The 60,948-nt window shown below is 41.0% G+C and overlaps 1 pseudogene; it reads right to left on the bottom strand.

Annotated features, from left to right (window-relative positions):
- Positions 1-15,187: 15,187 nt before the first annotated feature.
- On the bottom strand, positions 15,188-16,956 carry LOC120583112 (heat shock transcription factor, Y-linked-like; annotated as a pseudogene).
- Between the last annotated feature and the right edge of the window lie 43,992 nt (positions 16,957-60,948).

The following is a 60,948-nucleotide window of genomic DNA, read 5'->3' as shown; positions in this document are numbered from 1 at the left end:
TTAAAAACTCTGTAACTCTAAATTTCGGGGCTGCTTAATTTGGGGTCTGCATTCCCCTGGCAGACTCAACTGGTTGAATAAAGAGTGTGTTTCCTATAACTCACTGATTTCTGGTGGTCCGTGTATCTATCAGGGGCTGGCGGCTATAACACACCAAGAGTGTGAATACTACACAGGAGCTGCTGGGAAAACATGTTATCCACATGTGAAAGAATGAAGATGGACCCTTATCTTACACCATTTACAAAAATCAACTCAAAATGGACCAAAAGCTAAATGTATGCCTAGAAACCATAAAACTATTAGAAGAAAACAACAAATGCTTTCTTGGATATGACACCAAGATCACAAAAATCAAATGCAAATATACACAAATGGGTTTACATTTAACTTACAAACTTCTGTGTAGCAAAGGAAAAGAAACACAGTGAAAGGTAACCTACGGAATTGGAGAAAATATGTGATCACCATATATTTGGTAAGAGTTTGATATCCAGAACATTTAAAGAAGTTAGACAACTCAACGATAAAAAGACAAACTACTTGATTAAAAACTTGGTGCTATTGACCGAATTATGACTCTCCCCCCGAGTTAATATACTGAAACTGTAATCTCCAACGTGAAAATACATAGAGATGGGTCCTTTGGGAGGTAATTAGGGTTAGAGGAGTTCATAAAGATGTGGCTCTCTGGCTGGCATTAGTGCCCTTATTAAAAGAGAGAGATGCCTCTCTTTCTGTCTCTCCAGAAACATGCACAGGCGAAGAGGCTGTGTGTGCTCACAGTGAGATGAAGACTACCTATAAGCCAAGAAAATTATTTAATCAGGATGACAGCCTGATCTTAGACTCCCAAGCTCCAGAACTGTAAGAATACAAATTTCTGTGGCTTAAGCCACTCAGTCTGTAGTATTTTGTTATGGCAGCCTGAGGTAACACCAAGGCAAAAGGATTTGAATAGACATTTCTCCAATGAAGATATACAAATGGCCAAGAAGCATGTTGAAATGATCAGTACCTCTTATCATCAGGAAAATGCAAAGTGGAGCCTCAGTGAGATATTACCCATTAGGATAGCCAGAAAAAACAAACAAACAATCAAACAAACAACCAGACAATAACAAGCTTTGACTAGAATGTGGAGAAACTGGAACCCTTACACAATGTTGGTGGGAATGTAAAATCATTCAGCTACGGCAGAAAACATTATAAAAATTATAAATAGAACTCCCAATGACCTAGCAAGACAGATTATATATATACATACATATATACATGTATATATGTATGTATATATATACATGTATATATGTATATATGTATGTATATACCTATACATGTATATATGTATACATATATATGTATATGTGTGTGTGTGTGTGCGCGCACGTGTGTATACACATACACAAAATTGTGAATAGACATTTGCATGCTGCAGCATTATTCACAACAGCCAAGTTGTAAAAGCAACCTAAGTGTCCATTGATGGATAATTGAAGAAAGAAAATACATACAATGCAATATTCTTCAGCCTTAACACAGAAGTAAATCCTGTCATATGCTACTACATGGATGAACTTGAGGAAATTATCCTAAGTAAAATAAACCAATCACCAAAAAGACAAATACTGCAAGACTCTACTGATGGAAAGTACTTAAGGAATGAAATTTATGGAAAGAGAATAGAATGGCAGTTGCCAAGGCCTGGAAGAAAGAGAAAATGAACAGCCTTTGTTCAATGGTTAGAGTTTCACTCATGAAAGATGACAAAATTCTAGGGATCTATAACTCAATGTGCATATAGTTTCCAATACTCTACACTTCAAAATTAGAAGAGGATCAACTTACAGCAAATGTTGTTAAACACAGTGATAAATACATAAATATACTGGGTTTTGGGTTTTCACTGAGTCCAAATAAGACGTGTACATGTATGATAAACCCTCCTTTCATGTCAAAACATTTGTGGACAACCCGGTACTGGGTTTCAGAGCTCTTAAACGTTTTGAACCACCCCGAGGAATCAGAAAAACATAGACGGAGAAAGCACAGACCCAGTCCAAGTTGCTCTCTCCAGTTTAGGCAGATGGACTTTCTTCTAAACTCTCCTGAGAGCAGGAGAGGAAGTGAGCTATTCACTTCTCTTTTATGATTGTTTTCATTTTATCTATGAGCTGCTGTCTCCAGTCTGTGACATGTGAGAGACATCAGGGTGACTCAACAGCTGTTTGAAAATGCTTCCCTTAATCAAGATAGAGATTTATTTAGGGGTAAGAAGATTACGTGGTATGATAAAATATATATATGTGTGTATATATATATATATATATATATATACACACATACACATACACACACACACACACACATACACACACATATATATGAATTATGTATCTTTACATATCTTCATAGTTCTTCTAAGACATTTAATCCAATCACAGAACTACTATGAGAATAGTGTTAGAAATCTTTGGTGAATTACAGGTTAACAAAGTTTTCTCTAATTGTCCTCTAATTGTTCATACTTAGCCAAACTAAACTTCCTTTAAAACGAAGCATTTTACACAAATAGAAAAAAACGATATTACTGGAGAACCACAATCGTACAGTCTCATCTCAACATCTGCCATGATGGCTTTGGATATTTTAATTTCTACTTCACAATTCAAAATGAACAAAGGAAATTTTAACCAAGACACAGACAAGTCATCTGCAGATCGTCCTCCTTCTCTTTTGATGATAACGATTCTGAATTGATCTTATTCACTCTTAGGTAATTATATACGTAGTGCTTATTAATGTGTATGTGTATGTCTGTGGCTATATGGATATATCTTATAAATTGTATATATAATCATATATATATAATTATTTTAAACACTGAAAAATGTTATGTGAATAGCTCCATAGTATATAACATACTGCTTTACATTTTTGCATCTAAACAAGCAAACACCATCTCCTTGTAACCTACTGAGATGCAGCTCAGACTTAAATCCTGGTAAGTTTCAGGATGCTACCTCTAAGTCCTCTTGGCTCCTCTCCTTGCTGCCTTGGAGTCCGTTCTTCATCAGAAACCTCAGAGTCATCCACCTGCGATTTGATGGCCCTGCCTGCATCGATACAGGAATGCTGGTTTAGGGATTCTGAGACCTGGAAAGAAACAAAATCATTATCCCGACAGGGAACAGCTTGAAGGAGAAACGAAGCACCACAAAGCCAGAGTGACTCACTCTGATGGGCTGGGAGAGCCTAGAGCAAGTCATCCTGAGCTCTGCATTGTTAGTGTCAGCCCTGCGCTGACACAAAATACCAAAATTTCCCTCCAGATTGCTCTCCACAGGAAGGAAACTGTATGCAGATGAAACTGCCTAAGAGAGAACCAAGCTAATACAGGAGTTTCATGTTTCCTAGACTCATCTGCACTCCTACTTCCTGTGACCTATAGCCTGCAGCACACCATAGTTCCTTTTTACGTTCCTGAAAAAGATTTTCTCCCACTCTGCCATGTCTGTCCATTCTTCTTAGAGAACGGTATGTTAATGTCTTTGAAAGCACCGTTGGCCCAGAGATAATAATAGATTCCATCAATAACATCAGAATACAAGTCAGAACTTCGAGCTAGGTCTTGTGATATACCTGTTTGCAGGGTGTCGACTGAGACTTCTGGGTGGTCTCTGTGAAACAAGGATGAAGATTTTCTCTCCCTCACAATCCTGTCCTGATACCTGAGCAAATACTGAGCACTTTCCTAACTTTCCCCTGACACAGAGTAGGTGTTGTTGCTCTTGTCCTGTTCTCCCCCAGTGCCCCAGACAGGACAGAACACCCTATTCTGTGTACATACCCAGAGAGGATCACCCACCAGTGCAGACTAGGACTCTATGGTCCTCTGCCGACCAGCTCCTTGTCACCAGGCCCCTCACACCATCAGATCCCGCTCAGAGGCTAGCTTTGCCTTCCTCAACTCTCACCTTGGGCTTACACCCTGTCCTCATTGTGTTTCCCATAAGCCTCATGCTGTCAGGACCACAAAGGCGCACTGAGTCTCCCAGCCTTGAGGCCAAGGTGCCTGTTGTGGAGAAGGTGGTGAAAGGGGCTGACAGTGCAGACCACTACCAAGAGCCAGACCTGCCTTTTCCATCTGGTTAGATACCCAGAGAAGGGAGATGTGTGGACCCTACGAGGATCCGTGCATGTGGGAGAAAGTCTACCCATACGTCTCCTGTAGCTAGGCCCATTTCAGGACATGGGGAAAAGGCAGGAGGACGGACATGGCTGTGAGTGGTTGCCGGGAGCCCTGAGGTAAGAGGCTAAAGAAGCCCAAAGGAAACTTGGAGGCCTCTGCTTCTGGTAATGCGGTCAGACTGACCATCATCATGTCCTCGCAAAGACCGGATGTGCATATTTCTCACAGGGACATTGTTGGAATCCAACCTGGGGATGCTGGGAAACTCTGGGTATAAAGCACATAAAGAAGGCTCAGTCTTCATGGGGCAAGGGTCTCTCCGGCTGATATAAATTGGGGTCCCTTGGGCTGGATATACTTTGGGTCTCTTGGGACAAGATTTGATGTCTTTCAGGAGGAAGCCATTGGGATGCTCAGGTTGAGAGAGCTGGGATCTTCCAGGCTGATGAATTGTGAGGACTCTCATTAAGACGCTCTAGGTTCTCAGACATTGAGTGAAGCTAGGGCCTTTGAAGCAGACGGGACTAAGAGTTGCCTGACGAGGACATTTCAGATATCTGACTCTGAATTTGGTCTTCCAATAGGTGCTAGAGGTAGGGTTTCCCAAGATGAGCAGTTGAGTTTGCCACAGGCTGAGGGGAATTGTATTTTTCCTGGTGTTTGCTGGGGTCTAAATATTGCTGGGGTTTGTCGGGACGATGGCATTTGAAGTCCCTCCAGGTTAGAGGATGTGGGTGGGTTCGTTTCCTCAATGTGAGGAGCTTCGATGTCCCACAAGGCTGATGAGATCTGGACCCTGGCACTCTTAGAGTGGAATTTGAAGATTTTCGGCTAAGGGGAATTCACATGGCATATTCCCCCACACCGCCGTTTTCCTGTCAGTCTCCCCTTGATCTGTAAATGTCGCATGCGGACTGGGACAGATGCGGAGTCCAAGCTCTTAGCACTTGCCTCCCTCAGGAGTCGGGAGCGAAGCACCCGCTGGCAGAGCCAGTTCATTTCCAGCAGCCAATCAATGCTGCGATCCCAGGTTCCTACCCACCAATTGCAGGTCTGAGGGTGCAAGGGGGCGGGGCAAGGGGCGGAGTCTGCCTGTCGGTCACCGGCAGTACCAAGGCCTGGGCTGAGGGCGTGGCCGGCGAGCGGGTCTCCACAAGCCCTGCGGTAGGTCCCGCCACAGTCCGCGGGATTGGCTGCTCTGGGTCCCGTGACAGTGCGTCACGAATGCTTCCGCGACCTCGGACAGCCTCGCCGCTGTCGTTTCTTGTTCTCGAGCACGCCTTGTTGATGGAGTCTCCCGGCAGGTATCGGCGCCCCCACCCAAGTGGAGCCTGGAGCCGCGAGCTCGCGGCAGATGTTTTTAGTGTGGACCGGCATCTTGGGTTGATTCTCTGTTCCACCGGACTTCCGTCAGCGTACGGAATTTTGTCCTCGGCCCATTTTTGCCCTTCCTTAATTAAATCTACTTTCAGCAAGAACTTTAGAACTGGCTGGGTTGAATACCACATTCCTTTCTGGGGAAAACTGGGTCATTCAGTAAATTCTGTTGACAATGTGTACACACAATGAAGTCAATAACTGTCGAACATGCAAACACAACGACTGAAGTAATGTGTATTAGAAAAAAACCCTGGGAGAATTTTAAATGTGAAAGAAGAGACATTATGAGTAATAGGGATGTTTCAGTCGGGTGGGTCTAAAAAGGATTCAGAAGTAAAAAGACATAGTTAAAACCAAACACAAATGAAAACCTGACAACGACCCGACAGGTATGTTGCATAAAAATAAGGCATCCCATACAAAAACATGGGGTCCAGAGAGTGGGGTCAACGAAACACCTGCTGGGTTTCAAAAAAGAAAAATGAGAAGAGTGTTTCTTGCCTTTACCTACTTTGGATCACAGAAATATGATTTTCACGTATTGGAAAGCAGCTGACTCACTGTAGATATTTTATAATTACTGTGAAACTGAATGAGGGAAAATCTCATTCGAGTGGAGTTGCGGGCCAGGTCAGGACGCTCTCACATGGTATAACTCAACATCATTTACACACCACAGAAGACTCCTCCACGGGAAAGAAAGACCATTGATAGGCCCCAACATGAAAGACGGAGACTGTGCTTCCAGCAAGAAACTGACTCGCAACAACTCAGCCAAGGAGAAACCTGAACTCACTCTGAACGACGGTGATCGCATTCATTTCTCCTGTGGACTTGCATTCAAAAGGACCCCTCCAAACATCCTCCATTTCCTCTCCAAAATAACATTTCTCTCCTTCATCAGTGGGACTTGCCTATGACTTTTGCTATGGCTTGCTTTGAAATCGCAACTGTTTCCTGTTCCGGAATAAACTCATGTTTTGCTGGTAACATAATTGTTTTATTTTATTTTATTTTTTTTACTGCAAAGAACATTTTATTTTATGTATCGCTAACCATGACTTTTTATCATTAGTTGCTTAAAAGCTGCCTCGTGTCATTATCTGTGGCATGGCCCTTTTATGTCCACAATTCACTTCCCATCTACTTTCTGTAGTTCTTCGCTTTTCTTCAACCTGTTCATTATAAATTTAGCTTGGCATCTGTTTGATCTATTTGATTCTCTTCATTGCATCAATAGTTTTTCTTCCTTTTCCCGCCACAGTGATTGCTTTTATTTGACAGGTTTATTGCTATGTTTATCAGCAGACTATGATCACTCTGCAATCCTCATGGGTGAACATCAGGCTGTGGCCAGGGTATGCGTACGCTGAACAGAAATAGTCCTTTTTAAAACACATGGTTAAACCGCCTGTGTCCCAGCAGGCGGTTTCCTGCTGGGAGCCCCTGGAAATCTCTGGGGTGCTTGAGCAAGCAAGTGCAGTATCTACAGAGTCCTTTGAACTGGTCGTTCCCTCCCTCACCCTGGAGTTTGAGAGATGGTTTCTCTCCTGGTTCGGAGGTTCTGCTCTCTTTGTGTTCAAAGCTCTCCAGACTCTATGTGGGATGTATTTCAAGACTTCCTGCTTTTCTGATTAAAGGTCTTGTTTTGCCTGCAAGTATTCATTTGGCACTTCTGCTGGACTTGACATCAGGCAGTTTTATTGCAACTGTGCTAGACTCTGGACCAATTCTTTTTGGAGCCAGGCTGTTTCCACTGAAACTGAAATGCCCAACAATTGACCCCAGAAAAGGAAACCAATATGCAAATGTAGTAAGTGTTGGTTCAATCAACGTAGGCAACCGTAGTTTGGGCCAAAGAGCAAATTGGTCCTACAAGAAATTGTGAGATTCCCACTCTGCACACTGTAGATGCATTAAACCTTTGGCCACTGACAAAATGCAAGCATCTATGAGCCTATATTTGGAAACGGGGGTGGGGGGTGGAGATATTAACAAGGCTGCAAAAGTGCCTGCCTCACTTTTCCTATTCGTCCCAAGGATAATCCAGGAACTTACTGGCACTGCAGCTGGAAATTTTAGATTGTAAACCTCAGATCGATACCTTTTGGAACTCATAAGCTTTCACATTTCAAGATACTTACAGAATGCACCATGCATTTGGTTCCTGCTTTTTTGGATCTTCAGTTGAAAAAGGAAGTCACACTTCAACATTGTAAAGTCTTAATAGCTTCTACAGAACACCATCAGGCTCTGGTAGAACAATCTCTTCACAGTGCAATCCAAGGAAATGTAAAACTGGAAATCCAAATCAACTGCCTGAAGATTTGGTTTACTAGAAAAGAAACCTTAAAAAATAAGATCCCCGTCAGCCTCTCTGGAAGGGCCCTTACCAGATACCATTGACACACCCCTGTGTGCTAATCTCCAGTGACCAGAACCTTGGATACACTTGTCACTCCTAAAGTAGGTACCAAAACCTGAGAGAAACTTCACATAATCTGATGAACTAAATGTAAAGCTGAAAAAAATAATTAAAGCAAGTGACCGTGGAAGGGGTCCATTTTCCCCACATGACCGGATCAGGACTGTGTGACTCTTTTTCTTATATACTATTACTTCTTATTTCATTTTTCTCTTTTACATAGAAAAAAATGTGCCCTCATTTATGTTTTCTAATCTGCTGTGAAAGGGGGAACTTTTCTCTGTATGAATCTGTCATCGGGAACTTCAAGATAATAATGGTCTTTGTTCCATTTTCTGTAGGTTTGAGCTCCTGGTTTAAATTCATCACATAGATTAGATTATTATGTTCTAATTTCACTCTGAATTCTTCTTTTTAAGCTATGCACCTGTTGCCTGTTGACCGTGGACACCAGCTGTTCTCCTGCTTGCACCTTCCTTTTGATGAGTGAGAAGACACCAAGCAGAGGTCGTTCCTGACTTTGTGGAACAAAAGGCTGCTGGAGTTGGAAGACCAGAGTGTTGCCTGGTAATGGTTTCAGAGGTAGGTATCTATCAAAATGGGCAAGGATAAAGATTATCTGGAACTTTAAGCAAACAATCAGTTCAGTTGGGGGTCTGTTCCATAAGCTACGGATTATGGAAGTCCTCACAGGCTACGGAATCACGAGGACCCTACACGAGAAGACCCTTCAGGAAGAACTCCATGTTATAATAAAGCTCTGTGGTTCTAACTGCCTCTTCCATCACCTTCCTTTCCCTATGTACATCCTCCTCCATCTAGGCACACAGGCCAGAGTGTGCACATGGCTTAACCATGTCTGCATGGTCTGGGTTGCAACCTTTTCTTTTTTCCCAGTAAATATTTTTGATAGCAAAACACCTAGTCAATAATATTTTTCAGTTGTGGGTAATTTACTTACAGGAAGATTGGGCTGCAATGAACAGGCAGTCCACAAGTTTTGTGCAAGTTATTCTGCCCTAAAGATTCCTGCTACTGTACAGCTTATGTAATATAACTCAAGTGTATTGATGGACCAGAATGCAGTAGCAGCAGGAGCTATACTTCCTGGTGATCAGTCAGCCTGATGTCCATCTTACTTGTCATTCTGGCCATTACTGACTAAAGTATCTATGATTACATATGAAGGAACACAGATCATCATTAACTAGAAGGCTCTAATATGCTTACTAAGAGCAGTGGACAAAGGACACAGCATGAAAGGACACAGAGATGAACATGATTTCTGTTCACATCTACCCCTAGACATCAGGCAATTCCGTAAATCCTCTCAGTTGTCTGTGAGTCGTTGACTGCCACTCTCAATAAGGCTTCTTGTCTATCAGAAAGCAGATTTCTCTGGCCTATGTTAGCTGGAACACAAGATATTTCACCGAAGGACTTCTTGAGAGAAACTTTATATCCTCTCTCTGTTGGAAAATACAGTCTGTTGGACTGCATTTTTGTCAGAAGCCTCCTTACTGGCCCCAGCAAAGAGGATGTGATTCAATCTATGCATTGAAGAAGTTCTTTTCTTTCATCATTGGCGCTTTCTCAAATATCTAGTCAAAGTGTGTGGGTAGAGACTGTGGAAACCAGTTCAGAAATATTTCTGTTTAAACTTAGAATCAGGATCCTCTCATATAAAAGCATCATTCTTGGAATTCAGCACTTGAAGATACACAGAAAAATGCATCCTCCAAATCCAGAATTGTGAATCAACAAACAGGAAGTCCACCCAAAGCAACGGTGTTCAGCGGTGTGTATGGGTTTGGAGCCACCAGAAGAATGGCCTCTGCTACTGTTTAATTGCTCTCCAGTTGTGAACAAATCTATTTTCTCTCATACCAGCATTCTGCACAGGTTGAATGTGTTATAAGGTGAGAGTAGTAATCAAAGAAGTTGGTGTTTCAAACATGTCTCTACCACAAGCTGAATTCCTCCTTTGGCCTGATCCCTGAGAAGATATTGTATTGGGTTGCGGAATTTTGCTCTCACTTTCCTGGACTGGTCATCTACAACACAAGGCTAAATTTACAGTCAATTCAGTCATGATTTTCCTGTACTTAAGGAATCATTTTTCTCTGGCTTCTTTGAAGATGTTTTGTTTCTAATTTTGTTTTCAGCAATTTGACTGTGATTCGTTTGGATGTGGGTTTTGTTAGTTTTATGCTTTTTCCATGTTTGTACTTTATTCTGTGCATATGTCTTTTGCCCAACTTAGAACCTATTTAATTCTTATTTCTTTGAAAAATTTTCAGCTTCCAGCTTTGAATATCCCTGGTGGGTTCTTCTATATGGTCTTGGTCAGTTCAAAAATGTTCAGATTTTTTTCTATTTCTTCCGAATCTTTGATAAGACTTTTAATCTCTATGATTTTTTTCAAGAATATTCATGATTATTTGCTGAAGCACTTGGATAACAGCTGCCTTAAACCTTTGTCAACTATTTACATGTGTTTTATGTCTTCGTTTCGCACCTACTGGATTTTATTACCCACATGATGAGAATAAGATTTTCTATGATTCCTTCTAAGCCATTTTTGGGTTTTATTCTGGGCTTTTGATGTGTAACACTCGTGGCCTTGAGTAAAGTCTTTGAAGAATGGTGACAATTTTGTTTGAACATCAAACTCATCTAGACAGGTTTAGGTGCCTATCCCAGGCAACCTCCAGGTCCTGTGATTTCAGGGTCAGTTTCATTTTCAAAGCATTTGCTGCAATATTCAGATCTGTTTTCTGAATATGCCATGCAGTGGTCACTTGAGAAGTGAATGCTAGCCTGTTCAATTCTCAGCGACTTGGTATTTATAGGCAGCTTGAGGCCACTTAGCACATAACCATGTAGATTTACTTTCTGCAGTATCTTCCTTTCTACAACCACACTGTCATTTTGTAGTTTCCAGGTGCTTTCCTATTGAGTCTTCAGGCAGAAAGGTGGAGTTCTAGTTACCCAGCACTGCTGTACACTTATCATAATGGCACCCATATCCAAGTGGGGGGGAACATGCTGATTGTTCACCCCAACTTTGGTCATCACAGTTTTGCCAAACACTGAGGAAATTTCCCTCATTTGGAATTTTATTTTATAGGGTAATTGTGGGCTCCCATTTTCAGCTTACCATCACTTTGAGATTGTTTCAAAGCTGGGATATGAGAGAAAACAAAAAAGAAAAAAAATGAGTGGTATTTTTTGTTTTCCTATAAGCATTCAGAATTGAATTTTCCATTCTTGAGGCAGATGTATCAGGATTTTTTTTGTTCAGCAGGAGTACGTTAACTTTATGTTACACAGGCACAGAAGCCCCATCTGTTGAGGGAAGTTACACATCCTGTTCTCTCCACGTGTTCTTCCTCTGCATGACAACAATGATAAGGTCCTGACTCTTCCTTTTCCAGAACAAACTTTAAGGTTTTTATTTTCTCTCTCTCTCTCTCTCTCTCTCTCTCTCTCTCTCTTTTTGTGCCTGTTAACCATGAGAAATGTTCTGTCTTTCCTAGATGGAAGAACAGGCTTGCCTCTCATTACTTATAAAACCATGTTTATTCCATCTTGAAAATTCTCTCTTGAAACAGAACACTGCATATGAAAGCACCAAAGAGTGATTCTATGTTACCCAGGTAAGATTAGAGTAACTAATATGAACATAAACAATGACTACTGTTTTTGCTATGAGTGATAAAACTTTTTTTCTCTGACCCAGAGACTCATGTCTTCTGCCAACATGTGTGAAATAGTAACCTGAAGGTTCCTACCTTTCAAGCATGGTAAAATCTCAGACTATACAAACTGATGTGGCATACAAGCAGAGGTCATACTAGATGGGCCCCTAATGGAGTTGGATGGTGTCCTTATAAAAAGGGAAAATTTGGACACATAGACATGCACACGGGGAAAATGCCTTATGAACATAAAGGTGGAAATCAGAGGGATGGCAATCAGAGGGATGTGTCTACAAGCCAAGGAATCCCAAAGATTGCCAGCAAACCACTGGAAGCTAGGAGAGGGGCAGAGAACAGATTTTCCCTCATGGTCCTCAACCCTGAGCTTTTGGCCTCCAGAACTGAGAAAGAGCAGATTTGTGTTGTTTAAGCCACCAAGTTCATGTTATAGTGTTAACAGTAACCGAAAAGAAATTAATAAAAGAATATTTTTTTTATATTAAGAAAAAGGATGTGGATCCACGAGATTAGGTTAGGAATAGGAGAATACTTTCTGGGGCCTTGTAGCAAATTTTCTTACCCAAGTGGTGAACAAAAGAGAGTAAGGATCCTGCACTATTCAAACTGAATGTTTCTTCCTAAATGATATATCAATTGTTAATAACTCTTTCCAGGTTGGAGGAAGAAAGGAATTACGATAGCTCCCAACTGATAGGGAATATGGCTTTGGCTAATGAATTGAAGGGTGTCCAGAGCTGAAAATAAGTGGTGTCAGTGTTGAACATATGGAAATACAGAAGTTCATCTCAGCGTAAGAAGGAGACCTGGTACATTGCTGGGGTCTAGAGAATAGATAATGCATCTATGTCAGTGATTAAATTCAAGTCTGTAGTTGCTGGGCCCTAGCATCAACTCCATTTTGCCTGACCAGGAGAAACATTATCTCTCAGTCCCTGCCTCAAAGCAAAGCTGGTAGTACAATGAGACCCTCGATTTATAAAGATTTTTCTACCTGCATAGGTGTAATTCACTTGATGGCTTAGCTAAGTCAGAGCTTGATGGTGTCAACTGTTCTGTCTGGCTAGTCATCATCACCAGCTGTTACACACATGTGAAGGTAGGCATGTTTGTTGGACTCAGTGGGAAGACTTAGGGACCCAACTCAGCTCACGGGGTATTTGTTTTTACAATCCTAGCCCATCTGAGGCTGTTGTCAGTTGTGTAGCTGCTTCATCATGAAAAATTACATCTGACAGTACAAAGACATTCTTCTTTGAGCTATCAATTGTGAAAACAAACATCAGCAGATGACTGACCTATCTGGATAATTTTGAAGATGCCCGGCATAAGTCCCACTGTCTGATGGGGAAGCTGGAGTCTAGCTGCTGATACAGCCTACCAGACCCCAGATTGTCACTGTATATGACAGCGCAGCCATCATCAGAGTTCAGGTACACAAACTGAGAAACTCTACATGGTTCATATGGAAGTTATCACTGAATGTCAGACTCGTGACTCCCGATGAAAATTGCCCCATTTGATCCGCGGTCCTAAAGATCGTATTATACAGGATGCTGCCACTGCTTACCCTGACCCATATGTCTTTTTAAGCCACAGGCGGCTTTTCCTGACTGATTAACAGATTTCAGCAACACGATTGGTGCTGCAAAGCCTTTGGATCTCCCCGCATTTAGCTTTCCAGTCTTTTGCATTCTGATAATGTTGCACCTTATATTTTAAAGCAATGTGAGAAAGCCAAAGCATTTTATGGATGTTCCATATTCTCTAACGTATGCAGACATTTGGTATTGTTGTACATTGAGCATATTTCTAACTTTCCCACCTTAACCTCCCCTCAGTCCATACATTTTAGTAAGGTAATTTGATTAGTAAATGCAACTGTTTCAAATGAGGGTCTATGTCCTTTTGGCTACTTCCTGCGTACAGATAAGAACTAGTTGCATGACATAAAGAGACCTATTCTGAAAAATATATGATCCTATTTGAAACCTTTGGATGAAGGTTGAGTCTACAGCAATGTACCAGGTCTCCTTCTTACGCTCCTCAAGAGAGTCTACACAGTGCATTAATTGAAACACAATAAAGGTATAGGTATGGGGGTGAGAATCATTAATGGAGGGGTGCATGAAGACACAGTAACAATTGCAGAGTATGGGAAGAGATCTATTTTGACCTCTGGGGTATGAATTCAGGAAAAATAATTAACACTCTCTGTCCCTAGGCCTAGCACGACTGACTGACTCAAGCAGCAACCGTAGCTGTCAATCTATCCCACAGACAGTGAAAGTGGAAAGCTTGTGTTGAAGAGTGAAAATCAACAAGTAATAGCTTGAAGACAATGGGAAGCTTGCTGTCTTGAAAAAGAAAGTAGATTTTAATTAGTGTAAGACAAAGTTTAATTATTGCTCATTTAATAAATATCAAAATATATTATCTGGCAGGCACTGTGCCAGATCTCTGCCGATGTCCAAGGTCAACAAGGAAAAGTAGGCAGGAAATATCTCAAAGAGGATACCTCTGTGTGAGATTGGTCAAGCTGTGGTATAAAAAAGCAAGACAGGCCTTTTAATGCTGAGAAAAATTAGGACAAGATTGTGAGGTGGGCGTACACATGTCTGAGAAGAATTTGTTCACATGCATCTCTAGACGCATAGTTGAAGAGAAAGGTATGGAAGGGAAGATAGGGAAGAAACACAGAGGCCAGATCCTCAAGAGAGTTGCTAGCTATGCTGAGGCACTGAGCTCAGAATCTAAAAGTCATTCATTGCCAAAGTAAGGAATTAAGTCTCTCTTTGGCTGGAACAAAAAGCAAGATAAAAACGTGCATTAGAAAATTTAAACAGAGACTCACAAAGAGAGGAAATAAGGGCACAAATAAGCTTGAATACTTTGAAGGCATTAGAAGAAAAAGAGACATCTGAAATATTTGAAAAAAATCTGCGTGTGCTCGCAGTGATATCTATGACAAGAGCATATGATCTTTACTATTTCTGTGAGAGCATCATGGTGATCATGATTATTAAGCTAGTTTGACTATACTAAAATTTTAAGTATGAGATGCCTTTTGAATGAAGATGACTTCCTTCAACTAAAATCCAAGGTCCTATATTTTAAAATCACAGAGAAAAAGGAATGAAATTGAGAAAATTCTAAAGTAAATACTGCATTGCGCCTAGATTTGATATGTATCTATCCCTTCCTATCATCCCAAATTAGGCCTTCATTTCTTTCATCCTGGACTGCATCCAACATCACTTAACTCTAGTTTCTTCATTTTCCTTTATTCCCTTGATTTCTACCCCTTTAAACAGGTAATTAGATATAATTTACTTAAATGCTCCTAATGACCAAATGTTCCAAAATTTAAACAATAGTATATAGTCTACTATGAAAGAAAGCATTGTTTTACTCTTAACTCTTTCAAAATAAGGAAAATTAACCCATAAGGTGAACATACAAGTTTATCGTTCAAAGGAGATGGTTGCATATTTTGCTGATGTTTGCCAACATAGTTTTTAATGTTTGGTATTTTTCATAGTCTGGTAGACCATTGATGCATCGCTTGTAATTATGGTGATGTTCACCTAACAAAGGTGGTTGAAGAGTTGACCTCAAAAGAGTGGCAGCAGACGTATGAGCTATCATTGTCATGGGGATCCATGGGTTGCCTGCTGGTTGCAAGTTGGAAAAAGGACCATCATTGACTGATAAATCAGGATATCTAGTTGGAAACGTAGAAGGCTGCATCCTTCCAAAAGGTCTTCTCTGTAAGGGAAATATGATGTAGTGAGAAGTAGAAGTTGTGCTTATAATAAAATTCACAATATGACCATTTGCTTGAGTGTAGCTGCCAGGTGAGTGCATTTGAAAAGTGGTCAACTGAGTCAAAACACCATTGGTCCATTACAGTTTGTTCTGATGGTCTACATAAAGTTGATGATGGAGGAGAAAATTGGCTTCTGATTGGAATAGATGTAGAAGCATCTGTCTAGCTGGTCGGGCTTGCTTATTGGTAGCATATTTAAATTTGTGAAAGTTGGAACTATGCTTTCTCCTCGTGTGTCAGCAACGAAAGCAGAATGATGATTTACCTACAATAGTCTCTTCCAGAGTGCTCGTTGTTGAATTTTTGAGATATTGAAGCTGCTGGAGAAGCATTTTTGATCCCAACTCTCCTTTTCATTCTGAGGAAAAGTTGGGGACAGCCTCGTTTAAAATTTGGATTTTGATAGAAGTGTAACTAAAACTAGAGGAGGAAGTTATTTGCTGACACAAGATTATAAGAAACTCTACCTGTAAATCTCATGTTTCAAGGTTATTATGCCAAGATAATGTCATCAACACATGGTCATTGTTAACTATTGTCAAAAATCACTAATTCGGAATGAAAACTTAAGTAATGTGGCCCTTAAGTGAAAATGGGTTTTACATTTAAAGTAACACTAAGTGCACTATTTAAAGTGGTGTCAATACCTTTCCTTAAGAGTTCACTGATGAGAGTCAAAGTTGCTAGTAACTTTTTATATTTTTTATAATCTAGAATGCCCAAACAGTTCTCGTTTTTGTGGAAAAAGTTTTAAGCTTACTACTTTCATATATTTTTATGAAACATATAAAAATACATATGCATCTCTCTCTATGTAAATTATAATGTGTGTATATATATACACATTAACCTATTATAAGTGGCAAGTAAATTTTGTACTACCTTGCTTAAAACAGAGACTTTCTCTTCTGCCAGAATATCAGTTAGAATATTAGCACTTTAATAAATCCATAAAGCTTATGCTGTCAAACCAAAGTTTTCATACTTGCAGTTTCAAATACTCTGAAAGGTATTCGAAAGTTTTGAAAAGAAGGCTTTTTAAAACTTCTTTCTTAAAGAGTTCTTCATTAATCACTATACAAGTTCAATTCCCATCCCAGCAAATAGACGGAAATTGATCGCTTTCAACTATCTTTCAGAGATTTCTGGGAAATGTCATAGATCGAAAATCATTATCTCCATCTGGTCCAGAAAGCCAAAATGTGTGATGTGGTCTTCTTATCAAGGACTGTGCAGGAAAAGTCTGGAAACCATTTTCTTTGTTTGTAGATCTCAAGTCCGAGGCCCCAGGCGTTGTGTGATCACACAAAGGGGATCTAATGCAGGTTGCTGCTTCAGTTGATTCATCTTTTATAGAATCGTCTTGAATTTCTGAAGAAACATGTGCTGTGTCAAATAAACCCTTCTTCATCTACTTTTCTCACTGACCTAGTTTTGAACACCGTAGCCCCAAATGCTGTCTTGGCAGACCTACACTGATAAACTACCCAGATCACCACAACGGTGCACCACCTGAGTAGCTGAAACATCACAAAATGACCCGTCTCCTAGCAACTAAACATAACCTACAGCCAGTGTTTCCTTCACACTCTGTAAATGTTCTTCAAGTAACACAAAATTAGGCTGGTTATTTATGTAGTGTAATCTGCCAAATCTTATTGTGGCAGAACATCTTTTTTTCTTTTTTCGCTAGGGCATATGATTATTGGTTATGTGCAATATTAGAAACTAAGAACATCTTTACAATACAAAATAAAATGTCATTATGCAATTTAAAAAGGTGTACAGATATCCTTTTGGGGGAGTCGGGGAGTTGCAGATCTTTTATTCACTCATTCATTCATTCATTCTTCATTTTTTTTTAAATCAAGTTTATTGGTATAGCATTGGTCAATACAATTATATAATTTTCAGATGTACATTATATTTTGACATCTATATATTCCATTGTTGATTACCATCAAGTGTCCAGTTTTCTTTAGCTACCATATATTTGATCCCCTTTACCTATTTCACCCTACCCCTACACCTCTATATTTGACCCCTTTACACTGTCTACCTCTCCCCTCCGCACCTACCTCCTGCACTCTGGTAACCACTAGTCCACTGTACATGCTCTGAGTCTCTCTTTGTCCTTTTCACTTGTTACTTTTCAGTTTATATCCCCACATATAAGTGATATCATGTGATTTTTCAACTTTTTCAGTCTGGCTTATTGCACTTAGCGTGATTATCTCGAGGTCCATCCATGTTATCACAAATGGCAGTATTTCATCTCTTCTTATGGCTGAGTAATATTCCAGTGTTTATACGTGCCACAGCTTCTTTGGCCAATCATCTATCGTGGGACACTTCAGTAGCTTCCATGTTCTAGCCACAGTGAATAATGCTGCACTGGACATCGGTGTGTAAATATCTTTTTTGCATATGGGTTTTCAAGTCCTTGGGGTAAATACCCAGTAGTAGGATTGCTGAATCATATGGTAGATCAATTCTTAGATATTTGAGGAACCTCCATATTGTTTTCCATAGTGGCTATATCAATTTGCAGTCCCACCAGCAGTATATGAGGGTTCCTTTTTGTCTGCATCATCTCCAACATTGGTTAGTACTTGTCCTGTTGATTATAGCTATTCTAACAAGTTTTAGATAGTATCTCATTGTGGTTTTGATTTGTATTTCCCTAGTAGCTAGTGATGTTGAGCATCTTTTCATGTTTGTAGGCCATTTGTATGTACTTAGGGAGAAGTGTCTGTTCAGGTCCTCTGCCCACTTTTTGATTGGATTGTTTGTTTGTTTGTTGTTATTGAGTCGTATGAGGTTTTTGTATATTTTGGATGTTAGGCCCTTAATGGAGGCGTTGCTCGCAAATACATTTTCCCATTGAGATGGTTGTCTCCTTACCTTGTTGACGACATCTTTTCCTGAGCAGAAGCTTTTTAGTTTGTTGTAGTCCCATTCATTATTTTTGTTTTTTCTTCCCTTGCCTTTGAGGTCTAATTCATAAAATCCTCTTTAAGTCAAGGTACTTGAGTTTCATTCCTATGTTTTCTTCCATGCATTTTATTGTTGCAGGTCTTATATTCAGGTCCATAATCCATTTTGAGTAAATTTTGGTGTGTGGTGATTGACAACAGTCTAGTTTGATTCTTTTGCAGGAGGCTTTCCAGTTTTCCCAGCACCATTTATTGAAGAAGCTCTTCTTTCTCCACTGATTTTTTTTTTTTGGTCAAAAATTGTTTCTCTATATAAATGTGAGTTTACTTTGAATTCTTGATTCTGTTCCACTGGCCTATGTATCTATTTTTCTGCCAACACCATGCAGTTTTCATTATTGTTTCTTTGTAGTGTTCTCTGAAGTCGGTCTGAGTCATGACTCTAGCCTTGATCTTTTTTTCTCAGGATGCCTTTGGCAATTATGATGATTTTGTTGTTGTTGTTGTTCTATTTCTTTAAAAAAATGCCGATGTGATGTTGACGGGATTGCATTAAATCTGTATAACGTGTTCGATAATATGGTCATGTTAACTATGTTGATATTTCCAATCCAAGAACACAGAATATCTTTCCATTTCTTTGTATCTTCTTCGATTTCTTTAGATAGGGTCTTGTAGTTTTCATTATATAGGTCCTTCACATGTTTCGTTAAATTTATTCCTAGGCATTTTATTCTTTTTGTTGCAATTGCAAAAGGAATTCTTTTTTCCACTTATTTTTCTGACCCTTCACTATCAGAGTATAGGAATGCTATGGATTTTTGAATATTCATTTTGTATCCAGAGACTTTACGGTATTTGCTTATTGTTTCCAGTAGCATTCTTGTGGAGTCTTTAGGGTTTTCTATATGGAGCATCATGTCATCCACAAATAATGACAGTTTGACTTCTTTGTTTCCTATCTGGATGCCTTTTATATCTTTCCATTGCCTGATTGCACTTGCTAGGACCTCCAATGTTATATTGAATACAGTGGTGACAGTCGAGAACCTTGCCTTTTTTCTGATCTTACAGGCAAGGTTTTAGTTTTTCACCATTAAGTGTAATGTTGTTTGAGGGTTTGTTTTATATGGCCTTTCCTATGTTAAGGCATTTTCCTACTATACTGATTTTGTTAAGGGTTTGAACATAAATGGATGCTATATTCTGTCGAAAGCTTTTTCTGCATCTATTGGTATGATCTATGATTTTTACTTTTTAATTTGTTTATAAATATGATGTATCACATTAATCACTTTGCATATGTTGAACCATCCCTGTGCCTCTGAGATGAAGCGCACTCGATCATGGTGTATAATCATTGTAATATGTTGCTGTATTTGGATCGCAAGTATTTTATTTAGAATTTTGCATCTATGTTCATGAGAGATATTGCTCTGTGGTTTCTTTCCTTGTGTTATCTTTTTAGCAGGTTTTGGTGTCAGGGTAATATTGGCCTCATAAAGTGAGTTGTGATGTATTGCCTCTGTTTCAAGTTTTTGGAAGAGTTTGAGGAGAATAGGTATCACATCTTTGAATCTTTGGTAGAATTCACTGGTGAAGCCATCTGGTCCTGGACTTTTACTTTGTGGTAGGTTTTCAATGATTGTTTCAATTTCCAAACTGCTGATCGGCCCATTGAGATTTTTCAGTTCTTCCTGATGTAGTCTAAGAAGGTTCTATCCTTTAAGCATGAGTCCATTTCTTTTAGGTTATTAAATTTCATGTTATATACTTTTTATAGTATTCTTGCATGATCCTTTTTATTTTTTGACATCAGTAGCCATTTTCCCTCTTTCATCCCTTATTTTGTTTATTTGTGTCTTTTCTCTTTTTTTCTTTAGTTAGTGTAGCCAGGGGTTTGTCCATTTTATTAAGCTTCTCAAAGAACCAGCTCTTTTTTGCATCTATTTTTTCTATTGTTTTGTTTCTTTGTTTTGTTTTCAATTTCATTTATTTCTGCTCTGATTTTTATTACTTCTTTCCTTCTGCTGATTTGCATCTCATTTGTTCTTCTTTTTCCAGTTTTTTTGAGAGACTGTGTTAGGTTATTTATTTGGCTCATTCTCATTTCTGGAGATAGCCCTGTAACGATAAGAACTTTCTTCTTATGACTGCTTTTGGCATGTACGAAAATTCTTGATACATCGTACTAACCTTATCATTTGTTTTTCTGTCTCACTTGATCTCTCTTTTAATTTCTTCTCTGATCCAGTTTTTTTTGTTGTTTTTTTTTTTCTCAGTAGTACGTTGTTTAATCTCAATGTATTTGTGGTTCGTCTTGATTTTTTTTTTTGGCAGATAATCTCTGGTTTCAAAGCATTATGATAAGAATATGGTTGGTATGATTTCATACCTGTTATATTTGTTGAGGCTATTTCTGTGTCCCAATATGTGGTCAATTCTTGAGACTATTCTATGTGCACTAGAGAAGAATAGATAAGCAGCTGTTTTGGAATGGAAGCCTCTGTGCACGTCAATTATGTCTCATCGGCCTAATGGGTCATTTAAGGATGTTATCCCCTTACTGATTTTCTGTTTGGATGATCTGTCCATATCCGACAGTGGGGTATTTATGTGCCCTAGTACCAGAGTGTTTGGGTCTGTTTCTCCTTTTGGTTCTGTTATTAATTGCTTTACATATTTCAGGGCTCCCTGATTGAAAGCATAGATATTAATGTGTTATGTCTTCTTAAGGCATGATTATTTTTATCATTATGAAGTGTCCCTCAGTCTCTTTCTTTGCTTCTTTTATTTTGAAGCCTGTTTCATCTGATATTAGTCCTGCCGCTTCCACTTTTCTCAGAATGCCATCTGTTTGAAGTATAATTTTCTACCTTTTCACTTTGAGTCTATATTTGTGTGTGGAGCTGAGATGTGTCTCCCAGAGGCAGCATATGATTGAGTTCTGTTTTCGATCCATTCTGCAATGCTGTGCCTATTTATTGGTGAGTTCAATCTTTTTACATTTAGGGTGATTATTGCAATATGAGATCTTATAGTCATTATGTCTTTTGCTTTCTAGAAGCTCAGTGTTTTCATTGCTTCTTTGTCCTTGCATTTCTGTTTTCTTCATTTTGTTTGGTTTTGTGGGTTTTGGCATCCATTTTTCTATGTTTCCCTTATCTCCAAATTTTTTGTGTGTGAATTTAGATCTTTGAATTCTCCCCCTTTCAGTCATTGTTATCTCAGTTTCTTTCTATGTATGCTGAACATTCATTACTATTCTTCCTATGGCAAATCCCTTCTTATTGTGTAAGTTTATAATGTCCTGTTCTTATTAAGTGTTGAACGCCTGTTTCTATTTACCTGATAGTTACTTTACACCTAATTATGCATTTTTTGTTGTTATTTCGTTTTAGGTGAGCTGACCTCCTTCAGAATTTCCTGTAGTGCAGGCCTTGTAGGAGAGATTTTCCTCAATTTTTTTTTTATGTCTGAAATTCTCCTTCATATCTAAAGGAGAGCTTATCTGGATACATTATTCTAGGCTGGTAGTTCCTTTTATTTAATAGTTTAAAGATTTGATTCCGTTTTTTTCTGTCTTGTAAGCTTTGAGCTGAGAAGTCTGATGATGATCTAATGGGTTTTCCTTTATATGTTACCATTTTCTTCTCCCTGGTTGCCCTGAAAATTCTCTTTGTTGTTGATTTTTGATATCTTTAATACATTGTGTCTTGGCGAAAGCCTTTTTGGTTTGAGATAATTGAGTGTTCTGTTGACTTCTTGAATCCCAAGTTCCAGCTCATTCCTTAGATTTGGCAAATTCTTGTCCAGTATTTGAAAATGCTTTCTAGTCCCTGCTCCTTTTACTCCCCTTCAGTAATGCCCGTTATTCTTATGTTTCCTCTCCCGATGGTATCATCTAATTCTTGTATTTCTCTTTCATGATTTTTCTTTCTTCAGTTTCTCTCTTCTTGCTTCTGATTTATTTCTAGATTTCTGTGTTCAATGTCACTGATCCATGTCTTGATTTGGTTAACTCTATTTCCCAAGCTTGCTATTTCACTTTTTGTCTCTTGCAGGGTGTTTTTTAACTCCAGAAGTTCAATTTGCTTCTTTTTGAGAGTTTCAATCTTTTTGCTCTGCTCATCTAGCTGCTTTTGCAATTTCTGAAATTGTTGATATGACTCATTTTGGAACTCACTGAGCTTTTTCAGAAGTAACATCCTGAATTCTGTCAGTTAAGTCGCATATTTCTATATCTGTATGCTCATTTTCTGGAGGTTTTTTCTCTTTCTTCCTGAGATGTCTTGCCATCTTGATTGTTCATGGTGTTTAATGGACTATTTCTCTGCCTGAGCATTAATGGAAGTATATTCTGCTGCTTTTTCAGAAAGATGTATTATATAAAGATCTCTCTTTAGCCTGCTGCAAAGAAAGTGCTGTTTTGTTTTTTGTTTTTGTTTTTTGCTTGTTTGTTTGTTTCAATTAGGTGGCATCTAAACCTTTTGGATCTCTGCTTTATATGCCAAAACCCACAAAACCAAACAAAAAGTCTTCATAATGCTTTTAAAATTTTCTTGTAGATATGTAATCATTCTCACTACCCTCAGTTTCAGTCCTTTTCAGTGTCAGCGACAGTCTCGGCAGCGTTTGCTCAGATTCCTCTGGGGTTCTCTGGTGATCGTTCTCAGAGGGTATGAGTATATGGGGGGGAGGGACACTCTGGATTGGGGCTTGGGGGCTGTGGCTCAGCCTCAGTTTTGCAGTTGGTGCCAATAGAAATCAACTGTTGTTTCTCTGTGGTCATATTCCACTTCTCTGCTTTCTATCCTGATGACTGTGCCCTGCTGCCAGCTACATAGAAAGTCCTGGCACTTTCAGGCAGAGATGATCAGGGAATTTGCTGCACCTTCACGCCTCCCCTCCTCTGCAAGGAGCTCTTTCAGCTGGGACAGGCAGCTTTTATATTTGCCCCAGTCCACCACCTGACACCCTGGGTTCTGAACTGAGGTAGTTTTTATGCGCAGATCCCATGCTCAGACCTGCTGGTGTGTAGTTTGGGTGTTTTTTGGAGTTTTAGATGTTCAGCTTATTGTTGTTTCAAGGGGAGAAATCTGAGGACATCTCTGACTTTGCCATGTTTTCCCAGAATAAGAACTTTTTAAGCAAACTAATTTTGGAAGTCCACGAAGTTAGAGAAATTTCCTGCCTTTTACACACACACTTAATCTCTGACTGATGACTAAAGTATAAGGTCTGGAAAACGGACAATGCACAAAATAAAATAACCAAAACAAATAACTTTTTTAACTTTTGGAATTTGGAGCTGAAATTCGTATAAAACCTGTGTTTTAAAAAAAAGGACTTGCCATCATTTGTGATTAAAAATAACAAAATTGGATTTGAAAATAAAAATGATTTCTTATCTCTGTGTTACACAAATAGTTGTGTGATAATCACATATTGAATACATTTTTACAGTCATAAGTAAGTATAATAAATGCTATTTTATTTAGTGTTTCTTTAAATACATGCATATACTAAGTAAAATTAGATTTTAAAAGAAAACAGGAAATCTACTTAAGATCTCAAGAATGGACAATGAAACATGTCCAATACAATGTAATAAGTAAATAAATATGGTTTAATGTTTTACCGTACACCATACAGAAGAGTAAATAACTTAATTACATGTTTTAGACCTTTTTTTCCCCTTCTCTCTCCTACTCTTTCACTTGTTAGTTCTAAGAAGAAATAGAACTGCTCGTTTTTGTTTGTTTGATTATTGTATTATTATCCAGACATCGCTCTTGTTAGGTGTTTTATTAACGTGTTACTCTTTATTATATTGTCAACATAAATTCCCAGTCAGAGGTATGGAAAAAGGGGAGCCTTTATTCAGGTGAGAAGTTTGTAACCAGGAAAACATAGCCTCTGGTGGAAATCAAAAGTGCCCTCCCCAGGTCCAAGGAGAGATGACCTTTTAAAATTGAAAACTTTAGCCAAGGTTCCTGACTGGTCCTATTTTATGGAAATGAGGAATCCAAAACTCACATTTTAATGAATCCAAATTACACCAATCTGATTGGTCAGAATCATGTGCTCTGATTTGTAGTCATAAATTAGATCTGACTCATTTAGATGTAAACGAGGATTGAATTGTACAGCTCTGATTGGATAAGGAACGTGTGTGTCAGTGTATCGCTGCAGAGATAAAACCAGAAACTTCTTTATAATGGTTGACTGAGACAGAGGAAGAACATTGCAGGAAGTCAAAAGCTCAATCTGTGGCATTTCCCCAAAATGCACCATGAGAAGCCACTGTTAGCATCAACTGCTAGACTTTGCTTATGTTTCGGGCCCAGTTAACCACAAAGAGTCCTTCCGAGAAGATATATTTCTTCTTGCAGTTCACAGCCACTTAAAATGCAGTTATTTTCCCCATAAATGACACTGTTAGTATGTTGTCTTAGTTTAACAGAGTTACTTCAAAGTTTAGAATTTTGTGCTATACAGTAAACAATTAGATATATTCTGTTTTGGTAAACTCATTAAATATAACCTTACCTAAAGAGATATTCTTTAATTAAAAATAGTCCACGGCTATGCCCTTAATGCACCCGATCTCCTCCGATCTCAGAAGCTTGGAAGCTAAGCAGGGTTGGGCCCGGTTTGTACTTGGATGGGACATCACCTAGGAATATCGAGTCTCGTAGGTGTTAAAAATAAAATAAATTAAAATAAATAGCATTTAACATAATCAATACTTAATGCAATTAAATATTTTAAATTCTTGAACAAATTTCTTCTCAAGCTAGTTTACCTTTGTGTTTCTGTGAATATATGTTTTCTCCGCAATGAAATAGTAACAAACAGAATTCACAGCGCATTACAAAGATTATAGCATGATCAAGTGGAATTTTATCCTGGATGAAGGGATAGTTCAATATCTGCAAAAAAATTAATGTAATTCTTCACATTAACAAATTATAGAATGAAAATAATGTAATTTCAACAAATGCCAAAAATAATTTGAAAAATTCAAATGACTTTTATGATTAAACTTCAAAAATTAACTATAGTTGAAAGGTAACAGCAGAACTGAGGTTATGTGTAAAAGTCCACAGCCCAACTTATATTCACTGGAGAAAGACAGGAAGCTTTCCATGAGATGAAAGATAAGGCAAAGATTCCCGCTTTTGTCATATTTTTTCAACAAGGTAACAGAAGTTTCAGCCAGAGAAAATAGCCAAAGAAAGAAAAATAAATAAAATCAAGTCAGAATAAAAGGAGAAACTTCGAACATTGTCTCTGCAGATGACTTAAGCATATAAATAGGCTTAAATACTCCAGCGTCAACTGTCAGAACTAGTAAATCGATTAAGTAAGGATGCAGAACACAAAATCAGCATGTAAAATGTATTGTATTGCTATAAACAACAAACTATTGGACAGAGAAGTTAAGAAATTAATTTCATTTTCAGTTGCATGAATCTTAAAAGATGTTGGAGTAAATGCAACAACATGAAATATTTATACATGAGAACATATACACATTGACACAAGAAATTTACAAGGGCAAAAATAAATGGAACTACTTTAGTGTTTGTTGAGATTCAGTGTCATCTCCAACCAACTCTCAATGGCATTCTTAACAGAAATAGAAAACACAATCCTAAAACTTATATGAGCCATAAGAATCTCCAAATAATCAAGGCAATTCTGAGAAAAGGGGGGCAAAGTTAGAAAAATCACAGTTCCTGACATCAAACTATTATATTTAAAGCCATAGTCATCAAAACAGCATGGTACTGACATAAAAACAGATGCATAGGTCAATAAAACAAAGCAGATCGCCCAGAAATAAACCTGTGCATATATGTTTAAATTGCTTTTGAAGAATGTGTCAAAAATACTACATGAGAAAGTGGCAGGCTCTTTTATAGATTTTGGAAACTTGAATAGTCACACGCAAAACAATGAAATTAGATTTCTACTTACACTGTACACAAAAATCAACTGAAATATATTAAATACTTGAACAGAAAAACTAAAACCTAGAAGAAAACATAAGGGATATGCTCCTTGACATTGGCCTTGAAATAATTTTAGACTTGATATCAAAAGCAAAGGCAACAAAAGAAAAAATAAACAAGTGGGACAATCTCAAACCTAAAACCTTTTGTAGAAAAACAACAACAACAACAAATCATCAATCAAATAGAAAAAAAGCAACCAATGGAATGAGATAAAGAATTGCAAATCTTACATTTGATAAAAAGTTAATATCCTAAATACAAAAAGTTAGTAGCAAACACAGACAGGCAAACAAACAAAACACCTATTTTTAAAATGGACAGAGAACCTGGAAAGACATTTCTTCAATGTCTTTTGACAAATGATCAGCAAGGCAAAAGTGCTCAACATCACTAATCGGCAGAGAAATACAAATCAAAACCACATGACATAGCACCTCATGCCTATTATAATGTCTGTTATCATGAAAAGATGAAAAAAATCAACAATATCGTTAAGAAAAAGGATTCCTCTTCACTTCTGGTGAGAATGTAAAGCAGGACTACTATCATAAAAGACAGTATGAAGACTTCTTAAATATGGACTACCACATGACTTAGAAATTCCACTTATGAGCAAAGTGGCATTTCTAAGCAGGGTTAGGCCTAGTTGTACTTGGAGACTACCTACAAATACTAGGTCCCATAGGTGTTAAAAATAATATAATTAAAATAAATAGCATTTAACATAATCAATACTCAATGCAATGAAATATTTTAAATGTTTGAACAAATTTCTTCTCAAGTTAGTGTACCTTTGTGTTTCTGTGAATATATGTTTTCTCCACAATAAAATAGTAACATATTATATGAACGTTATATATATATAAAATCTCAAGAAGGGATATATATCCATGCTTATTGCAACATTATTTAGAAACAAAATACATGTCTATATATAAGGAAATGCATTGAGAAAAGTGACACACACACATACACATATATATGTGATGTACATATAGCATGGTGACTACTGACTATATTAACAATACTTCACACAGTTGTTTCCTAAAAAATGAAGAATTGATCTACCATGTGATCCAGCAATCCCTCTACTGGGTCATTACCCCAAAGACTTGAAAACCTATATCCGAAATGATATCTGCTCACCGATGTTCATAGCAGCACTATTCACGGAGATAGGACATGGAGTGTCCTATGATAGATGATTGGGTAAAGAAGCTGTGGTACATATATACAATGGAATATAACTCAGCTGTAGGAAGAGATGAAACTCTGCCATTTGCAACAGCATGGATGAACCTAGAGATAATCATGCTAAGTGAAATAAGCCAGACAGTACAAGTTGAAAACAACATTATATTACTAATATGTGGGATATAAACTTAAAAGTAACAAATGAACAGGACAAACAATCAGAGGCTCATGGACATGGTCAATTGGCTCGTGGTTACCAGAGGGTAGGAGGGGGACATTGTAGGTGGATGGGGTAAAAGGGATTAAATATGTGGTGACACAAACAAATCTAAGTATGTGAGGTGAATACACAACGCAATGTGTATACATTTCTTACTGTTGAATTTTTCACCTAAAACATTCGAATTCATTAAACAATGTCACCATAATAAAAACAAAAATTTTAATTTTTTTTAAAAATAAAACTAAACAATATAACTCTTCACACACACAAAAAAAACTTCACTGTGTGCTTAAATTTTTTCAAGAGAGTAGGTCTTGTAAGTTTACCTGCACACACACAAACAAATGATGGTTAATGTATCTAACCTTATTGTGGTACTAACTACATAATACATATGTACATATATATTTCCCCTTAAACTTACACATTGTTTTACACTACTTATATCTCAATAAGTGTAGAGAAACAACAAAACAGGGTATGTATATGTATCCAAACATATTTTTCCCTTCTGTGCATTTCTGTCTACATTAAAATGAATTCACATATTATACGAATGGTAAAGATAAAAACTTGAAGTATTCCGATTTACAATAAACTGTATAGATAACCAGCAAAAAGAAACTTTCTTTGAATGCTAAACATAACTTTTACTTAATACAGTTCTGAATATAAGTTCATGGAAATGGAAACTTTATATATATATACATACATATATATATATTTGTAAATATATATATTTTTTTATAAATATATATATATTTTTAATTGCTCAGGGAGGTAAAGATATGAACTGTTAAAATGCATATCTTCAGATAAAAGGGGATATGTTATGAGTGTATTTTCGAAAATGATCACACATTTTAAGATGAACTTAGTACTAATAGGCATATTTTAAAGAAAATGTAACAGAATTTTTATTAAGGTGACAATGAGATTAGATGCAGACATATAGGAGGTAAACTTCGAGATATGATAGAGGCTCGACCAAAACTAATTTTAATAACTCTATTGACTGTTTTGTCCACCTGTTGTGATAGAATTAATGTTTAAGGTCAAAATAATTTAATTAACATCTGAATCAGTTTTAGTTATTTTTAGAAAAGTTTTTGGTTCATAGAAAAACTGAAGAAAATACAGACTTCCTATATATTGCTCCCCGTGAGCTAATGTGGTGGCCAGTCATGTAGCTGGAAGCAGCAGCTGGGGAAAAACATCTTGAGTCACACCCCTTGGCCAACAAGGCACAATGAGTGGACAACATCATAGTTGCTGTACAGATGAAGACCCAGGGGAAGACTAAAATCTCACCTGCTCAATAGTTAAAACAGTGTGCTTAGTTACCTTTTCCTCATTATCATAGTAAAAAAGAAACAACCCTGCGTGGAGATTTAAATGCTAATGGGACGGGAGGCCCATGAAATAGCAGATAATTATATAGCTCAGGTGTGGGGAACGACCTGCCTCAACCTAGTTTGGGGAGTGAAAAGGGAAGGGAGAAGGGGTGGCTCCTAACACCAAGTGCCCATAACACTGCTGTATCTGTAATCCTCAAGAAGCCACATCCATCCTCCTCCTGGGTGTGTTGGCTTGGTGCATCGAGCTTTCACTTTAATAACCTTTCTCTCTCCAAAACTCTTGACTGCTCTCCTGAGGGAGGCGAAGACCCCTGTGCCAATAACAGTGTAATGCTGTGTCTTTTCTTGTGAGTTTCACTCATTTATTGCAGATTCTTTTATTTTCATAAAAGCACAACTAGCTAAATGAGGCCATAATGTCTTCTGTCTAACTTTCCTGGGGTGCAAAGGACAATTACCTACTTAGTACATGAGCTATCTTAGAGCACTCAAAGGCTCACCCCAAAATGCCTTGCATCAATCCTTTTCCCAAAGGGAAAAGAAACAGTGTTGTAAATGCCTAGAGGACACTGGCTACAGCCACTAATGAATTCCTAATTCCACAAAACCAGTACTACCATGTTAGGTTCCCCCAATTATCTCCATGACCCTCTATGCTGTACCTGCTCTCTTACAAGTGTAGGAGACACTCATATACAAGACACCACCCTATATGATGGCACATCCCCTATGAATATATTTGCACTATGAACAAGCTCTATTAACCGATTCTTCCATCAAATTATATTGTTGTAACTCCACAAGTCTGGCTACTCCATCATTTCTACATGTTCATGCAGACCAACTCAATTCCATGATTGTCTTGCAGCTACAGACAATAAACAGTTATACCATAGTTTCCCCACACAAAACACTTAAGGTACACTCTGCCCACTGTAGTATAAGCCCAGGACACCGAGGTCACTATTGCACAGTAGCCACAATTTATAGCAACTTCAGCTATGCCTTTGCAGCCAATCATGCAGTTAGCCAAGGTTGGAAATTTCATAGGTTAACTGCTGCAAGTATTTTTATTGCCAACGTGCTTCTAAGCAATGCTCTATCATTGTTGCCATTCTCTTTCTTACTGAATACTTTATTTTTCATTGCCCAATTTATATCATGGAATCTGACAGTGTTTCTCTTGGACTGATAGGAGTGACAAGGCTGCTAAATATGCGGCTAACAATCAATCGCCTCTCTCCTTTCTCAACTCCATTTGTAAAAACCTGCCTTTATGACAAATGAATAGTGGTAAAAATCCGGCAAATTCTCTACAATCTGGAAAAGACAAATGGACACAAAGAGATGCCAAACAATTCAGAAAGCTTGTACACCAAGCCAAGGGAACTCTTGGCACCTCCCGCCTTTTGACACTTTTGTTTTCAGGTGTTGCCATCATTTGGGACATATATGCAGATAATTAAGAAATTTTTTAAAATGATTGTTCCTGTGCTGACATCCACATCATTTCTGATCAAGTTATCTTCTAACGTATGGCTCAGAAATCTCATCAAATTTCTGTAGGAAACCAGCATATCTAAGAGAATCCTGAGTGAGCTACTAGTCACACTGTAAATGGATTTTATCAACTGACTCCCACTTTAGGCTGCTCTCTCTGTTGTTGATTGTCTGCGGGTTTAGTGTCTGGATTGAATGGTATTCTGCTAAGGTACTTACTCCACAGTGGTAAAGAAATTAATAACCAAGATTATTCCTCAGTATGGCATTCCTTAATGGAATTAATTTTAAAAAGAAACTCATTTTAGAATAGAAATAAACAATCTCTTAGCAAAAAGTCTTGGGAAACCATGAAAACTTTATACTCCATGCCTTCCGCAATTACCAGGGCAAGTGGAACATTAAAGTCTAGACATAAAAAGGCTTTCAAAACATATGTCAAGAAACTGGAATTTAATGCAGCTAGAACATTATCTTCCGTTCTTATGAAACTTTAAATGATCCAAACAGTACACGTAAATTGGCCCCATTCTGAAGGAGTTTTGCATGTTTGACTGTACCTCCTGGCATCCCAAAACCTAGACTAAGTGGACACTATGGACTTGAATAAACAGCTAGATGATATGACAAGATATGTACAAGTACTCACTAGTACTTAGTTTATCTTCGCTGCACCTGCCAAACAAAAAATACTGAAAGGAGTTGTCTGAGGTAAAATAAAGAGATGTTAATTAGTGACATGAAACAAAATAGACCATGCACTGATAAAGGTAAGTATACAGTTAGATACAAAATATTCTAATGCTCGAATATACTGGTATGGTAAACAATGAATTCTAGCATACGGTTTAAAGGAAATATTTATTGAAATAACTATAGCTATGACATTTGTTAATGGCTACACAATACAAAGAGATAAAACTATGACATCGAAATATGAAAAGTAGAAATGAGTGGAAGTTTTCGTATGAAATCAAGGTTAAGTTTGCTATCAGCTTCAAATACACATGTATATCTATAATTTGTCTCAAGTAACCCTCAGGATAACTACTGAACAAAAAGCTATAGCATATACACAATATAAAGAGAAAGAAAACCACATATACTACTACTACCAGAAAGTATACTGTTTCAGGAAATCATCAGTTCCTGAAAGAAGATAATGAGGGAGGAGGAAAGAGAGAAAGGACTATAAAGCAGTCACAAAACAGTTAACAAGATGGCAATAGCGTATTCTTTACTATTATAATTTCATGAAATGTAAAAAGGTTATAATCTAAAATCCAGTTCTATGCTGCCTACAAGAGATTCACTTCAGCTTCAAGGCCACACTGTCTTCCATGCAAGTGAAAACCAAAGACAGCAGATATAGCCATGCATATGTTAGACAAATTAGACACAAAGGCAAAACTGTAACAAGAGACACAAAGGGTCAATTCATCAAGAATATACAGCAATCGTAAATATATTTGCACACCAAATTAGAGCACATAAATATTTTCACCAAATACTAAAGAATACCCTACTTTCAGCAATGAATAGAGACCCAAAATCCATCACCCCAAAGCACTGAGGATATCAAATATACCTTAAATGAAATGGACTAAATAGTCATATGTAGAGTTATCAATCCAACAGCAATAGAGTAAACATTCCCATTAGGCATACATGGACCAATCTGAGGGATAGCCCCAAAAAAAGGGTTAGCAATTTTTAAAAATTTATATAGTATCACATCTCTTTTTCATGTAAAATCATATGTATTGGAAATCAATAAAAGGAGAAAAACTCGAACATTCACAAATATGGGGAAAGTACAACACTCCTGCACAAACAATAGTTCAAAGCTGAAACACTAGAGGATTTTTCAAATTCTTGAAACAACAAAAATGGAAACACAGCATACTAAGATTATAGAATATAGCTAATACTGTTCTAACAGGGATGTTTAAGCAATAAATGCTCAATGAGAGAAGAAAAAACTCAAATTAACAACCTAATTAAACACATGGAACTATAAACAAAGACAAAACTAAGTTCAATGTGGACAAAAGGCTGAAGATAACAATGACCAGAAAAGAAATAAATAAACCAAAACTAAAAAAAAACAAAACAAAACAACAACAAAAACAAAACAGAAACATCAAAATAAAACATTGTTTTTATGATTAATAAAACTGACAAAATTTTAAGGTAGCTAACCAAGAACAAAAGGACAAAATAAATAAGACCATACGGGAAAGAAGACACAAGGCAACTGCTGAAAGAAATGCAAAGGAGTGTAAAGTGCTACTCTAAACAATTTTATGCCAACAAATTGGAGACCCAAAAGATATGGGTAAATTCTTAGAGACATAAAATCTACCCAAACTGAAGCATAATGAAAGAAACAATCTTAACAGAGAAATAGTAACTAAGGAGCTGCAATCATTAATCAAAAACCTCACAACAAAAAATAAAATAAAAACAGAGCCAAATGGCATCAAAGTGATTTCTACCAAGCAGGTAAAAAAGAATTAACACCATTAAAACACACAAACACACACACACACACACACACACACACACACACACACACACACACACTACAAAAATGAAGAGCTGATAACTCACACAAACTTATTTTCCAGTGCCGGTATCACCCTGACACCAAAGCTGGATAAGAATATTACCAGAACTCTACAAGAACAGTGAAAGAAAACTGCAGGAAAATATCGTTAATCACTACAGATAGAAAAATCCTCAACAAAATATTAGAAAACATAATTCGAAAATACATTAAAAAGATCATACACCAAGATCAAGAGTGATTTATTCCAAGGATGCAAGGGTGGCTTATCATATTCTAATCAATAAATTTGATATACCACTATGACAAAATGAAGGTTTAAAATTATATGATCATATTAATAGATGCATCAAAAGCTGTGGACAAAAGTCAATGTCAATGACTAAAAAGAAAAACTCTCAAGAATGTTGGTATCAAGGAAGTGTTCTCAACAGAATAATAACCACATATGAAAAGCCCAAAGCAAAAATCAACCTCAATGATAAAAAAAACAAGACGGTTTTTCTCTAAGATCAGGAAGAAGAAAAGAATGAGCACTTTCACCACTTTTATCCAACATAGCACTGAAAATTCTAGCATTGGCATTTAGGCAAGAATAAAACAAAAAAAAAGCCTTCAAACTCTGAAAGAAACCTTAAAACTGTCTCTATCTGTCAATGACATGATCTACTATACAGAAAATCATAAAGGTTTCACCAAAAATTGCTAGAATAAACAAAACCAGTTGAGTTGCAGGACATAAAAACAACATACAATAAACAACTGTGTTTCTATATACTAAAAACAACGTATCAAAAAAAAATAAAAAAAACAATTTTGGTTTTAATTGCATCGAAAGGATAATTAAAATACCTAGGGATAAATTTACACAAGGACAGTAAACACATGTACACTAGAATAATAAGACAATGATGAAAAATATAGCTATGGACAGTATGGACAGTCTCAATATTAAATGTTTCTCTCCAGGAGCACAATCTTTCTATTTATTGTGTCTGAATCTTTTTTAATGTATCCAGATAAGCTCTCCTTTAGAAATGAAGGAGAAATTCAGACGTACAAAAATTGAGGAAATACTCCCTTACAAATCCTGCACTACAGGAAATTCTGAAAGAAGTCAGCTCACCTAAAATAAAATAACAACAAAAAATCCCACATGATTAGGTGTAAAGAGACTATGAGGAAAGTAGAAATAGAGGAGTGCAACCCTTAAAAATAATAGGACATTATAAAGCTTAAACAATAAGAAAAGATTTGCTATAGAAGAATAGAAATAAATATTCAGCATACAAGGAAAAATATTGAGAAGACAATGACTGAAAAAAAGGTGGATTAAAGATTCAACTTTGCAAAAAAAATGAAGAAAAGGCAAATACAGAAGAAAATGAAGGACTGTATGTGTGTGTGTGTGTACATATACATATATATATATGTATGCATGTGTATATACATATATGTAAACAATTTCACGTATTTGTAATGGTAACCAAACACCATAGTCAGAACTGAAGAATATCATAAAACAAGAATTACAGCCAAAACCGACAAACTCACACAAATGAAGAAAACAGGAACACGAGGACAAAGAAACAATGAAAACTCAGAGCTACTAGAAAGCAAAAGACATAATGACTATAAGAAGACCTCATATTTCAATAATCACTCTAAATGCAAAAAGACTGAACTCACCAATAAATAGGCACAGAGTTGCAGAAGGGATCGAAAACAGAACTCAACCATATGCTGCCTCCAGGAGACACATTTCATGTCCACAGACAAATATAGACATAAACTGAAAAGGTAGAAAATTATATTTCAAGCAAATAGTGGTCCTGCTTTAATTCTCACTGGAAATGAAGAGGAATGCTTTCTCTTCAAAATATTGTTCATTTTTTTTATCATCTTTTCATGATAACAGACATTTTCTTTGCTCAGTCATCGTGCAACTGCGCTACAGTCTCCATTGAACCTACCGATCGTCGTTCTGAACCCCGCACGTGGCTCTTGGGCTTTCCTCGGCCCTCCGTCCGCAGCGGTAACATTGCACCCTAGCCTCCTCGGCAGCCATCCCTCTGCATCCCCAGACGATTTCCCAGACGAGTCTTCTACTCGGCGCCGTCCCCGCACTCCTGAATCATCTCTCCGTAGGCCTTGGGGAGCCCTCTCTGCGAATCCTCGCGTATTCGACTTGGACATTCGGCAGCCCTCCTGGTATAGGCCTGAAATTTGCCTTCTTCCGTCTTGGACCCTGAACCTGCAACTCTGGCATTTTGCCCGTGCTGACTCAGCCGTGTCCCTGAAGCCCGAACACCTGTCCGCGAGCCTGAACTCAGCCCTCGTCGTGCAGCCCCGTCTTTCTCCTTCCTCACACCGTCTTCTGCGTGCAGTCAGGAGAGGTCTACCCGTTTCCCGACAAAGGCAACTCCCCGCACGCCCCGATGTTCTTCTTGAACCCGCACTCAGCCGTCTTTCCGCAGCCCGAGATTTTTCTGTGAACACGACGAAGGCCTCTCCTGACAGCCCTCAAAGGATCTCCTTATCACTTTGTCAGCTCTTTTCCAGCTACCCCTCACATTCTCCCGTGTCCCTCAATCGCCCCTGCGTGCCTGTATGGACTCCACCCTGACTCAGCCCTCTCCCTCAAGCCATGCAGTTTCGCCGTGTAGGCTGACTGAGCCCTCTTGCCTCAGCCCCGCAATTGCTGCCTGTGCCTTCCTCGGCCGTCTGCATGCAGCCCTGGACTCTCTCCCCGTTCTTTGTCAGCCCTCTTAGCGCTGCCTCCGAGGGTCTCCTTGGCCCTGACTGAGGCCCATCAGGGCAGCCCGGAAATGTCCACCTTTTCCCTCACGAAGCCCAGTCCCTGCAGATCTGCAACTTCTCCCCGTGTCCGTGCGTCCTCAGCCCTGTCCACGCAGCCGTGGGGAATCGACGGCGTCCCTTCCCCAACCCTCTCTCGCCGGTCCTGCATTTCTCTTAGCCTTGACTCTGCTCTCCGCGTGTAAGGCCAAAATGTCCACTTTACCCCTTTTGTATCCCTCAGTCTGCTGCCCTGTACTTTCCTGAAACTCACTCGGCCTTTTCCCTGCAGCTCTGGACCTGGGCTCCAGCCCCTTCCTAAGACCACTTCCTGGGGCTTTGGAGTGACCACCTCCTTTCTTACTCCGTGGTTCCCCGTGGCCCACGATTTTGGTCCACGTCGCCCATGGGGCCCTCTCCCAGCAGTCCTGCGAGTTCTCCCTGTGCACTCCTCTGCCGTCTGCCGGAAGTTCGAGACATTCTGCCTGGGCCTTATTTCTTCAAGCCTCTCGCTGGGTGCCTGCCCATCATTTCTGGTCCCAGATTGGGCCTTTTCTTCTGTCGCCCTGAAGATGGCCCTGGTGTCTTCCTCAACCCTCTGCCTGGAGTCCTGTTTTGCTCTCCTGTCCTTGCTCAGTTCATCTTTGGAAGGGCAGCGATTTTCTTCCTGGCCCTTCCTCATGCCCCCGCCTGCAGTTCTGTGATGTCTCTCTGTGCCTTGCTCAGGCCTGTCTCTGCTGCCCGTTGTCTCACACTCTTCCTTTCTCGGCTGCCTTCTGGCGGCCAGGAAGCTCTTGTCGTTTCTCTTCATTGCCGTATCCCTGCAGTCCGGGAATGACTTCCTGACCCTCGGAAGCATCTCGCTGCAGCCTTAAGAGTAGTGTGTCCTTCTCCATCGCCCCGCATCGAATCGTGCAAAACCATTCCCTTCGTATTCCTCACCCTTCTTCCTCTTGGCTCGAAAGGACTTTACGTGTGTATGCATGTATGTGCGTAAGCATGTGTGGATGTAAGGAAGTATGCATGTACGTATGTATGTATGAATGTACCTGTTTATTTACTTATTTCTTTACTGCACATTCGGGCTCGAACCTGTAAGCCTGCCATGTTGGCCTGGGCGCACTCAGCCACTCCCGCAAAGCCCTGAGGTTTCTCCTCTGTCCATTACTCAGCCCTGTGCCGGCAGCCTTGACTCGGTTCTTCTCCTGCGCTCATGAACATTCGGACACTTCCCTTCCGATTGCTTTCCTCGCAGGCCTAAAGTGACATGGGTTTTGTTTTTCATCCCGCACTCGGCCCTCCTCCTGCAGACCTAGGATGACTCCGTGAGTGTTACTCGGCTGTCTCCTTGCAGTGCGGGAGATAATCTTGGGTCCGCTGATCAGCGCTACCTGGAACCTGAGAAGATCTGCCTGGCCCTGACTCAGTCCTCTCTGGAAAGTCACGGAACGTCACCTTTTGTCCACACTGAGCCTCCTCCCTGCAGCCCTGTATTTACTTCCACGGCATGCAGTCGGACTTGTCTCAGCAAGCTGGAAAATCTCCCTGGGCATTGCTCAAGCCACTTCCTCCACGACTGGGATTTCCACCTGTGAATACGAGCCTTGAATCCGAGCCCCGGAATTGCTGCCAGCGCCTCACGCATCTTTCTGGGGTAGCCGCCGATTTCTCTCCGTGTCCCGCTTGAGCACTGTCTCTGCAGCCAAGGCGAGGGTGCCTCGTCCCTTGCTCAGAACTCCATGGCCTGCCCACCACGTGTCTGATCGCTACTCAGCCTCATCTCCCGCCCCATAGGCACGACCGTGTCTCGAGTCAATCACCCTCCTGTACAAGACTGCTGAACAGTCCTACCGGGCCCGGTAATGGCCGGGCACTGTGTCAAAGAGCACAGTCCGAGTCGAAGTCTTCCTCAACTCCCCCAAGCTGATGCAGACGCCACACGCAGACACAAACATTTAATGCCCTTTATTTTTCTCCCAACGTTAGTCTGGGCCGCATCGTGCCTCCGTCTGTGTTGCCTGCCCACCGGAACTCTCCTCACTGACTTTCTGTGAGGACAATGAAGTGCAGAAGACGTTTCCATCCGCAAAAGCTTCTCGGGGTTTCTCCTGTTGGGCGGAAGGGGGACGACCTGCCGTACATACTCCAAGACAGCGACGTGCCCCGAATGGAAACACGCACGCACGCGAGCAAGCTCACGCATACAGACGTGGAGTCAGAGCTTCTCTGAGCACTGAGAACATGCTTTAAAGATCCACGTCTCGGTGTGACTGGGGAAGACGTGCAAGTGGCCACTTGTGACCTCTTCATTTTTTCCTCATGCCAGGGGGTCCAATTGCACCCACCCGCCATTATCTCTTTAAAATGACCCGGACTCTCTCTGTGGCTGGGCGAACCATGGGAGTCCCCGAGGAAAAGTCGAGGACAGCTGTGACGTGAAGAGAAGAAACTCAGACGGTCTTTTCCCTGCAGCCTTGGAACTTGGCTCCAGCCCCTTCCTAAGTCCACTTCTTGGGTCTTTCGAATGACCACCTCCTTTCTTACTCTGTGATCCCCCGTGGCCGAAGATTTTGTTCCACGTCGCCCATGAGCCCTCTCTCAGCAGTCCTGCGAATTCTCCGTGTGTACTCCTCTGCCATCTGTCGGAAGTTGGAGATATTCTGCCTGGGCCTTATTTCTTCAAGCCTCTCGCTGGGTGCCTGCCCATCATTTCTGGTCCCAGATTAGGCCTTTTCTTCTGTTGCCATGAAGATGGCACTTGTGTCTACCTCAACCCTCTGCCTGGAGTCCTGTTTTGCTCTCCTGTCCTTGCTCAGTTCATCTTTGGAAGGGCAGCAATTTTCTTCGTGGCCCTTCCTCAAGCCCCCACCTGCTGTTCTGCAATGTCTCTTTGTGCCTTGCTCAGGTCTCTCTCTGATGCCCATTGTCTCACACTCGTCCTTTCTCGGGTACCTTCAGGCAGCCGTGTAGTTGTTGTTTCCCTTCTTTGCAATATCCCTGCAGTCCTGGAATGATTTCCTGACTCTTGGAAGCATCTCACTATAGCCTTAATAATAGTGTGTCCTTCTCCATCGCCCTGCATCGAATCGTGCAAAACCATTCCCTTTGTACTCCTCAGCCTTCTTTCTCTTGGCTTGAAAGGAGTTTATGTGTTTAAGCATGTATGTATGTAAGTATGTATGTAGGTATATATGTATGTATATATGTATGAATGTATTTGTTTATTACTTATTTACATATTGCACATTCGGATTTGTACCAGTAAGCCAGTCATATTGGCTTGTGCGCACTCAGCCACGCCTGGAAAGAGAATGCCAGGTATTGGGTAACAGCTTTGCCAAAATTCAGGCTGAGTCCGCCCAGGCCAAAATGGCAAGCTTACAGGTTCAAGCCTGACTGTGCAGTAAGTAAGTAAGTAAATAAACAGATACATTCATACATACATACATGCATACATACTTACATCCATACATGCTTACGCACATACATGCATACACACGTAAAGTCCTTTCGAGCCAAGAGGAAGAAGGGTGAGGAATACGAAGGGAATAGTTTTGCACGATTCGATGCGGGGCGATGGAGAAGGACACACTACTCTTAAGGCTGCAGCGAGATGCTTCCGAGGGTCAGGAAGTCATTCCCGGACTGCAGGGATACGGCAATGAAGAGAAACGACAAGAGCTTCCTGGCCGCCAGAAGGCAGCCGAGAAAGGAAGAGTGTGAGACAACGGGCAGCAGAGACAGGCCTGAGCAAGGCACAGAGAGACATCACAGAACTGCAGGCGGGGGCATGAGGAAGGGCCAGGAAGAAAATCGCTGCCCTTCCAAAGATGAACTGAGCAAGGACAGGAGAGCAAAACAGGACTCCAGGCAGAGGGTTGAGGTAGACACCAGGGCCATCTTCAGGGCGACAGAAGAAAAGGCCCAATCTGGGACCAGAAATGATGGGCAGGCACCCAGCGAGAGGCTTGAAGAAATAAGGCCCAGGCAGAATGTCTCGAACTTCCGGCAGACGGCAGAGGAGTGCACAGGGAGAACTCGCAGGACTGCTGGGAGAGGGCCCCATGGGCGACGTGGACCAAAATCGTGGGCCACGGGGAACCACGGAGTAAGAAAGGAGGTGGTCACTCCAAAGCCCCTGGAAGTGGTCTTAGGAAGGGGCTGGAGCCCAGGTCCAGGGCTGCAGGGAAAAGGCCGAGTGAGTTTCAGGAAAGTACAGGGCAGCAGACTGAGGGATGCAAAAGGGGTAAAGTGGACATTTTGGCCTTACACGCGGAGAGCAGAGTCAAGGCTAAGAAAAATGCAGGACCGGCGAGAGAGGGTTGGGGAAGGGACGCCGTCGATTCCCCACGGCTGCGTGGACAGGGCTGAGGACGCACGGACACGGGGAGAAGTTGCAGATCTGCAGGGACTGGGCTTCGTGAGGGAAAAGGTGGACATTTCCGGGCTGCCCTGATGGCGCTCAGTCAGGGCCAAGGAGACCCTCGGAGGCAGTGCTAAGAGGGCTGACAAAGAACGGGGAGAAAGTCCAGGGCTGCATGGAGACGGCCGAGGAAGGCACAGGCAGCAATTGCGGGGCTGAGGCAAGAGGGCTCAGTCAGCCTACACGGCGAAACTGCATGGCTTGAGGGAGAGGGCTGAGTCAGGGTGGAGTCCATACAGGCACGCAGGGGTGATTGAGGGACACGGGAGAATGTGAGGGGTAGCTGGAAAAGAGCTGACAAGGTGATAAGGAGATCCTTTGAGGGCTGTCAGGAGAGGCCTTCGTCATGTTCACAGAAAAATCTCGGGCTACGGAAAGACGGCTGAGTGCAGGTTCAAGAAGAACATCGGGGCGTGCGGGGAGTTGCCTTTGTCGGGAAACGGGTAGACCTCTCCTGACTGCACGCAGAAGACGGTGTGAGGAAGGAGAAAGACGGGGCTGCACGACAAGGGCTGAGTTCAGGCTCACGGACAGGTGTTCGGGCTTCAGGGACATGGCTGAGTCAGCACGGGCAAAATGCCAGAGTTGCAGGTTCAGGGTCCAAAACGGAAGAAGGCAAATTTCAGGCCTATACCAGGAGGGCTGCCGAATGTCCAAGTCGAATACGCGAGGATTCGCAGAGAGGACTCCCCAAGGCCTACGGAGAGATGATTCAGGCGTGCGGGGAGGGTGCCGAGTAGAAGACTCGTCTGGGAAATCGTCTGGGGATGCAGAGGGATGGCTGCCGAGGAGGCTAGGGTGCAATGTTACCGCTGCGGGCGCAGGGCCGAGGAAAGCCCAAGAGCCACGTGCGGGGTTCAGAACGACGATCGGTAGGTTCAGGGGAGACTCTGCAGCACAGCTGCACGAGGACTGAGCAAGAGCAAAGGAGAAAATTCAGCTTGGCAGGGAGACGGCTGCTCGAGTGGCAGGGAAGATATTTCAGGGCCCGGACAGCGGACGGGGTGAGAACGGGAAAGCAATTCCGGGGCTTCCGGGAGAGGCCGACTGAGGGGCCAGGAAGAAATGCAAGAGAGAAACATGCGCAGCACGTGTGCTCAAGTCAATCTCTTTGCCTCGTGCACGAGAGATCCGCCTGACGGCCACCGTGAGGCCGAGCACTGTCCTAAACACAAGATTGGTGCCGTCAGAGAGGGCCTGGCCTCTCTGGTCAGAACCCCCTTGGGAACGATTCGGAAAGAGGTCACGTGCATTTGAAAATGCGTTTGAAGGCCACTTGCTGACCAAGTGGAGAAAGAGTTTGCCGGGGAATTCCTTCTGGGCCTTTGGAGATTCCAAACGATGACTCACTATACTCTGACACGGGTGAGCGATTGGCTTTCGGCCCGGTCACCCCAGAAGCACTGTGCTGAAAAAGTTTGCAGGTAAACCGTTAGTTTGCAGGTAAACTTGAAAACACAAGTGCCTTCCCGTTCTCACAACATGATGGATCAAAAGGGAGGAAACGAGCTACGTGCGTGCAGAGGGTGCCTGAGCTCCGCTCGTGACGCAACTCCGAGACGCTGATTCTGCTGCCGGAAGGCATTCGGTAAATGAATTCCACATGGGGGTCCCTTATCGGTGTCGACGAAGGATGTTCTTACACTCCAAGCAAAGAGTGCCAGATCTTGGCCGGCATTCAGGCACACCTGCCCTTACGGTACAGGCTGGGCACAGGAGACTCTCACTGAGCAACAGAGATGAGAAAGAGTGGGCAAGGGACGTCCTAAAGACAAGGAGTGCAGCAACCCAGGTTAATGGCCATCCTCCTCAGAGCACCAATGCGATTTCTGTCGCTTTCACCAACTGGAGACCGGCCGCAGAAAAGTGGCCAGGACTGAGTCCCTTCCTAGCCGGGGCAATCAAGTGAAGGGGATGGAAGAAAGGAGGCAAGAGAAAACAGGCACGAGGACAGGGGGACGACGACTACACGCAGGAAACTTTTTGATCTCTCTCTTTGGTCATTAGCACAGGAATTCAGCGGGGAACTCCGGAGGCTCCACTTGCCTCTGACCAGCGACCTTCCCCGTCGCCTCCAGCCTGGGTCTCAAAGATAGCTTCTCCTCCCAAGGCACGTGCTGCACAGGACTATGCCCGGGGCTGTTCGCCCAGGGCTTCGGGGCATCCCACGGACAAGTGGTCCGACGAGGGCGCCCACTAGCGGCAAAGCCTGGCGAACACCGAGTCGCGCCAGAGCCCGAAGGCCTCCTTTGGGAAAGCAGCGGGAGCCAGGCGGAGGCCCGAGGCCACCGGCAGCTGGCCATCAGGGTGGGGGTGCAGGGCCGCACGCAGGGGGTGGACGCAGGCCGACTCGGGGGGAAGGGCGACCGGCGCCCCACCTCCGGACCGCCCCCCACCGTCGGGCCGATGGGTCCGCAGGCGGGCCCAGAGAACGCAGGGGGCGCCCCCTCGTGGCCCGTGGAGTCGCCGGCCCGCTGGAAACAGGAACCGTGCGCCAGCGGCCGGGAGTCCGGAAGGGCAGCGACGGCGGGGCGCAGCCGGGCCCGGGACGCCGCGCGGACGCGCCCCTCGGCTGCGGCCTCCGCCTGCGTCCCGCGCCTGCTCGTCATCTGCGCAGCTACTCGGCTCTGGGGCCGAACGTCATGGCGAGTGGGGAAGGCTGCGGGGGCGCTCGGGCGAGCCAGGCGTCCTGGGTCGCCGGAGTCGTGGGAGGCGGCCCTCAGGAGGCACAGTCCCGTGCGCCTCCTCGCGGGCCGCCCGGCCGGGGCTCCCGGGCGCCCGCAGCGGCGGACAGGGCCGCCGGGACCACGGTCTGCAGCGCGCAGGCCTCGCAGCACACAGAGGCTCTGGATGCCGGGCAAGAGGCGTGGCTGCATCTGCTGGATGACATCCAAGCGGAGGTGGAGGTCGTGACAGAGATGGCGACAGTGCCCCAGCAGGCCGAGGAGCTGGGCGGCGCGCACGGGGGCGTGGGGGGGGAAGCGTGCGCGTGGCCCCGAGCGGTGCTGCTGCTGGCTGACATGGTGCAGGTGGTGGAGGTCGTGTCAGAAGAGGAGGCAGTGAGGCGGCAGCACGCTGATGAGGGCCCCGGTTTGGAAGAGCGGATGATGGAAGGGGTGGAGCGCCATGGCATGGAGCTTTCACTGCCGTTGGAAGACAAGACGCAGCGGGTGGGAGCGCTGTCCAACCGCGTGGATGTAAGGGGCTGGGTGAGTGGGCAGTCGCGGAATATGGCGGTGTGGAGGATGAGGGGGAGGAATACAGGGAAAGACAGCGAGAGGTGCTGGAGGGGCATGACAACATACCGTTGATCCAGCTGGTGACTGTTCCCGGCCACATGGAGGGCTGGGAGCAGAGGCCATTGTCCCAAGGTGGCAATCAGGAGGAGTTGGGGGAGGAGAAGGTCGACGACGACGAGGAGGAGGAGGAGGAGGACGACGACAACGACGACGACGACGACTGGCTGAGGCAGCAGGAGGTGCTAGAGGTGCATGACGACATGCACGTTATCCAGGTTTTGAGCGAGCCTGGTCAACAGGAGGGCTGGGAGGAGTGGGCATTGTCGGAAGGTGGCAATCCCGAGGAGGAAGTGGACGAGGCGGAGGAGGAGGAAGACGAGGAGGAGAAGGAGGAGGAGGTGGACGAGGCCGAGGAGGAGAAGTAGGAGGACAGCGAGAGGCAGAGGCAGCAGGAGTTGCTGGAGGGGCATGACAACATGCAGAGCATCCAGGTGATGACCCTGTCTGGCCACCGGGAAGGCTTGGAGGAGTGGGCAGACACTGCTGAGTCTGCGGTCGAGCGGGAGGAGGAGAGCGAAGGTCTGGATGCGAGGCCCACCGTCTGGCTGGAGGAGAAGCCCAGAGTGCTAGCGCACGTGCGAGACAAGCCTCTGGCTCTGTGGCGTGTAGAGCCCGTGCGGGCTCCAGACAGTGTGAGGCCCCCACCGGGGTAGCCAGAGTCCCTTCAGAGGAATTTGGATCCTGTCAACGAGCTGGTGAACCAGGCCCAGTCTCGGCTGAAGCTCAAGATATTGCAGAGCTGGAAACTCGTTCTGGAGCTTAGAAATACCCTCATCCAGTGCATTCCGGGCTTCTGGGCCCAAGTGGTATCCTTGCTGCTGTGACGGAGCGAAATCAAGAGCGAGCCAGATATAGCTGGCTCGTGCAGGAGGAAGGTGGCAGAGCGGGCTGAACGCTGAGAATATCTGTGTGAGGGACAATGTCCGGCTGCTGACCACAGGCTACTACATGTGACTCCGAAACCCAGGGGGCATCCTCGATCATACACATAGCACTGCAAGGTACCTCGCGGTCTAGAAGCGGCGGTGCGAAGCAGAGGGATACGGAGTGCGAGGGCCCTGCACTCCCAGTAGCCGCGTGATGCACAGCGTACCTTTTGGAATGCCGCTGCAGGAGAGGCTGTCCTATTGCCCATCTCCTGTGTCAGAGTCAGGAGTGCCGTTGGTCCTGAGAGTTTTTCTGCTGAGTCCTGGGCTTAAGGGTATCATGTGCAGCTCACGGTTTTTCAGGACGCACAGCTCCTATTTTGTAGCCGGTTTAAGTGATCTCTTTATATAGTAAATTTTCTTTAGTGCTTAACCACCAGGGATATGATGAAATAAGTTTTTAAAGGAATCAAAAATATACAAGGGAGGAAAGAATGGCTTTTCAGTAAATAATTCTTGGAAAATTGGTAAGGCGCATGCGAAAGAATGAAACAAATCTGTCTATCAGCATATACCAAAGTGAACACAACATGTATCAAAGATCTGAATATATGACTTGAAACAAATAATTGTAAAGAAAAGAAATAATCTTAGGTAATTTGCTTGGAAACCTTAGACTTAGAGAGGATTTTATAAATTACCCTCTAAGGCAAGAGATGTGAGCAAAAATAAATTATTGGATATACAGCAAACTAAAATGCTTCTGCCGAGGAAAAGAAACAATAAAACAAAGAAGCAACCATCGGAATGGGAGTAGTTATTTGCCAAAAATACCTCTGATTAGAAGCCAACACATAAAGTGTATTTAAAAGTCATACTCTTTAAACACACACACACACACACACACACACAATCCAATTTAAAATATGGGCTGTCTACTTGAACAGACACTTCTCTCAAGAAAACGTACAAAGAGCCAGGAGGCACATGAAAACATCTTCACTGGCTATCAGCAAAATGCAAATCATAACCACCATGAGGTATAATTTCACAACTGTTAGAATGGCTGTTGTCAACAGGTCAAATAATAACAAGTGCTAGTGAGGTTGTGAGGAAAAGGAAAATCTCATACTCTGCTAGTGGTAATATAAATTGATATAGCCACTCTGGAAAACAGTATACAGGTTCCTCACAAAATTAAAAATAGAATTACCATATGACCCCATGATCCCTCTTCTAGATTGAGAACCATGGGATGTCACTCCTATGTGGGATATAAAAACTGAAACTAACAAAGAAGACAAACAGAGATTCATAGGCACAGACAACAGTTTAGTGGTCACCAGAAAGAAACTGGAAAGGGAGAAGTAAATAAGGGTCGACAGGGTCAAATATGTGGTGATGGAAGGAGATTTGATTTTGAGTGGTATACAGCACTCAAATAATACACATATGATGTATTACTGAATTGTACACTTGAAACCTATATGATTTTATTTACCAATGTTAACCTGATGTATTTAATTTAAGAAGAACAGTAAGTAAAAGCACACTGTTTAACTACACTGTATTTTCTTTAAAGGTCCCTGAAAAGGGGCTAGGTTTACTAGTATATCAGTAAAAATTTCCAAAGCATCATTAAGAAACGATACAATTGAATGACATCAGAAATGTGGCGGGGTGAGAGACATCACCAGATCTCTCCCTTTGAAACAATAAGCTGACATCTAAACCTCAATGAAAACCAGCATGTCTGGGAGTTGGGTGGTAGACTGAGAAAAACAATGCTGCTTCTTCAGCTGGAGATCACTGTAGGAGGAATGGGGAGGGGGAAGGTGTGGTGAGTTTCTTGAGCATCCCCACCTGGGAAACCTGAGAGCTCCACGTAGCTGGTGGCAGTGCCTAGCCATCAGGGCAGAAAGCCAGGAAGTGGGGACGATAGAGAAGTGGGAACAGCAGAGACACAACAGTTGATTATTACCAGCCACAGCTGCCAAACAGAGGCTGAGCTGCAGCCCCCATTCCCCAATCTAGACGGCCCCTCTCTCCATATCTTCTGAGACCTAATACCGCAGAGACCGAGCTGAATCTGAGCAAAGAAACTGTTGCTAGTCCTGACAGGTACTGAGACTGAGGGTAGCGAGTGTGATTGAATATCTATAAAGTAAAAAAGGCATTATAAAGGCTTTATGTAAAGCAGGAATCCAAGAGGCTTAGATACCACCTACTGGAAACCAAAACAAAAATGCCTTCTTTGCTTCAGGCTAAAGAAAGACCTTTATATAATCTTTCCAGAATAAATGCCGAAAACACTTCCATTGATGCCCGGGTGGAGAAATAGTCCATTAAACACCACAAACAACAAAGGTGACAAGTTATTTCAGGAAAAAAATAAATAAATAAAAAACCTCCAGAAAATAAGCCTATAGTCCTAGAAATATGTGACTTAAATGACAGAGAATTCAGTATGGTACTTCTGAAAAAAGTCAAACACTCAAATAACCAATTTCAGGAATTGAAAATACAACTAGGTGAGCATAGCAAGGAGACTGAAAACCTCAAAAAGAACCAACTAGAACTTCTGGAGAAGAAGAACACACTGCAAGAATTGAGAAATGAAATAGCAAACTTGGGGGAAATGGAGTCGACCAAATGGAGGAAAGGATCAGTGATATCGCAGACAGAAATCAGAAAGAAGACGAGAGAAATAAATAAGTCAGAAGGAAGAAGAGAAAAACTGAAGAATAAAATTAATGAAAGGGGAATATAAAACTAGCTGATACCATCAGGGGAAGAAACAAGAATAATGGCATTCTCAAAGACAAGGAAAAGGAGCAGGGGTTAGAAAGCATTTTCAGACAAAGAGTTGATGACAATTTCCCAAATCTAAGGAATGAGATGCAGCTTGGAATTTGAGAAGTCAACAGCCAATTATCTCAGTCCATAAAGGTTTCCACCAGGACACTATGTATTAAAATTATTAGATAACGTAAACATAATGGGGATTGGGGAAGATGGCAAACTAGGTAAAAGCAGGGTTGGTCTCCTCCCAGGTCCTCATTGAAGTTCAAACCAAATGACAAAATTATCAACGTGGAGAATCACCTGAAGTACAGCTGATCATAACACCTATGTATGATAATATAAAGAAGCAACATCGAAGCTAATCCAGAATACGCAATAACCATCTGCATATCACTTTGTAGTTCTCACTGGATAGCCCTGAGCAATGAAAAGCAGCTGCTGACTTTGGCCTATGGGGGAGGCCCTCCCAAGGGACTTCAAAACCAACACATCTGGAGGCTGGCACTAGACTAGTTCGGAGCAACTCCTGACTAGTTCTATTAGTGATACACACAAAGGGTGGTTACAACAAGTACACAAGCCTGCTAGGGCAAATCCCACTCAGTGGCATCAACCCCTCTTACCCTGTGAGTGCAGCCAATTACCACAACTAGTCAGCCTGAGCATTAATCTCATCCACTTACCTACTAACAACAATAAAAGTTTGGCGACAACAGAAGATCACACACAATCCACACGAAGATGATGTCCAGAACATCCGGGCATAAGAGATCAGAGACAGTGCACCTCTGGGTCACACAGGACACCTTACATATTAGGCCATCTGGCCAAGGCTGAGAGAGGAAACAAATATTTCTGATGCGTAGAAATGAACACAGAGAGGCTACTAAAATGAGAAAACAAAGAAACAGCAGGAGAAAATGCCAGAAAATAAACTAAATGGAGACAAGCAACCTATGAGAGACAGAGTTCAAAATAATGGTTATAAAAATACTCTGTGAACTTAGGGGGAGAGTGGATGAGCACAATGAGAACATCAACATGGAGATAGTAAGCATTAAAATGGACATAGAAACCATAAAAAGAACTAGACAGAAATGAGGAATACAGTAACTGAAATACACTAGAAGGATTCAACAATAGATTGGATGAAGCAGAAGAGCAAATCAGTGAATTAGAAGACAAGGTAGCAGAATAAACCCAATCGAACAACAAAAAGAAAAAAAAAGTTAAAAAATGAGGATAATTTAAGAGACTTCTGGAACAACATGAAATGTAAAAATATCCGGATCATAGGAGTACCTGAAGAGGAAGAGAGGGAGCAAGGGATTGAGAATCTATATGAAGAAATAATGACAGAAAATGTCCCTAACCTGGCAAATGAAATAGAAATACAAGTTCAGGAAGCACTAAGGATCCCAAACAAGAAGAATTCAAACAGACCTACACCAAAACATCATAATTAAAATGCCAAAGAGTAAAGACAGAGAATCTTAAAAGCAGCAAGAAAAAGGAAGCTAGTTACTTACAAAGGTACCCCCAGAAGAATGTCTGATGATTTTTCAATGGAAACTTTTCAGGCAAGAAAAGAATGGCAAGAAATATTCAAAATTATGAAAAACAAGAATCTACAACCACAAATACTCTACCCAGCAAAGCTTTCAAATAAAATGGAGGGTGAGATAAAGAGCTTCCAAGGCAGGAAAAAGCTTAAGGAATTCATCACCAACAAGCCAGCATTACAAGAAGTGTTAAAAGGTCTTCTGTAAAAAGAGAAGAAGTAAAAAAGAAAATAGAAATAACAATTATTAATGATAAAATGGCAGTTACAATGTCCAGGTCAGTAATCACTTTAAATGTAAATGGATTAAATGCTCAAATCAAAAGACATAGGGTAATGAATGGATGAGAGAACAAAACCTATGCATATGCTTTCTATAAGCGATCCACTTCAGATCAAATGACACTCACAGACTGAAAGTAAAGGTATGGAAAAATATATTTCACACAAATGGAAATGAAAAATAAAAGCTGAGATAGCAATACTTATATCAGATGAAATAGACTTTAAAACAAAGGCTATAAAAAGAGTCAAAAGGGGCATTACATAACGATAAATTGATGGATAAATCAAGAGAACATAACCCTAGTAAACATATGTGTACTGAACATAGGAGTGTCGATCTACATAAAGCAATTATTGACTGACATAAAAGGAGAGATCAATAGTAATACACTCATAGTAGGAGATTTTAACACTCCATCAACACCAATGGACAGATCTTCGAGGCAAAGGAACAACAAGGAAACGATGGGCCTAAAAGACACATTAGAACAGATGGATTTAAGTATGTATTCAGAGCATTTTACCCCAAGACAGCAAAATATACATTCTTCTCAAGTATACACGGGACATTTTCAAGGACAGACCACATGTTAGGACACAAATCACATCTCAATAAATTTAAGAAGATTGAAATCATATCAGCCATCTCTTCTGATCACAATGGTATGAAAGTAGATATCAACTACAAGAAAAAAAATGAAGAAGACACAAACACATGGAGGCTAAATACCATACTACTAAACAATGAATGGGTTATTAATGAGATCAAGGAAGAAATAATCAAAAGATACTTAGAGACAATGAAAATGAAAACACCACGACTCAAAATTTATGGTACACAGTAAAAGCAGTCCTAAGAGGGAAATTCATAGCAATATAGGCCTACCTCAAGAAACAAGAAAACACTCAAATAAACAATCTAGCTCTACAATTAAAAGAACTAGGGGAATAAAACAACAACAACAAAACAACAAACAAAGACCAAAGTGAAGAAAAAAAGGAAATAATAAAGTTCAGAGCAGTAATAAATGAAATAGAGTCTAGGGAAACAATACAAAAGATTAATGATACAAAGAGCTAGTTCTTTGAAAGGATAAACAAAATTGACAGAGCATGAAGGAAAAAAAGAGAAGGGACTTAAATAAATCAAACTGAAATAAAAGAGGAGAAATAACCACAGGCTCCACAGAAATAAAATGGATCATGAGAAAATACTATGAGCAATTATACGCCCACAAATTGGACAATCTGGACGAAATGGACATGTTCCTAGAAACATACAATCTCCCAAGGGGAAACAGAAAATCTGAACCAATCAATTACCACCAATGAAATAGAATCAGTAATCCAAAACCTCCCAAAAAACAAAAGTCCCGGACCAGATAACTTTAAAGGCAAATTTTACCAAACATTCAAAGAAGAATTATCACCTATTCTTCTCAAACTATTCCAAAAAATTCAAGAAAAGGGAAGTCTCCCTAACACCTCTTCTGAGGCCACCATTACCTTGATTCCAAAACCAGACAAAGACATTACAAAAACAAACCAACCAACCATAGGCCATATCTCTTATGAACATTATGCAAAAATTCTCAATAAAGTATTAGCTAACCAAATTCAGCAATATATTCAAAATATACAACATGATCAAGTTGAATTTATTCCTGGAATGCTAGTTTGGTACAATATCCTCAAATCGATTAATGTGATATACCACATTAACAAATCAAAAGATAAAAATCATACAATCGTATCAATAGATGCAGAAAAAGCATTTGACAAAATCCAGCATCCATTTATGATAAAAACTCCCAGCAAAATGAGAATAGAGTGAACATACCTCAACATAATAAAGGCCATATATGACAAACCTACAGCTAACATCACACTCAATGGGGAAAGGCTAAAAGCATTTTCCTTAACGTCAGGAACAAGACAAGGATGCCCACTTTCAACACTCCTCTTTACCATTGAATTGGAAGTTTTAGCCACAGCAAAGACAAGAAAGAAATGAAAGGCATCCAAATTGGAAAGGAAGGAGTAAAACTCTCGTTATTTGCTGATGATATGATATTATATGTGGGGAGCTGCAGCCAGAACCGCTGCAGAATGTCAGGGGTTAAAAAACAAGTGTACTTAAGGAGGATGTTGAAAGCTCATTGACCCATTCGAGAAGACAAGAACAAGGATGTTTTATCTTGAAGCTTGCAACTGTTCACATAGCAATCACTGCAAATACTTTGCTACAGTTTAGCAGAGAGTTCTGAGTTGTGAGACATTCATTGTTTTGCAGGATAAGTAATTTGGCTGACCTTGGGTCTTGACTGCTGTTTTCTCATTGCGATGCTATAAGTAGTGTGTTCTAAATAAACTTGGAGACACAGCTTGAATCTGGCTCTCTCCTGCAATTCTGTCTGTCTTCTTTTCCTCAGTCCCCGCTCCCCCTTTCGGGTACCCTCAATTACTTTGCCGGCTGGCTTCCGACAATTACATATTGAGAACTCTAAAGATTACACAAACACACACACACACACACACACACACACACACACACACACACACACACAGACACACACACACACAAAGTATAAGAACTGATCAATGAATTCAGTAAAGTAGCCATTTACAAAATAAGTATCCAGAAGTCTGTCATTTTTATACAGCAATGATGAACTTTGAGAAACACAAATTAAGAAAACAATCCCATTTACAATTGCATTGAAAACTATAAAACACCTGGGAATCAAATTAACCAAGAAGGGAAAAGACCTGTGTTCAGGAAATTATAAGTCATTGAAAAAAGAAATTAAAGAAGATACAAATAAATGGAAGCATATACCATGTTCATAGGTAGGAGGAACCAACATCGTTAAAATGGTCATACTACCCAAAGCAATCTATAGATTCAATACAATCCCTATCAAAATAAAAATGGCCTTTTTAGAGAGTTAGCACAAATAATCCAAAACTTTATATGGAGCCATAAAAACCCCAAATGGCAATCTTGAGAAAGTAGAACAAGTTGGAGATATCACACTACCTGATATCAAACTATACTACAAGGCAACAGTAATCAAAACAGCACGGTACTGGTATAAAAACAGATACATTGATCAATGGAACAGAATAGCAAGCCCAAAAATAAATCCTTGCCTATATACTCATTTAATACATATGACAAAAGGTAAATATATACAATGGGGTAAAGACAGTCTCTTTGATAAGTGGTGTTGGGAAAATTAGACTGATACATGCAAAAAAAAAAAAGAAAGAAAGAAAAAAAAGCTGGACCACCTTCTTATACCATATACAAGAATACACTCAAAACAGATTAAAAACTTAAATCTAAGACCCAAAACCATAAAACCTCTAGAAGAAAACATAGGCAGTAAAGTCTCTGACATTGCTACTAGTAATTTCTTTTTGGACATATCTCCTCAGGCCAGGGAAATAAATAAAAAAATAAAGAAAGAAATGGGACTACATCGAACTAAAACGTGTTTGCACAGCAAAGGAAACATGAACAAAGTGAAAAGACAATTGACTGAATGAGAGAAGATCTTCACTTATGATCCCTATGATAAGGGGTTAATATCCAAAATATATAAAGAACTCATTAAAAAAAATCCCATTTAAAAAAAGGCAAAAGACCTGAATACATTTTTCTCCAAAGAGGAAATACTGATGGCCAACAGACATATGAAAGGATGTCAAAACTCACTAATCAACAGAGAAATGCAAATTAAAGTCACATAAAGATATGACCTCATACCTGTCAGAGAGACTATTGTCAATAAATCAAAGACAACAAGTGTTGATACGGATGTGGAGAAAAGAGATTGTTGATGGGATTGCAAATTGGTACGGCCACTATGGAAAACAGTCTGGAGGTTCCTCAAAAAATTAAACATGGATAGACCTTTTGACCCAGCAAATGCACTTGTGGGTATTTATCCAGTGAAAATCAAAACAATAATTCCTAAAGATCTATGAATCCTATGTTCATGGCAGCACTATTTGCAATAGCCGAGATATGAAAGCAACCTAAAAGCCCATCAACAGACCATTGGATAAAGAAGTTATGGTTCATAGACGTAAAATGGAATATTACCCAGCCCTTAAAAAAATGAAAGCTTACTATTCAAAATGACATGGATGGATGGTCCATATATACAACAAAATTTTACTCAGCCATAAGAAAAGATGAAATACTGTCATTTGCAACAACATGGATGGATCATGAGGTTATTGTGCTAGAGTGAAATAAGTCAGATAGAAAAAGTTGTGCTTTCACTCATATGCGGGATATAAAACTAAAAACAGCAAATGAACGAGACAGAGACTCGTGGACACAGACATAGGATTAGTGATTACCAGTGGGAAATGAGGGAAGCAGGAGAAGTTAATAAGAATAATGGGGGTCAAATATTGGTGACAGGAGGTAATTTACCTTTGGGAGATGAACACAATGTGACATATTATTGAAGTGTACACTTGGAACCTGTATAATTTTATTAACCAATGTCACTCTAACAAATTGAATAAAAAGCATTTGTTTGCTCAAATCTCATTTAAGCTTATACTAAGTAACGTATTTATCTTCCAACCCACAACCCTGATCTCTCTTACTTTAAAAATAAAAATTTCACTAATTATTGGCAATATTCTCAACTAAAGCTACAATGCAAACTCCATACACATGTGAATTTGTCTGTGTTGCTCTCAGAATCACCAAAAACAATACCTGACATATTATGCATTAATGTGTGCTGAATGAATAAAGGAAATAATTGAAAAATTGGAAATTGATCTTTCTTGAGAACACTGCTTCTCTCATATTAAGGACAGAATTACCATATAGAGACTCAGCAAACTCTCTTCTGGGTATCTATGCAACAGATTTGAAAACATGCACTTTCATGTTCATTGGTAGTTTCCATGTCTACCAATGTGCCCTTTGGGAGATGATTGGATAAAGAAGATGTGATACATACATACAACGGAATATTACTCAACCCTAGGAAAAGATGAAATACTGCCATATGCGACTATGTGGATGGATCTTGAGATTTCATGCTAAGCATGAAATAGGACAAAAAATAGGACAAAAAAGTTGAGAACCACATGATTTTTCTCCTGTGTACAATATAAAACTGAAAGCAGCAAACAAGACAGACAGAGATTCACAGACACAGACTACAGTTTAGTGGTTACTCGAAGGAAGGGGGATGTCAAATATATGGTGATAGAAGGAGATTTGGCTTTGGATGATGAACACACAATACAATACACAGATGATGTATTACTGAATTGTACTCTTGAAAGCTATATGATTTTATTTACCACTGTGACCCCATTGTACTTAATTTAAGAAGAACAATAAGTAAAAACACATTGTATAACTATACTGTGAGTATTTTCTTTAAAGATCCCTGACAAGGGGTTAGTTTTTCTTGTATATTAGGAAAAAACTCCAAAGCATCATTAAGAAAAGGCACAATCCAATAGATAACAGAGAACATGATTTGTATTCCAGAAAAGTCCATGTTAATAGTCTTGAAATGTAGGGAGTTACCCACTATTTACATTCTTCATAAGAAAAACACCAAGTACCATTTTTTTTAAGGTACCACTTCTCACTTATTAGACTTGCAAACACTATAAAGCTTCAGTGTTGACAGGGCTGTGATGAGCAGGTTATATATGGGTGGTGGGAAAAGATGGTGATGGTTCTGCTTCGGACAACAAATTGGCACAAACAGCAAGTTACCTACCTTAGGTTTGAAGTGAGAGTAAAAATTTTACAAACAACAATCACAAATGGGCACAAACAGCAAGTTACCTACCTTAGGTTTGAAGTGAGAGTAAAAATTTTACAAACAACAATCACTTCAAGTCATCTTTTACATACTTACCTCTTTCGCTATTTACTAATTTTGCTTCCTTTTCACTAGGCCTTCGCACCACCTCTTCCCTCTGAAAATGTCTTCTCAAAGTAATACTTTTTCATGAGAGTTGCAACTTGCTCCCTCAGGTGGCTTAGATCTTATTTTGACGAATATATTTATAGGTCCATAAATATACACACATATATCCAGACACCTACACATACATATATGTTAATACATATCCATACACTTATATGTATACTAACTTATTAATATGCAAATATACAAGCGAGAAAATATATAACATTTAACTTTTTAAAATGCAATAAGGACACAAATTATAAATTGTTTATAAATACAAACAAATTTATAGTATAAAATATTTCCCTTACATTTAATAATGTATACGTAAGTTTCTACATAAAATTGAATGTAAAATATATCTACATGTTTTACTTGTTTGTCATGTTTGTCACCTCAATGAGAATATCCCTCCATGAAGCAGGGATATGTTTAATTAAATGCACTACTCTGAATTCATAGCACTGAGGAATCTCCGTGCTTGGCTCCTTCTTTCTTTCCCCTAGGCTCCCTCACTTCCAAAACGCTGTGCCTAGAGCCTTCCTTTGATTTCTCAGTCAGATAGTACTACAGGAGAAGTACCTCACCTGGAAGCGATCATGCCCTTTGAAGGTATGTAGGTCTGAAGGGGTGCCCAGGTTGAGGTTCCTCTTTGGTGGCAAGTATGATGGGGAAGCCTAGCCTGTGGGGTCCTCTTTGGCTTCATGTATCAAACTTCGCTGAAGCCATATCCATATTCCTAGCGTTGGCAGTGTTAGCTGCTGATCTGCGGCTCCATAGCTGTGGATCTCACCAGCAGGAAGGTTACCTTCTTTGCCCAGTGCAGGGAGTGAGCAGGAGTAATACAGGGACCTTTACACTAGAGAGCATTTGCGAGAAGGGTCTGAACTTCAAGTGTCCCCGATGCGTGCATTTCGGTCTACAGAACTCAGTGCCACTTAGGGGGTATCATTTGGAGGGTGCCTATAGGAGGTGATATCTGGGGACTCTGGAGTAAATTTGGGAGTCTCTTTGGATGAGTGCCCTGGTAAGGTAGAGTGTAGGGACATTTGGGGGTATTTAGTTTTGATATTTGGATAGCAAGCTGCATTTAGGGGAAGTAGATTCAGGTGGAATTTGACGTTTCCTATCAAGACAGGGTTTTAGGAGAGTTTGTGATACTAAGAGTCCTGTAGAAATGTTTGGAAAGTTGCCAAAGTGGTCCTTGTGACCGGGATTCACAATGGGGTCCTGCTAGCACCTCAGGCAATGCAGTTGGACAAATCAGGGTCTATAGTTGTTGTTGTTGTTGTTATTATTAATATTTATTATTATTATTATTATTATTATTATCATTATTATTATTATTATCATCATTATTATTATTATCATCATTATTATTAAAGAACAGTCTCCATCTCAGGCTGAGAAGGAACACTGGAGTTCCTTCTAAGAAGCAGGGTACCACCAGGCCTTCACTGGCTACAGGTTTATTCATCATTCAGGAGGAGATAGGGCCTTCTTTTCAGAGAAAGAGGAACGGGAGTTGTGCTGCATGAGCAGAGACATTATTGTGCTAAATTCCATGAACTGGTTATTTGTGAGGGACAGCACAGTGTGAGGAGAGTAGACCTTCAATTTAGAGAGGCCCTGTTTAGAGCAGTTGTACATATGTCACAAAGAATATGGCCTCTGCTTACCTACGCAGGTAAACCATGTATATGTTCCCCTTACAAGTAGTAGGGTTTTAAGCCTTGCATTCAGAGAAGGAGTGGGGTTTTCCTGTATATGTGAAGAGCAAAGCCTTCTGGTCCAGTATATCGATTAGCTGCAAAGGCTCTGATTTCAAATTCTGGGCTTATTCTTTACCAGCTGTGTGATCTTGAGCAATTTTTTTTTGTAGTATCCATAGGCGGATACAAGGATACTGGTAATAACAGCAGCAAATACTACTGGAGCACTTTACAGAGAGAGAAATTAACCCTAGAAGATGAGTCTTAACCAGATGTCATAATTCCATGCAATTTAGTAGTCATATTAGTGGAATGGTAATTACACAGCACTTACTGTGGTTCATGCGCTGATCTTAGCACTTTATACATATTTACTCATTCAAGCTGTATCGGTAATATTACTCTCATTTTATGCAGGAGTAAACTGAGGCCCAGAGAGATTCAGTACCCACTCACAGAATACACAGCTAGTAACTAATGGGCAAGTATGATTTTCATTGTGTCCAAGACCTTTTTAGATCACTTGTGAGCTAAGACATGAAAGAACTTCTGTTTCTTTCTCAGGTACATGTTGAGAGAGTCCCTCTGTGTGGTACATTGAAGTCCCATTTGGGCCTGGTGTCAGGCACGACCCCTGAGGCCCATGCTGCAGGGTTTAGTATACCTTCTGGTGCCTGTCCTTGAAGTCATCCCTGTCATTCAATGAATCCAGTGTCATTCTTCGGTATTAAAGAGAATCAGGAGGAGTTGACGGCAGTCATCCCAGGTAGGCTGATGAGTATGGAAGATGGACTCGAGCAGTTCAATTATTGCTTGAAGTTTCTCTGAATAGGATGCAGTGTGCTGCTTTAGAGGAGGTTGGTTGTACTGAATGGCTCATAGTTGAAGACAGGGCAGCCCGGCTGGAGTATGCCTTCTTCTCCAATCTTAAAGGGAACTTGCACCTCTTGGAGGGGCATTTGAAGGGCTGCAGGTTGCTGAACTGGTTGCATGGCCGAGTGGAGGCTCGGTGGCCTCAGCCTTGGGTTGCTCGAGCCATTGAGGTGGCAAAGGCATGATAGTACAGGGCTGTCCAGCAATTGTGGGTAGAGTAGCTGTGCAGGGGCTGGTCGAGCTGCTGGGATATACAGCGATGGGAAGATAGTTTCTTCCTCAGGGTCCCCTTCGTGGATTATTTTTGCTAGCACCTTGTCTTTCCACTTAGCCAGTTGGACCACAAGTACTTTGCACTCTTCCTGCCTATTCGTGCAGAACTGGACCCAAGGAGGCACTACAGTAGCAATTTGAAACCATGAGCCTATGACAGAAACTGGTCTGGATGTCCAGGGTTTCCTGTCACTACCCAGTACATGGCTCTGACAGTGGGGAGGTCTAGAGTCCCCTCTGAGGGCCAGCCTACCCCAAAGGCAGGCTATTTGAGCTCACGAAGAGTACAAAGCTTTCCCAAAGTCAGCTTGACTCATAATCCTCAGAGAAACGTTCCTTAAAATTTTTCAACATACAGTTTAAGACAGTTGGCTTAGAAGAAACTCCCTCCATGTTTGCAGGGAGCTTCCTTTGAAAATTTGGTGTAGAAGCCAGTTTTAGAATATTCTTTAAGTCTCAGACACCTGGTTAAAGTGATGTAAAACACCGAAATTACCTTTTGATAAAGTACAGAATCTTTGTTTTCTACTCAGAAAACCTTTCTTTTCACAACATTATCGTCAGACCAATAATCTAAGAAACATTAAACACAATTCTAATTTTGCATTGGCCTACTTTTGACACTTAAATTTCCAACCTTGTTCCACATAGAAGTTTTTTTCTCAGCATTTTTCTTCACAAATCTTCTTTCATACTTTCTTTATTCCTTCAATTTACCTCTTTTCACTCCTTCAGCAATAACTATCTCTGAGACAAACAACTTTCCTTCATTTCCCTTCAAAATAAGTCTCCAGACTTTATACCTTCTGTTACAAACAACAAGAACAAGAACAACAACAACAACAACAACAACAACAACAACAACAAAAACACTTTTCTTTTCACCATATGTATCAGAAGTACCTCTCGTACCTCCCATGACAGAAAACAATCATGCCACATGGAGGGTTGAGGATAGCATTGGTGAAAATGTGGAGGGGACACCACTCACTTTGACCATCTCCAGCTGCTACACTTGTGGGGATTTCAGGCGCCTCTTAGCATTGCTGGATCGGTATAACCTCCCAACCCAGATCACTGGAGTAAACTCCTCATGGAGATCCAGTGAGGCCATCGGAAACCTTATGAGGTTCACCATGGAACCGTGAATTGAGGCTCAACACTCGCTTCATGGAGAGGCCACATCTCAGTCATTCCGCACTCACTCTCTTTCATACGGCTTCCCATCATTCCTTAAACTGCTCTCCGGAGAACAAGCTGTAACTCCCCCTAACTTGTGCGGGCGGGGCACTCAATTACCTTCTGGAGAGTGATTGACCTTCCTCCTTTACTTAGTGTTGACTACACTCATTCCACTCTGTGACGGTGATGCAAAGACAAACAGGGTGGATGCCCCTCCACAGAGGAGACCATTCAGGTGCTCATCTGGCCATGTCCCAAATAAGTTTAAGTGACACTTAGCCATAGCAGACTCAGCTTTGTGACTTAAGATCAGGCCCTAGTCTGATGCCACCCTGGACCGTATGCCATTCACCATAGAAACACACAGGGAGCCCACACAAACTCCGTAGCATTTAGAGGAACTTGAGGGTACAGCTGTGGAGCTACAAACTCATACCTGACAAATTAAGATGGCCCAGCCACTCATTCATTCATACATCAGGTTATTTATACATCAGGTTAAAACATTGCTCCTCTCTACCAGTATACGCAACAGGTTTTACCCTCGGCCAGTGGGTGCCTGCTTCAACCTGACATCTCCCCCACTGGGGAGACTTCGAGGTCTCTGCTCACCCATTTTGGAGACCCTAGTGTCTTCCCCCACTAGGAAGACCCCAACCAACATCTTCTTACTGAAGACTAGGAGGTGTTCAAGCTCCTCTTCCATCTGACAGACGGGACTTATATGAGGGCTGATCCCGGGATCCTACCTTAGTTCTTTTTCCTCTGGCCATTCCTAGTGAGTTGGGCTATCCCTGCTATGAATCCAGTTGGTGACTCAGCTGTCCTGGAAGTTGGGGCACCGGTCTGAAAGAGAACCCAAAGTACTTGGGTGATGCCCCTCATTAGTTGTCTCGGTTCTCCTCTGCCTCCTCTGACCAAGCCGCCGGTCCGGTGGTTCAAGGAGCCGTCATGGTTAGAATCTCACTAGTGTCTCCAAAAATGTTGTGGAAAAGCTGCAAAATCAGACCAGCAAAAACCAAGCAACATTTGGAGAGTTGGAGAAGTCAGGTTTATTAGATGCGGTTCCAGAGTAGCTAGTGCCCTGAAGATCTGGGCACTGAGCCAACATTACCTATATACAGGTTTTTAACATGAGCTGATTGATTAATTTGAATTCAGACCATTACAAACCTTGGGAGTTGCTATAGTTGCATGTAATAACATTGGTAGAAGGGCAGCGGATATTATGGGTTACTGATGGTTGCAATTTTACAGGAAGTGGGGGCTGCTAAGGGATACAAACAGTTACATTTGTTGTTCAAATAAATAGCACAAAATGCAAGTGAGTTCTTGCATGCAGTAAGCATATTTATAGAAGCAGAGCAGAAGGCTGGTTATCTTTTAATGAAAATTCCTAAAATTTGTCTTCACAGGCACCACCCAAAATTGCACAGGTGCAGCATTATTGCCCTTCTCTGGCACATGCCTGAAGGACAGTGGTGAAGAGAAGTCCTCTCCAGGGCAGATCTTCAAGGAATACATCAGTGTGCTCACCGAGCTTAAAAGAAGAAAT

The sequence above is a fragment of the Pteropus medius genome, unplaced genomic scaffold, assembly GCF_902729225.1.
Source record: "Pteropus medius unplaced genomic scaffold, Ma_sr-lr_union100, whole genome shotgun sequence".
Classification (NCBI taxonomy): domain Eukaryota; kingdom Metazoa; phylum Chordata; class Mammalia; order Chiroptera; family Pteropodidae; genus Pteropus; species Pteropus medius.
The sequence above is the reverse complement of the archived record's forward strand: the minus strand, read 5'-3'. Positions and strand labels throughout refer to the sequence as shown.